The 72,089-nt window shown below is 46.9% G+C and overlaps 1 pseudogene; it reads left to right on the forward strand.

The window, feature by feature from the left end:
* The first annotated feature begins 17,474 nt into the window (after positions 1 to 17,474).
* Positions 17,475 to 19,427, forward strand: LOC138295266 (zinc finger protein 420-like; annotated as a pseudogene).
* The last annotated feature ends 52,662 nt before the right edge of the window (positions 19,428 to 72,089 follow it).

Here is a 72,089-nt window from a genome sequence, read left to right on the forward strand (position 1 = left end):
CCTTGTCTCCAGGGCCTCGCCCTCCTGTATCCTTGTCTCCAGGGCCTCGCCCTCCTGTGTCCTTGTCTCCAGGGCCTCGCCCTCCTGTGTCCTTGTCTCCAGGGCCTCGCCCTCCTGTGTCCTTGTCTCCAGGGCCTCGCCCTCCTGTGTCCTTGTCTCCAGGGCCTCTCCCTTCTGTGTCCTTGTCTCCAGGACCTCGCCCTCCTGTGTCTTGTCTCCAGGGCCTCTCACTCCTGTGTCTTGTCTTCGGACCTCCCCCTTCTGTGTCCTTGTCTCCGCACCTTTCTCTCCTGTGTCCTGTCTCCAGGGCCTCTCCCTTCTGTGTCCTTGTCTCCAGTGCCTCTTCCTCCTGTGTCTTGTCTTCAGGGCCTCTCCCTCATGTGTCTTGTCTCCAGCGCCTTTCCCTTCTGTGTCTTGTCTCCGGGGCCTCTCCCTCCTGTGTTTGTCTCTGGGGCCTCTCCCTCCTGTGTCTTGTCTCCGGGGCCTCTCCCTCCTGTGTCTTGTCTCCGGGGCCTCTCCCTCCTGTGTCTTGTCTCCGGGGCCTCTCCCTCCTGTGTCTTGTCTCCAGGGCCTCTCACTCCTGTGTCTTGTCTTCGGACCTCCCCCTTCTGTGTCCTTGTCTCCGCACCTCTCTCTCCTGTGTCCTGTCCTCAGGGCCTCTCCTTTCTGTGTCCTTGTCTCCAGTGCCTCTTCCTCCTGTGTCTTGTCTTCAGGGCCTCTCCCTCATGTGTCTTGTCTCCAGCGCCTTTCCTTTCTGTGTCTTGTCTCTGGGGCCTCTCCCTTCTGTGCCTTGTCTCTGGGGCCTCTCCCTTCTGTGTCTTGTCTCCTGGGCCTCTCCCTCCTGTGTCTTGTCTCCAGGGCCTCTCACTCCTGTGTCTTGTCTTCGGACCTCCCCCTTCTGTGTCCTTGTCTCCGCACCTCTCTCTCCTGTGTCCTGTCTCCAGGGCCTCTCCCTTCTGTGTCCTTGTCTCCAGTGCCTCTTCCTCCTGTGTCTTGTCTTCAGGGCCTCTCCCTCATGTGTCTTGTCTCCAGCGCCTTTCCCTTCTGTGTCTTGTCTCTGGGGCCTCTCCCTCCTGTGTCTTGTCTCTGGGGCCTCTCCCTCCTGTGTCTTGTCTCCGGGGCCTCTACCTTCTGTGTCTTGTCTCCGGCGCGTTTCCCTCCTGTGTCCTTGTCTCCGGCGCGTTTCCCTCCTGTGTCTTGTCTCCAGGGCCTCTCCCTCCTGTGTCTTGTCTCTGGGGCCTCTCCCTCCTGTGTCTTGTCTCTGGGGCCTCTCCCTCCTGTGTCTTGTCTCTGGGGCCTCTCCCTCCTGTGTCTTGTCTCTGGGGCCTCTCCCTCCTGTGTCTTGTCTCTGGGGCCTCTCCCTCCTGTGTCTTGTCTCCGGGGCCTCTACCTCCTGTGTCTTGTCTCCGGCGCGTTTCCCTCCTGTGTCCTTGTCTCCGGCGCGTTTCCCTCCTGTGTCTTGTCTCCAGGGCCTCTCCCTCCTGTGTCTTGTCTCCAGGGCCTCTCCCTTCTGTGCCTCGTTTCCAGCGTGTCGTCACCTGGAGAAGATGAGGATGGCCCACAATTAATTAAACACCTCTCCGGCTGAGTATGCGTTGCAACGCCTGCAGGGACGACACTATGAACAGGGAGAAAAGGTGGGCAGATTTCTAGCGCCTCAACTTCAACAGGGAGCTGCAAAGGCCATTCCCGCGCTCTCCTCCTCCACCTGAGAGCTTACTCGCCACAAGATATAGTCCAAGAATTTGCAAAATACACCTGCACACGTTTGCATACTGAACGGGTCTCCCTGGGCTGGGAGGGCAGAGGGCCTGACACTTACCTTTTAAAGGACAGTGGCCTGCCCTCACACAATAGACTGCCAAACCCCCCTACTGGGGCCCTTGCAGACAGGGTTGTATTGAAAGTGGATACTGTGCACTTCAAAACCACTATTTGAAGTCTCCCCCACTTCAAAGGCACTTTTCAGTATATAAACAGGGTCCCTGACCCCATCAAGTTAGACACTTCCTGGGACAGACACTCAGAACCAGATCCTGCAACCTGGCAAAGGAAGCTGCCTGGCTTCCCAAAGGATTCACTTGGACTGCTTTGCTGTGAAGGACTGCTGCCCTGCTGTTGCCCTGCTGCCTTGCTGACCTCTGGCTCTGCCGAGACGTGCTCTCCAAGGGCTTGGATTGAGCTTGCCTCCTGTTTCCTGAAGTCTCAGGGCCAAAAAGACTTCACCTCTGCAAAGGAACTCCTTGTGCAGTGAAAATCGACGCACAGCCTGCTGGAATCAACGCACAGTCTGCCTAGCAGTGAAAGAGTCATCTCATTGCCGAACCGGAACGACACAGCCCGGCTTCCTGGAGGGAAATGAAAACATTTCTAGCTTACGCCTCAAGAATTTTCAATTCTATTAAGGACATGGAGGCGAGGATTATGCTTTCTCTTTCTTGACTGTCTCAACACAGAAGCCAATCAAAAGACAGTAAAACAAAAACATCAACACCCATGATGCTTTACAACAAGTCACATGTACCAATCACCACCCAAGACCCATGTCCATATATATCATGACCTCTAAAGTCACTTCCTCTTTCTTTGACAAAGTCAGATAAACCTCAAACATCCGAAACAAATTTCTTACAGATGAACTGTTCCTATGATCACCAGATCCGAGAGTCTGGAAAAACACTAGCCGAGCTCAACAGGAGGCACATCCAGAAGAAACTTCCAAGTATAACGAAGTCCATAGCATCGTCTTCTCCAAGAACTGAACAGCGACAAAATTCACGTAGTCTTCTGATCAGATCCTAGAATAGCACAAAAAATAATGAAAGGTAATACCTCTCAAAATAAATGTATGAACAATTCTGTGAGCACATCTATAATAATGCAAGGAAGGGCAAATTCATAACATAAATAACCATACAACACTAAAGATTCATCACAATAAGAGACATAAATATATGTATATGGGAGGGATAATCCTCGTCTCTGTGTCCTTAATAGAATTGAAAATTCTTGACGTATAAGCTAGAATTTTTTTTATTCTATTTCAGGACCGTAGGCTCAGGCTATGCTTGTTTAAAGCTCTCCAAATACCACAGTAGCAACATCCACAACAGGTTTGTGATAAAATGTATGAAAAGTAGACTCAGAAGACCAATCTGCTGTCCTCATAATGTCCTCTAAACGAGAACCTAAAGCATATGTCTTGGAAGCCATGACTCCTCTTGCTGAATGAGCTCCAAATTTTTGGGTATCCATACCATCCTCATTCATTAACCATTTCATCCATCTAAATAATGTAGCTGACGAAACCACCTTAAATGGTTTCTGTAAAGAAATTAATAATTGGCCTCTAGAATCTTGCCTGAATTCATAATCTTTCAAACATTGAACTACACATCATTTTGGATTATCAGGAAACATTGGATAAGTTACTGGCCTGCAATTAGTCTTAGTCCTTCTGGTGATGGTAAAAGTAACACCCTCAGGAGAATAAACTGTCCCAGCCTAACCCAAAGCTCTGACGTCTGACACCCTTTTACAGGAAATCAGACACAGTAACATAGTCAATTTTGCTGAAATCGGTTTCCGAGGAAGACACCTATTAGAAAGCCAAGCGTCTAAAAACCTCAAAATGACATTCACATCCCATAAAACAGAATATCGGGCTTGAGGAGTGTTGGACTTTTTGCCTTACGCAGGGTCATCCCCAGTCTTTTTGCCTCCTTCCTCCTGGTTTTCCTGACCTCTCGCTGTTGGCTCTAGGACTCTGAGCACTTTATCACTGCTGACCAGTGCTAAAGTACAGGTGCTCTCCCATCTAAAGTTGGTATGATTGCCTTATACCTAATTGGCATATTTAATTTACCTATAAGTCCCTTGTACAGTGGTATCTCTATACCCAGGGCCTGTAAATTAAATACTACTAGTGGGCCTGCAGCGCTGCTTGCGCCACCCACTGAAGTAGACTTTCAAAACTTGTCTCAGGCCTGCTAGCGCAGAGCCTGTGTGCACAGTTTTCAGCCACAGGGACCTGGCATCTAAACTTACTTGCCAGGCCCTGAACTCCCCTTTTACTACATGTAAGTCACCCCTAAGGTACGCCGTAGCTAGCCCTATGAGCAGGGTGCCATGTATGTAGAAAGGCAGGACATGTGCCATATTGCATGGCCTGTCCTAGTAGTGACAAACAGCCTAACTTGTTGTCTCACTGCTGTGAGTGCTGCCTTCCCATAGGATTGCATTAGAAATGTCCTGCCTTATGTGTAAGGGGTATTGTCTGATTTATGAGGGGTAGCGTAGGCGTGTTTGGTATGGTTGTGATGGTGATAATAAATGCTGCTTACTGGTGTGGGTGTATTTTTTATTACTATCACAGAAATGCCACTTCTAGAAAGTGCGCATTTATCTGTACTTATGACTCTGGTGTTTTGCAGCTTGACTCCAATCCACGTCTGGGCAGAGTGACAGTTGGGGCTTTGTGCATACTTTTCAGACAGCCTGTACACAGGGAGGGTGGATCAGACAGCCTGTACACAGGGAGGGTGAAGGTGTCACAGAGGTGCATCTGCATACTGAATAGTCTTCCTGGGCTGAGAGAAGGGAGAGGCGGGCACACCTGCATTTGTAAAGACTGTGCCCTGGCCTCACACTATAGGGTCGTTAACCCCCCACTGATGTTTGGAGCCTGTGCTGAAAGGAGAGAGGGGGCACTCCCAGAACCAGTTGTAACTGGCTGGAACCTCCTCTCCCTACCATTGTAAAACACTGTAAGAACTGACTATAAGTACAGGGGAATTTTCCCCACAATTTGGAGACTCTTGGAATCATCTTGGAACTGGAAACCAAAGGCTGAAAGGACTCACCAGGAACCGTCATGGACTGCTGCTGCTGTGATGACCTGTGACCTGCCTGGTCACTGTGAAGGACTTGCCACTTGCTGTCTTTCCCTTGTGCTGGCCTGTTGCTGGGCCCTCCACCTGAGTACCTTGTCTTAAGATTCTGCTCCCCAGGGGCAGGGTGCTGTGGCCCCTGACCCCTGCATCCATTTTTTCACGAGGGATGCTTCTCCGTGGTTGCAGCTGCCATAGCGCTGATTGCAGCACGTTTATGGAGCCTTGGGAGCTCGTAGGCTCCTTGCTGCATTGTGCCCCTTTAAATAAGTTCACTGCAGCGGCCCGGGAAGCTGGAAGAACACTCGCGCACCGCATCGGGTGCAGGTGAGTGTCTGCTCGGGCCCCAGGAGGGGTCCGATCTTCTTGTGGCTTCACGGCAGGACCAGGGGAAGGTGCGGGGCGTGCCCCCTTCCCCCTGGCTTCTGTGTTAGGAGCAGGACGCTCCTTTTCTGCTGTTAGGTAAAATGGGCATTATTGTGGGCCCCCCCCTTGGTGGAAGGGCCAGTGGAAGCCCGGCGGGGCCCCCAGAGATCGCGGGTCCCGGGAGGGGCCTGTCTATAAAAGAGAGGAGGTGCATGTCGCCCTCTTCTGACCCCAGAGTATAAGGGAGGCCCCCGTTTTGCGCAAAGGAGCGCCGGGGGCCCCATTGTTCGCCTTTTAGGCACTGGAGGTGCCTTCATCCAACCAGGTACTGTTTAAAGGACCAATATAGTTGCAATCCAAAGTTCTTTCTACAGACTTTTGTTTGATTCATATATTACCTACCTGCGTTTGATGTTTTTACATATGTGTATGCAAATGTTCCTTTTATGGACATGCTTGCTAATATGTTTTTCTAACTTGCCATATGTTTTCTAATGTTCCTACTATGGGCATTTTATGATATTCATATGACAAGTGCTGTGATGTAATAACGTGTTTTCCTGACTACTGCTTATGTTGCAGAATACTGAGTAACCTGTGTGTTATGTGTGACTACTGCTAGGTTGCAGAGTAACTAATGTGTAACGTTCTGACAACTGCTAAGGTAGCAGGATAGTACTGATATGCGATGCTTGGTCTGATAATTGCCTTGTGTACAATACAGTACATTTTCATATAATCTGGTGTTATGTTTCCTTTGTGGTGGGGATATTGCGTCACGTGTGTTGTGTGTGTTGTGCAAATGCTTTACACATTGCCTCCAGGTTAAGCCTGACTGCTTGTGCCAAGCTACCAAGAGGGTGAGCAGGGGTTATCTTGGACGTGTAACTCCCAAGCCCTGACTAGAGTGGGTAGGTTCTGCCTGGCTGAGGTGCATACCCTAGCCAACCAGAAACCCCATTTCTAACAAGGAGGATTTGACAAACGGATACCTTTCAAAACTTTACAAACCAGAGGATGTTTCCCAATAGGCTTACCTTCGATATGTACATGTCCAGCAGAGATGGCTGATCTGAAATTATTAATTGTTCTATATGCCAAACCTGAACTTGCGAGTTCAGCTAAAAAATTCAAAATCAACTTAACGTCCGACCCCACGGGATCGATACCCCTTCTGTTTCACCAACTACTCCATCGGCGCCAGGCTGAGGAGTATCTCTTATGAGTGCCTGCTGCCCAAGCCTGATTGATGACATTTGCAGCTTGCTGCGAACGGCCTGGGGAATTCCATCTCGACCTGAAACCATCCAAACCGTCAATTCCAGTTTCTCTGACAAGATCAGTGGATGTTGAAGGCCCTCCGGACTCATCAGAAGATCCTGACGAGGAGGAATGAGAAGCGGTGGAGCGCAAGCTAAATGTAGAGTGTAGGAAAGTACCATCTTGCCTGGCATGTTACCCCCATTTTTACATGTAAGAAAGTTTGTTTTTGCCTGTATCACTGGGATCCTGCAAGCCAGGACCCCAGTGCTCATAGTTTGTGGCCTGAATGTGTGTACCTGTGTACTGACGAACTGTGTCACTGAGGCTCTGCTAATCAGAACCTCAGTGCTTACGGTCTCTCTGCCTTTAAAATTGTCACTATAGGCTAGTGATCATTTTTACCAATTTGAATTGGCACACTGGACCACCCTTATAATTCCCTAGTATATGGTACCTAGGTACCCAGAGTATTGGGGTTCCAGGAGATCCCTATAGGCTGCAGCATTTCTTTTGCCACCCATAGGGAGCTCAGACAAATCTTACACAGGACTGCCACTGCAGCCTGAGTGAAATACCGCACCCGTTATTTCACAGCCATTTTCACTGCACTGAAGTAACTTATAAGTCACCTATATCACTTGCTGAAGGTTAGGTGCAAAGTTACTAAGTGTGAGGGCACCCTTGCACTAGCAAAGGTGCCCCCACATAGTTCAGGGCCATTCCCCCGGACTTTGTGAGTGCAGGAACACCATTACACACGTGCATTACATATAGGTCAATACCTATAAGTAGCTTCACAATGGTATCTCCGAATATGGCCATGTAACATGTCTAAGATCATGGAATTGTCCCCCCCATGCCAAATCTGGTAATGGGGTGGCAATTCCATGCATCCCCAGGGCTCCACTATGGACCCCGGGTAATGCCAAACCAGCTCTCTGGGATTTTCACTGCAGCTACAGCTGCTGCCAACCCTCAGACAGGTTTCTGCCCTCCTGGGGTCTGGGCAGCCAAGTCCCAGGAAGGCAGAACAAAGAATTTCCTCTGAGAGAGGGTGTTACACCCTCTCCCTTTGGAAATAGGTGTTAAGGGCTGAGGAGGAGTACCCAACACCTTGTGACCTCGACAGCCAAACGGGACACCCAGGCACCACTTTGAATTTGCAAACCAGACCCTTTTCCAAGTGGCCCATCCAGTTGGGCCTGTGCCAAGAACTTTTCCAACGCTGCTCCCGCCAGAATCAGGAGCTGCCCGAAGCTCTCCAGCTGGCACAAGGCGCCCACCGACCACTGCGACCACTCTGCAAAAGAAGAGACTGTTAACTCAACCATATGATTTTTAATGCATTTTTAAAAGTGACTGTCTATTGATTCCAATGGTGCGTAATTTTGTACAGAAAGACTAACTTTGCTAAAACGTTAAAAAGTCATAAAAGGAAAAGTACTTAACCTATTCTAAAGATTTTGGTCTTAAAAATTATATAAAAGTCTGAAGTATTTTTATACATTCTGGTCTCGAGTTATTCATTGAGTGTGTGTGGTTCATGATTGGATTTGTGACCACGGCAAATACTCAGCACATCTCCTGGATTAGCCTAACTGCTCGACCAGCTACCTTAAAAATTGGAGCATTAGGTGGTCTAATTTTTACCTCTGAAAACTAACGTGGCTGTTCGGACCCTCTGCATAGTGTGCTTGTTTTTGTGCACTACATAGAGGGCCAGCCTCCAACAATATTGTCCATCTTCAATGATATGCAGCAGTCTGTCTTCTGAGGGGATAGACTCTTTATGGCAAAAAAGCCCGCTAGACGTTCCAAACAATTGATGTGAAGAGTCTGCTCCGAACTCGACCATCAACCCCCTGTAACCAAAGAACCGCAACGGGCTCCCCAGCCCCAATGACTAGCATCTGATTCGATCACCACCTCTGGGTAAGAAACAAAAATGGCCCTGTTGTTCCAAGCTTCCATGTGCTGGAGCCACCAATGTATCTCGATGACCCCGCCTTTATTGTCCACTACAAAAATGGGGCTGATAAAGCTGAACGGGTGAGGGGAAGAAAAACGTACTGCCCCTTTGTCGATCAAAGCTTGAACTTCGAAATCTATAAAGGTCTGATCTGCAAGGGAAACACACATTGGAAGAGGGGGTTTCAATTGTTTCGGGGTACTGATAAACGAAAACCCATGACCGGCTGAAGAATCCAAGGATCCCCAGAAATCTTTTTCCAATTGTCCAGAAACAATCCCATTCTGCCCCCAAGAAGTACTTGAGAATGTGGTATGATGGTTACCTGGGTAACCAGCTTCCTGAATTGCTCCTTACTGTCCCCTTTGGGGCCCTCTGCGAAACCTGGAGCATCCTCCTCTGGAGCGGGTAGGATAGAAGGTAGATTCAGAGTGATCTCCGTACCAACCTCCTCTCCCTCTGGGGTAGTAGTTCTGAAGACTTGCAAAAGATCCTTGGCCGGGCATTCGCCCTCCACAACAACAGGCCCGGAGAAAAAGCCCTTGTTTAAGAACCTTTTTAAGGGACATCTGTGCCTTGTTGAGGGAGGAGCAAGTAGAACAGAACTTAGCCAGTTCTTTCATAAAAGAAGAACCAAAAAGTGATCCATCCACCGAAGACCCAGCTCTGAAGTGGCTAAATCCTTTAGTTTAGGATCAATGCGCATGAGTATGGACTTTCTGCGTTCAGAAGAAATTGCACAATTCGTATTGCCCAGTTGACAAACAGCTCTTTGAGCCCAACCTATCAGCACATCAGTGTCCACAGAAGTCCCTGATTCCTTGGTGTGGAAGGCCATATCTAGGCTCTTTGTCAAAGGGCCAGACATGTCTAGTAACTTATCTTGGCAGTTACGCCAAGACCTATCTAAACCCTTTTTTGGGGTTTTTAGCAAATTTCTTCATGAAGGTGACCATGGTAGGGTCTATTTCTGGAGTGTCAGTAACCTTACCGTCCAGATGTGGTCTAGGGCATTCTGCCCGAAGCCAGGATCGCACCTCTTTATCGAAGCTCCGACCAATACTGGATTGAACATACTTTGGCGCTTCTGGGGAAGAAACCCAATTGGACCCCCTGGGGTGAACAATTTCTGTAGGGTTGAAATCTAGGACCCGAAGATAAGTTCGCTTTTTAAGTTTCTTGCTGGGACCCAGGGCCTCAGAGTCATTGGAATCATCCAAAGAGGAGTTTTTATCTGACAAAGATGGGGAAAACCCAGAGTCTTTTTTTAGAGCTAAAGTTATGTTCACTAGCACGTGTACGTTCGAGTTTCTCAAATGCATCAGCATGGACATCCCCCGACACAGAATCTACTCCCTTATCGAAATTCTTAGATTTTGATTTAGATTTAGACCCTTCGTTTTGAAGTTGGGGTTCTTGTATCCAGCCCTGGGTGCGGGCGTAATCAAAATGTGGGTTAGAAAAAGGTCCTAAAGCCCTGACAAGGGCATCATTTACAGACTGTTGAACCCTGTTATCAAGGGCTTCCACCAGATTTACCTCCAATTGATTTCCAATCTCCTCAGGATATATGTATATATATGTATATATAAAACACAATTCAAGGAAGTACAGGTTATTAATATAGGGGGAGTGCAAAACCCCCTGATAGGCTGAAAAGCCCAATAAAATGTGGAGGGAGCAGCCTTTAATCCAAAAAGCAAAGCACTTTAGGCAAAGCCTTTTTATATTATTACTGCCCATGTTTTAAATACAAACTGGGCGTATAGGGAGCACAATGGAGAGACAGAGGGGGCCTCCCTTCACACGTGATCCAGATACACGAGCTGATCTCCCAGAGGAAAAACTCTGAAAAGATCAGCTCGTAACACTGCAGTGCGAGGCCACAAGAGTAATGGAAATAAAAATATGACTACATGCTAGATGCATAGACTCACTCCACGAAAGGGCTGAAAACTGCAAAAAGTTGCATATAATTACAAAGAGCACGAAGCGCTGAAAAAATAAAATTATGTGAGCAGAATCGCTTCACTTACAAGCCATGAACAAAATAGCATGCACAACACTTGTATAAACATTCGAAATAGCAAGTAAAGCAAATGAGTACTTATCTGCTGCGGAGCAGCAAAGAAAGAGGAAGTGACATTAGAAGTCATGATATATATGGATAAGGGTCTCGGGTGGTGATTTGTACATATGACCTGTTGTAAAGCATCATGGGTTTTGATGTTCTTGTTTTACTGTCTTTTGATTGGCTGCTGTGTTGAGACAGTAAAGAAAGAGAAAGCACAATCGCTGACCACCCCCACTGGATGAAGCACTTCCGGAGTCCCTCCTAATGGCAGGGGTTGGGGCGACCACACAAGCCCTGGATGGACACAGTCAGTGAATCATTATCACCCAGAAGTGCTGTGTGAAGTGAGCGCGCCGTGTGATCTGCTGCAGGTGAGTGACTTGTCGCCATGTGATCTGCTGCAGGTGCGTTGTCGCCGTGTGATCTGCTGCGGGTGAGTGAGTTTCGGCCGTGTGATCTGCTGCGGGTGAGTGAGTTGTCCCCCTGTGATATGCTGCAGGTGAGTGAGTTGTTCCCGTGTGATCTGCTGCAGGTGAGTGAGTTGTGGCCGTGTGATCTGCTGCAGGTGAGTTTGTGACCATGTGATCTGCTGCAGGTGAGTGAGTTGTGGCCGTGTGTTGTGTTGCGGGTGAGTTGTTGTGTGATCTGCTGCAGGTGAGTTGTCGCTGTGTGATCTGCTGCAGGTGAGCTGTCGCTGTGTGATCTGCTGCAGGTGAGTGAGTTGTCGCCGTGTGATCTGTTGCAGGTGAGTTGTCGCCGTGTGATCTGTTGCGGGTGAGTTGTCGCCGTGTGATCCGCTGCGGGTGAGTTGTTACCGTGTGATCTGCTGCGGGTGAGTTGTGGCCGTGTGATCCGTTGCAGGTGAGTTGTTGGCCTGTAATCTGCTGCAGGTGAGTGAGTTGTGGCCGTGTGATCCGTTGCAGGTGAGGTCTCGCCGTGTGATCTGTTGCGGGTGAGTTGTCGTCATGTGATCCGTTGCAGGTGAGGTTTCGCCGTGTGATCCGTTGCAGGTGAGTTGTCGCCGTGTGATCTGCTGCAGGTGAGTGAGTTGTGGCCGTGTGATCCGTTGGAGGTGAGGTCTCGCCGTGTGATCTGTTGCGGGTGAGTTGTCGTCGTGTGACCTGCTGCAGGTGAGTGAGTTGTCGCCGTGTGATATGCTGCAGGTGAGTGAGTTGTGGCCGTGTGATCTGCTGCAGGTGAGTGAGTTGTGGCCGTGTGATCTGCTGCAGGTGAGTTGTGGCCGTGTGATCTGCTGCAGGTGAGTGAGTTGTGGCCGTGTGATCCGTTGGAGGTGAGGTCTCGCCGTGTGATCTGTTGCGGGTGAGTTGTCGTCGTGTGATCCGTTGCAGGTGAGTTGTCGCCGTGTGATCTGCTGCGGGTGAGTTGTCGGGTGGGAGGGTTGGAGCGGGGAAGTCACAGAATGTCCCCTCCATGTGTTTGGATATAATTGTGTTGTAAGTCTGAGCTGCCGACCTTGGAGCGGGGGAACCAGGCTTAATTCTCGGCGTTTGCTGCACATACTGTGATTCTCGGCAAATCAACTAATCTACAAAAAATGAGTGTATCTTTGTCAGTGAACAAATGTGTTCTAAGTGGAATGTATCCCTTTGGGTGGGGTCCAGGCCTTGAGGTGGAATGGTGGGTTTAGGGGTCCAGTTGTCGGTGTTTATTAATTTTTTTTATGGCTTCGATGTATTTCTGCTGCTTTCATAATTCTTTAAGATCCAGTTTTTCTCATTGGTTAAAAAGCTGCGTCTGTAACAAGACATACAACACTGTATTTAAGTGTTTACTTTGCATGTTTTTATTGCATGTGCAGCACCAAACATACAAGAATGGGAGAAACAAAAGCAGATGGAGCTGAGGGTGAGTTGTAGGGGATCAGACAAGTGTCAGGGTGGACTGTAGTGGAAAAGGTAGAGTCATTCTTCAAACCTCTCCCAGTGTTGAGGTCTGTGAGTTGTACACAAAGAGGCTGAGAACCTGTCAATGAACAGGTGAGTGGAGCCCTTGCCACAAACTGTAACCTGCGGGCTCCACAGTCCAGTGCCCCTGAGAGGTCAGGAAGTCCAGTGCCTGCGGGATAGTATGGGAACAGTTGTCCAAAATGCAGATATCTGGGCCGGACTGGGACAGGTGTACACAGCGCACTTTGGGCAATGATGAGATCTTGTTGGGTAAAGTTTATCAAGAGCCTGGGGGGGGGGTATAGGCGCGGTGCGGCTATTTAGAATGGAGCAGTTTATGGCGGTAATTACTGCAGACCAGCTTTGTTTGTGCACAGGAGAACACCAGGTCCCATCAGTGGGAGGAACCCCCCGGTCTTCCCCAGGCAGCCCCTAGCGCTTGTTAAATTCTTAAAACTTGTGAGGAAATCGGCATCAGGAGAGCCATAAATAAACACACCACACGCAATAGAAATCTGTGTGGAACTGCCGTTCTAGCGCGAGCACTAGAACCTTTATTTCGCGGGTCCCTTGAGCACACGGGGCACAAGAGGTCACTGTGTAAAGCGCTCACAGGTCCGGGGTAACCAGGGGTTGTTGGGAAGGAAAATGGGGGGTAGAGAGTGTCATAGCCCAAGTACTGCACCAACGGGGTCCAGGCCCAGCATGCCTTGGGGAGAGTCTGGATCTCTCTTGGGGTCCCCGGGAGCCCCACGATCACACGGGGAGAGGGGGTAGGTGAAATCAGTGAGCGACGTGGGTGACCAAATAGTACAGATCAGGGTCAGGAACCCCGAAACCACCTCGGTCAAACGATGGAGTCATTTTATTCCAACTGAGTTGGGTCAGCGTCCCGCCCTTATTAAGCGAGTTAGGAGGCTGAGGGGTGTTAGTTACTGCGATCGGGATAGTCAGTAATAACTGCAGGGCGCGGTGGGGCCTCCTCCGTGATGGGCACATGGCCGGCGATGGAGAACGGCAAAGAGATCCATCCTTGAACCTGGGTTGCCGGTCCCGATCTGTGCCTAGATATTTAGTGGATGCTTCACATCGAAGCACAGGGTAAATGAGCGCAGAGGGTGTAGTGGCTGCGGTGAGTGGGAAAATCTCAGATTTACTTCAACTGATGGAAAGGCTGGAGAATGAGCCAAAATAAGCCACCTCCTCGATCAGTGGGGGGAGATCATCACCTGGGTACTGAACAAACATTAAAATGTCATCTGCATACAGTGAAAAACAATAGCGGTCCTCGAGAAAAGCGGATAGCTGGGTACAAATGGCGTTCCTGAAGATGGCGTATAAAAGGGAAAGCGGGCATCCCTGCCTGGCGCTGTGGGACAGGGTGAACGGCTCAGAGTCCCATTGACTTCAGCCGTCCTAAGAGGCTGATGTATAGTAACTTGATTAAGTCCCTGAAACCCCAAAGGATACTGAGTTTTCTCAGACAGCATGTAGGAAGGACCAATCCAAGGAATCCCCCGGAAAAGGTGGCGGATTGGCCTGTCATAATAGTGTGGGCGGTACACTGTCTCCTACCTGTCTGTTGGCGGTGACCGCCGCGCTGTTTGTTTGTACCGCCGTGGCGGTCTGAGTGTTAAAGTGGCTGTCTTTGTTGGCGGTTTCCGCCACGGTCGTAATTGCAATTTTTTTACCGCCGGCCTGTTGGCAGTCTTACCGCCGCTTTAACACCATCCGCCACGGTTGTAATGACCACCAAAGTTTCTTAGCTAGCTGTTGTTGGTTTTGACGGCCATCCACCAAACTTACATTATTGTGAGTATTTCTGTTCCAGGGTGTGGGGCTCCATATGTGTTTTTTTTTTCCTTTAAGTTTTCCATTGTCTTTCCCAACCAGGCTACACTGGCAGCCCTGAGGCCACGTTTCGTTGTCGCTCCAGTGTGTAGCACTGTAAATGCTACAGTCCAAGCCTGAAGCCACTTCTTACTGTCACTTTAGTGGACGGCACTATAAGTGCTGCAGTCCAAGTCTTAAGCCACGTTTCGTTGTCACTCTAGTGGATGGTACTATAAATGCTGCAGTCCAGGCCCGAAGCCACATTTCGTTGTCACTCTAGTGGATGGCACTATAAATGCTACAGTCCAGGCCTGCGGCCACGTTTCATGTCACTCTAATAGTTGGCAATATAAATGTTGGAGTCCAGGCCTGAAGCCATGCTTCGTTGCCACTCTAGTGAATGGCACTGCAAATGCTGCAGTTCAGGCCTGAATCCACGTTTTATTGTCAGTCTACTGGATGGCACTCTAAATGTTGCAATCCAGACCTGAAGCGATGTTGAGTGTCACTCTAGTGGATTTCACTACAAAAGCCACAATCTAAGCCTGAAGCCACATTTAATTGTCACTCTAGTGGATGGCACTATAAATGCTGAAGTCCAGGCTTGGAGGCCTGTTTCATTGTCACTGTAGTGGATGGTACTATAAATGCTGCAGTCCGGGCCTGAAGCCACGTTTTGTTGTCACTCTAGTGCAGAGGTCTTCAGACTGGGGGGCAGGCCCCCCCTAGCGGGCCTCAAGTGGTCCCGGGGGGCACCAGACTCTGTCCAAAAGAAGCATTATACAGATAAAAGGCCTTTATTTTAAGCAAAAACATGTAATTGCCCTTTTAAAAAGGAAACAGTACTTAACTGCAATGTTTAAATAGGTCTAGAAATATTTAAACATTGCCATCTTTATAAAATAATTGTGAAAAATTCTGAGGGGGGGGCTCAATGATTTTTATTTTTCACCTGCGGGGGTGCAGCATTAAAAAGTTTGGAGACCACTGCTCTAGTGGATGGCACTATAAATGCTGCAGTCCGGGCCTGAAGCCACGTTTTGTTCTCACTCTAGTGGATGGCACCATAAATGCTGCAGTCTAGGCCTGAGGCCACATTTCGTGTCACTCTAGTGGATGGCACTGTAAATGTTGCAGTCCAGGCCTGAAGCCACGTTTTGTTGTCACTCCAGTGGATGACACAATAAATGCTGCATTCCGAGTTAACAGATCTGACGTTGGCTGCCATCCTTTTGACTTTAGCAATTGTTGATTCATTCTGTCATGGTTTTCGCAAAATGTTATTGTTGGGTAAGCTGCCGGGCCCTTTATTAATCTAGAAAAATATTGAGTAACAGAAAAAATACTAAAATGTGAATGACACAACAGACTTATGGATGATGGCTGACTGAAAGACACTAGACATAACTATATTTTAAACATACATTTGGTGAAATCAAATGGTCAAACTAACACTCAACCTAAAAAAGCTGATTGATCTGGTGTTGGCTGCATTGATAGAGGTTGGATAGACAGATTGATGGTGATAACCCAGTAGATAGATGCACTTAAAAAGATAGATATATTGATAGAATAATAGATGTGCAAAGATAGATAGAGTTGCAAACAAGAAACGTTGCATAGATAGAGGGCCGGACGGGTAGATAGGACAGTAAGTTAATAGACTTATAGATGGGTAGATGCATACATAGACGAACGGGTAGATCGGCACATGCGGTACATGGATAGGATTACAAAGAAAGGCGGCACAGCCCAGATTCAAGTAGTAATAAAATAGTCAAATATCTGTATAAGCAGGACAAACGAGAGCATTGAAAGCAAACTAGAAAAGCTTACAAGCAGGACATGCAGACTAAGCTGCTTTACAACCATAGCTGCAATCCTCAATTAAAATACATACAGAAGTGCAGGTATAAATGCATTTCCTTGTGTGCATTCTAAAAAGACCATTACTTTATAAAGAATAGATTGAAATGGACACCATCTGGTATAGTTTGATATAGTGGCACTCAGATAAACAAAGGCAGCTCCATTAGCAAGAGGCAGGAACTGTTAAAGCTGGAATGTGCCCTGTGCTGTGAAGAGTTGCTAGAAAGTGTCCTGCTATCACATGAGGCTCTAAACACATAGGCAACACTTAGGGAAATAAGATAAAACAAAAAAAACTGGCACTGAAGAGAACTGCCTCCATGTGAAAGAGTAAAATGCAGTCACTCAAAGTGCAGTTAGTCAGTAGCTGAAGTAGGTAGACCCACAGCCCCTTGCTATATTCTGTAGTGGGCGGAACCAAAATGTGACAGGCATGACAACCGACCAATAGATGGAGAACTGAAAGCCACTTGAAGTATATACGTATATTACACATGGCATTTTTGTAAAATAAAAAATCTTGGTTAACACCTGACCAAAAACAGAAAATGGTGCAGGTGTCATTCTGTAGGTGTGCACAGTTGTGAGGAAACATCTGAATGCCAGCAGAATGATGCAACAGTAGCCACATCATTGCACTTTTTTCCTGATATTGTGCAGCTTTGGGAAAGCGTACACATCTAAAAGATGAGACTTGTTGACTATGCCAGTGTGTTTAAAATTGTTGTAAACCTCCCCTCCTGTTCCTTGTGTAGATACCAGACCAAAAACAGAAAATGCTGCATGTCTCTTCTGTAGGTGTTCACATTTGTGGAGCACGCCTGCAGAATGATGCAACATTACCCGCATCATTGCACCTTTTGTTTTTTTCCTGATGCTGTGCACTTGGAAAGCTTATATGTCTAAATGGTGAGATTTATTAACTTCGACAATGTGTTTTTTAAATTGTTCTAAGCCTCATGTTCTTAAGTAGATCTTATCAGAGCCGCAGATCTCTGGAGTTACACTTTGTGGAAGATGCGCAGATTACCTGTCCGGGTCCTGTCCCAGGCTCTCTGATAGTATAAAGGACTTCCTTGCAGCAGATGCTTATGTTTCCAGCCATTATTGTGATGCTCTGTGTCTCATGGTCCATTCAATGGAAAAGGCTCCATCTTGTATTATTTGTTAGTCTGTGTGATAATAGGAACCCTATTTCATCTTTACATCTAGAATTTCTTCCACGCAATTGAATGCATTCCAATATATTTTTGTACTGGACTCTGCATTTCAGTGTTTCCTTTTCTTAATCTTACAGGTGAAATAAATGCAGTGATGATGAGGTCTGTACTTGGCTCTCAGGAATCAGATGATATACATAGAAGACATAACACACTGAGATACTGAATCATGTCCGATGAGATGCTCATTAGGAAGGAAGAGCTAACCTGGTATCAGAAGGACACACAGAAGAGAAACCATCGGAATATCTAGAATGTGGCAACACATTTATTAGGCAGAAAGAGCAAGTGTGACATCAGAAACTTCATAGTGGAGAAAAAGCATATTGATGGACTGACTGTGGAAAAGTGTCCTTAGCAATGGAAGACCGAATGCAGCATCAGAGTGTCCACGTAGAAGAAAAAACATATAAATGTACAGAATGTGATAAAGTGTTCCTAAAGAAGAGGAATCTAAAGCAACATCAACAAATCCACGCTGGAGAGAAACCATATAAATGTACAGAATGTAATAAAGTGTTTGGATGGAAGCGGACGCTACAGCTTCATCAACAAATCCACACCGGGGAGAAACCATATAAATGTACAGAATGTGACAAGAGATTTATAACAAAGAGACAGCTAACTCGACATCAGACAGTCCACACTGGAGAGAAACCATATCAATGTACAGAATGTGACAAAGCATTTATAACAAATGGAGAGATGAAACAACATCAGATAGTTCACACTGGGGAGAAACCATACAAATGTACTAACTGTAATAAAACGTTCCTAAAGAAGAGGAATCTAAAGCAGCATCAACAAATTCACCCTGGGGAAAAACCCTATAAATGTACTTAATGTGACAAGAGATTTAAAACAAAGAGACAGCTAACTCGACATCAGAAAGTCCACACTGGGGAGAAACCATATCAATGTACAGAATGTGACAAGGGATTTATAACGAATGGAGAGATGAAACGACATCAGATAGTCCACACTGGGGAGAAACCATACAAATGTACTAAATGTAATAAAACGTTCCCAAAGAAGAGGAATCTAAAGCAGCATCAACAAATTCACCCTGGGGAAAAAACATATGAATGTACAGAATGTAACAGAGTGTTTGGATGCAAGAGGAATCTAAAGCAGCATCAAAAAATCCACACTGGGGAGAAACCCTATAAATGTACTGAATGTGACAAGGCATTTGTTGCTAGTGGAGCACTGTCACAACATCAGAAAGTCCACACTGGGGAGAAACCATATCAATGTACAGAATGCAACAAGAGATTTAAAACAAATAGAGAGCTGAAAAGACATTGGAAAATCCACACTGGAGACAAACCATATCAATGTACAGCGTGTGACAAAGCATTTTTAACAAATGCAGAGCTGAAGCGACATCAGAAAGTCCACACTGGGGACAAACCACATCAATGTACAGAATGTAATAAAGTGTTCCAAACCAAGACAAACCTAAAGCAGCATCAACAAATCCACAGTGGGGAGAAATTGTATAAATGCACAGAATGCGACAAGAGATTTACTGCTCAGCAAACATTGACAGACCACATGAAACTTCACACAGGAGAGAAATCGTATGAATGTACTGAATGTGACAAGGCATTTATTACAAGGCAAAGGTTAATAGTACATCAGAGAGTCCACACAGGGGAAAAACCATATGAATGTACAGAATGTGACAAGGCATTTATTACAAGGCAAAGGTTAATAGTACATCAGAGAGTCCACACAGGGGAAAAACCGTATGAATGTACAGAATGTGACAAGGCATTTATTACAAGGCAAAGGTTAATAGTACATCAGAGAGTCCACACAGGGGAAAAACCGTATGAATGTACAGAATGTGACAAGGCATTTATTACAAGGCAAAAGCTGATACTACATCAGAGAGTCCACACAAGGGAGAAAATGTATGAATATACTGAATGTGATAAAGTGTTCAGATGTAAGAAACTAAAAGTACATGGGAAAGTCCACAATAGGGGGGGACCCTTATGAATGTTCAGAATGTAATAAAGTGTTCCAAGCCAAGATAACCCTAAAGCAGCATCAGCAAATTCAGAATGGGGAGAAACTTTATAAATGCACAGAATGCGACAAGGTATTTATTAGAAAGTCCTCTTTAATGCAACACCAGAAAGCCCACACTGGGAAGAAACCCTATGCTTGTTCAGAATGTGACACAGCATTTATTACAAATGGAGAGCTGAAGCACCATCAAAAAGTCCACGCTGGGGACAGACCATTCAATTGTGCTGAATGTGATAAGGCATTTATTAGAAAATCATATCTAATGCAACACCAGAAACTCCACACCGTAGAGATACCCTATTAATGTACAGAATGTAATAAAGTGTTCGGAACGAAGAATAATCTAAACCAGCATCAGAAAGTCCACACAGGAGCGAACCCATATCAATGTGCTGAGTGTAACAAGGCATGTATAACAAATGGAGGGCTGAAGTAACATCAAAAAGTCCACACTGGGGAGAAACCACATAAATGCACTGAATGTGACAAGGGATTTATCACAAAGCAAACATTAATACACCACATGAAAGTTCACACAGGAGACAAACCATATGAATGTACTGAATGTGACAAGGCATTTATTTCAAGTCATAGGTTAATAGAACATCAGCTAGTCCACACAGGGAAAAACCATCTCAATGAACAGAATGTGGCAAAATACTGATTGAAAAAGCAAAATTTAACACCCCATCTGAAAGTTCACACTGAGGAGAGGCCGTTAAAGTGCACTGAATTTAAGTAGGCATTTATTAGAAAGTCGCAGTTAATGCAGAATCATGGGGCCAGATGTAGGAAGGCATTAGCGCCTCGCAAAAAGCGAAAAACGCCATTTGCGAGGCGCTAATGCCCTCATGCGATGCTGAAACAAATTTTGCGAGTTGGTACCGACTCGCAAAATGTGTTTCAGACTCGCAAATAGGAAGGGGCGTTCCCTACCTGTTTGCGAGTCGCACCGTGATGTAGGGTTGATTTGTGACCGCGAAAGCGGTCTCAAATCAACCCGCAGTTACCATCCACTTGAAGTGGATGGTAACTCATTCGCAAACGGGAAGGGGTCCTCATGGGACCCCTTCCCCTTTGTGAATGCTCACAATAATGTTTTTTCAGAGCAGGCAGTGGTCCTATGGACCACTGCCTACTCTGAAAAAAAACAAAACAAAAAAGGTTTCGGTATTTTTTTCTATTTGCAGCTCGCTTTCCTTTAAAGAAAACGGTCTGCAATGAGAAAAAAAAACTGCTTTATTTAAAAGCAGTCACAGACATGGTGGTCTGCTGTCTCCAGAAGGCCACCATCCCCGTGAGTGCCTAGACTCGCTATGGGGTCGCAAACTGCGACCCACCTCATAAATATTTATGAGGTGGGTCTTTGCGATCCCATAGCGAGTCGCAGAAGGTGTCTGAGACACCTTTCTGCATACCAATTTGCGAGTTGCAAATTGCGAGTCGGAAGGACTCGCAATTTGCAACTCGCAAATTGGTTTCTACCTACATCTGGCCCATGGTGTCTGCACTGGGGAGAACCTCTGAGTGTACAGAATGTGACAAGGGATCTATTACAAGGCAAAGGTTAATACTACATGGGAAAGTCCACACTGGGGAGAAACTTTATAAATGCTTAGAATGTGGCAAAGCATTTATTGAAAAGCAAAATTTATTACACCACCTGAAAGTTCACACTGGGGAAAACCATATCAATGTACAGAATGTAATAAAGTGTTCTTTTGGAAGACCAACCTAACGCAGCATCAACAAATCCACCCTGTGGAAACGCCAAATAAAGGTACTGAATGTGACAGTTCATTTATTGGGAAGGCCAAGCTGGTACAATAACAGTAAGTCAACACAGAGAATATGAAGAATGCATGATCACTGCACTCAATGTGGCAAGGCATCCTTTACAAAGGCAAAGCTAATGCAGCATCAGAAAGTCATTACTAGTGGGACACCTGTCCTCCACATTGGATTGACTATGTAGCAGCTTTCAAAATCTACTGCCCACTCGCTATGGCGAGTCAGATTTTATCTGGTCAGGCTCTGTCAGATTTGATCAGTTTGCACTATTTTTAGGACCTACTGGTCTGTTCTGGCAGTAAACTTAAGCTGGAAAGGAGCAGGTGCTCAGAAAGTGAATTACCTATAAAGATGCCTTTAAATCTTGTTTTTATTTTGGCACATTTGCTGTCTGTTCAAGGACAGAGGTCAAATGTCAGGTTGTCTTTTTACTAATTGCTTTTTTTCTTGGAAAATGGGGTTTACTTTTCTACAGTTAGTTTACTGTTAAGTGTGCTGTTCAAGAATAATTGTGAAACAACCTGTAGGATGTAAGGGTTTTTTCTAACAACATTTAAATAGCTTTCAATTGAATAGTACAAATATTCAAAATGCCAGGATTTATGAAAACACATTTTTTTAAAACACAGAAGTAAACAAAGATTTACATAGGCGCAAAATAAATCCGAACACTTTACTTGGTGATGTGCAAATGACAAATGTAGGAAAGTACCATCTTGCCTGGCATGTTACCCCCATATTTCACTGTATATATTTTGTTTTAGTTGTATGTGTCACTGGAACACTGCCAACCAGGGCCCCAGTGCTCATAAGTGTGCCCTGTATGTGTTACCTGTGTTATGACTAACTGTCTAACTGAGGCTCTGCTAACCAGAACCTCAGTGGTTATGCTCTCTCATTTCTTTCCAAATTGTCACTAACAGGCTAGTGACCAATTTCACCAATTTACATTGGCATACTGGAACACCCTTATAAGTCCCTAGTATATGGTACTGAGGTACCCAGGGTATTGGGGTTCCAGGAGATCCCTATGGGCTGCAGCATTTCTTGTGCCACCCATAGGGAGCTCTGACAATTCTTACACAGGCCTGCCAGTGCAGCCTGAGTGAAATAACGTCCACGTTATTTCACAGCCATTTACCACTGCACTTAAGTAACTTATAAGTCACCTATATGTCTAACCTTTACCTAGTAAAGGTTGGGTGCTAAGTTACTTGGTGTGTGGGCACCCTATCACTAGCCAAGGTGTTCCAACATTGTTCAGGGCAAATTCCCCAGACTTTGTGAGTGCGGGGACACCATTACACGCGTGCACTATACATATGTCACGACATATGTATAGCGTCACAATGGTAACTCCGAACATGGCCATGTAGCATGTCTAAGATCATGGAATTGTCACCCCAATGCCATTCTGGCATTGGGGAGACAATTCCATGATCCCCCGAGTCTCTAGCACAGACCCGGGTACTGCCAAACTACCTTTCCCGGGGTTTCACTGCAGCTGCTGCTGCTGCCAACCCCTCAGACAGGTTTCTGCCCTCCTGGGGTCCAGCCAGGCTTGGCCCAGGAAGGCAGAACAAAGGACTTCCTCAGAGAGAGGGTGTTACACCCTCTCCCTTTGGAAAAAGGTGTTAGGGCTGGGGAGGAGTAGCCTCCCCCAGCCTCTGGAAATGCTTTCATGGGCACAGATGGTGCCCATTTCTGCATAAGCCAGTCTACACCGGTTCAGGGATCCCCCAGCCCTGCTCTGGCGGGAAACTGGACAAAGGAAAGGGGAGTGACCACTCCCCTGACCTGCACCTCCCAGTGTGCTCCAGACCGTCTGCCATCTTGGAAACAGAGGTGCTGCTGGCACACTGGACTGCTCTGAGTGGCCAGTGCCAGCAGGTGACGTCAGAGACTCCTTCTGATAGGCTCCTCCAGGTGTTGCTAGCCCATCCTCTCTCCTAAGTAGCCAAACCTCCTTTTCTGGCTATTTAGGGTCTCTGCTTTGGGGAATTCCTTAGATAATGAATGCAAGAGCTCATCAGAGTTCCTCTGCATCTCTCTCTTCACCTTCTGCCAAGGAATCGACCGCTGACTGCTCTGGAAGCCTGCAAAACTGCAACAAAGTAGCAAAGACGACTACTGCGACCTTGTAACGCTGATCCGGCCGCCTTCTCGACTGTTTTCCTGGTGGTGCATGCTGTGGGGGTAGTCTGCCTCCTCTCTGCACTAGAAGCTCTGAAGAAATCTCCTGTGGGTCGACGAAATCTTCCCCCTGCAACCGCAGGCACCAAAAGACTGCATCACCGGTCCTCTGGGTCTCCTCTCAGCACGACAAGCAAGGTCCCTTGAACTCAGCATCTCTGTCCAAGTGACTCCCGCAGTCCAGTGACTCTTCAGTCCAAGTTTGGTGGAGGTAAGCCCTTGCCTCCCCACGCTAGACTGCATTGCTGGGAACTGCGTGTTTTGCAGCTGCTCCGGCTCCTGTGCACTCTTCCAGGATTTCCTTTGTGCACAGCCAAGCCTGGGTCCCCGGCACTCTAACCTGCAGTGCACAACCTCCTGAGTTGTCCTCCGGCGTCGTGGGACCTTCCTTTGTGACTTCGGGGGAGCTCTGGTTCACTTCACTTTGTAGTGCCTGTTCCGGCACTTCTGCGGGTGCTTCTTGCTTCTGAGTGGGCTCTTTGTCTTGCTGGACGCCCCCTCTGTCTCCTCACGCAATTGGCGACATCCTGGTCCCTCCTGGGCCACAGCAGCATCCAAAAACCCTAACTGCGACCCTTGCAGCTAGCAAGGCTTGTTTGCAGTCTTTCTGCACGGAAACACCTCTGCACGGCTCTTCACAATGTAGGACATCCATCCTCCAAAGGGGAAGTTTCCAGCCCTTGTCGTTTTTGCAGAACCCAAAGCTTCTACCATCCGGTGGCAGCTTCTTTGCACCCACAGCTGGCATTTCCTGGGCATCTGCCCACTCTCGACTTGATCGTGACTCTTGGACTTGGTCCCCTTGTTCCAAAGGTACTCTCGTCAGGAAATCCATTGTTGTTGCATTGCTGGTGTTGGTCTTCCTTGCAGAATTCCCCTATCACTACTTCTGTGATCTTTGGGGAACTTAGGTGCACTTTGCACCCACTTTTCAGGGTCTTGGGGAGGGCTATCTTTCTAACCCTCACTGTTTCTTACAGTCCCAGCGACCCTCTACAAGGTCACATAGGTTTGGGGTCCATTCGTGGTTCGCATTCCACTTCTAGAGTATATGGTTTGTGTTGCCCCTATCCCTATGTGTCCCCATTGCATTCTATTGTGACTATACATTGTTTGCACTGTTTTCTATTGCTATTACTGCATATCTTGGTATTGTGTACATATATCTTGTGTATATTTGCTATCCTCATACTGAGGGTACTCACTGAGATACTTTGGCATATTGTCATAAAAATAAAGTACCTTTATTTTTAGTATATCTGTGTATTGTGTTTTCTTATGACATTGTGCATATGACACTAGTGGTACTGTAGGAGCTTCACTCGTCTCCTAGTTCAGCCTAAGCTGCTCTGCTAAGCTACCTTTTCTATCAGCCTAAGCTGCTAAACACCCCTCTACACTAATAAGGGATACCTGGGCCTGGTGCAAAGTGTAAGTACCCCTTGGTACCCACTACAAGCCAGACCAGCCTCCTACAACAAGTATTTGCAGAAACTCAGTTTACAAACACTATTGTTTCTAAACTCTATCGTTTTATCAGTAAAACCACATGGCAGTGGGAAATGTGGTCATTTCAGTGGAAAATCTGCTGACTGCAAATGACAGTGTGCTACAACTTCATGCTTTAATTATGTATTTAATAAAAGTGATAGTTTTTAATTATGATTTGAGAAACATTCCTGCCCCACCCTGCTGACAATGCTGTTAATGAACAAAGAGACAGGTCAGGGGTCAGATGTATCCTATAAGTGGCTAGATTTGTGTTGTATATGGAGCATAAGTTTAGTCTATTAAATCAAACAAAATATTTTTTTATACAGTAGGCATGATGAACTCACGTATTCGATGGTGCTCTCATATTAAACAATTAAGAAAATGGCAGTTCAGTGAATTAAAATATTTTCCCAGGATCACATAATTTGAAAGCAATTTATGGGTCAAGAGCATTACAATTAGGTTGAGTACATTATTTAAGCGCAGGTCTAGTAATACTTTTAATACAAGGTGACCCCTGACCTGATCCAACTTTCCCGATTCCTGGAAGACAACAGCCTAATCGACGTCTCCAAGCCTGGATTCCACAAAAACTAAAGCACAGAGACCGCCCTCATCGCCTGCTCCGACGACATCAGGACCAGGCTTGACAAAGGTGAAACCGTTACCCTCATCCTTCTTGACCTTTCCGCAGCATTCAACACCGTATGCCACCAAACCCTTCGCACACGCCTCTTCGATTCTGGAATTCGCCACAAAGCCCTGGACTGGCTCACCTCCTTCCTCTCTGAAAGAACACAAAGAGTTCACGTTCCCCCTGTACCGGTCACAGGCCACCAGGACCATATGCGGAGACCCCCAAGGATCCTCACTCAGCCCACCCTCTTCAATATCTACATGGCTCCGCTCGCCAGCTTCGTCAGACCCCACGTTCTCAACATCATTTCCTACGTTGACGACACCCAGCTCATCCTCTCCCTCACGAGAAACCTACCGCCAAGAACAACCTCCACACCTGACTTATCACCATCGCTAACTAGATGACAGCATGCCACCTCAAGCTGAACTTAGAATAAACCGAAATCATCATCTTTAGATCCAAAAAGTCAGCATGGGACGACTCCTGGTGGCCGGCCACCCTGGGGCCACCCCAACACCCACCACCCACACATGCAATCTCGGCTTCATATTAGACTCTTCCCTCTCCATGACCCAGCAAGTCCACGCCATATCATCCTCATGCTACAACACCCTTCGTATGCTTTGCAAGACCTTCAGGTGGATTCCCGTAGAAACCAGAAGAACGGTCACCCACGCCCTTGTCAGCAGCAGATTCGACTACAGCAACGCCCTCTACGTGGGTACTACAGCCAAGCTCCAAAGAAAACTCCAGCGCATCCAAAACGCCTCCGCATGTCTCACCCTCAACCTCCCTCACCACAAACACATCTCCGATCCCTTCACTGGCTACCCATCAACAAAAGGATTATCTTCAAAATCCTAATCCATGCTCACAAAGCCCTCCACAACACCAGACTGGCCTACCTCAACGACCATCTTAAATTCCACATCCCGACACACCAGCTCTGCTCCGCCGACCTCGCCCTCGCTACAGTCCCTCGCATTCACCGTACCATCTCTGGTGGCAGATCCTTCTACCACCTCACCGCCAAAACCTGGAACTCCCTCCCCACCAACCTATGCAAGACCCAGGACCTCCTATCCTTCAGAAAGCACCTAAAGACCTGGCTCTTCGAGCAGTAGCACCCCCACTCCCACCCCAGCGTCTTGAGACTCTACCGGGTGAGTAGTGCGCTCAACAAATTTATTGATTGATATTGATTGATTGATATGGTTTTTTGAGGGCTCCATAGGAATATACTGAATGTGACAAAGCCATCATCACAAATGGACTATTCATGCAACATCTGAAAATCCACGCTGTGACTCAATGGAAGCAATAAATGTGACCAGGTGCTGATCAGATAATCAATATTGGCAAAAACATATTTTTCTTGCAAAATGGTTTTTCACAGAAGGAACCTAATGTGTCAAAAAACATTCTAGGGGGAAACTGAACTAACTCTTGATCAGAAATGATAAACTGCGGAGAAGTCATTGAATATTAGAAACATGAAAGAGCATTTCCCACCAAACCCTCTCTGATGAGACATCAAAAAGGTCACCCGGGTTTAAGATGTACTGATTGTGAAGTCTTTATTTAAAATAGTCATCAGTTGCTACGTCAAAAAATCCACACCTGCACACAGTTATAGGGGGACGAAATATCTAAACAAAATATGAAACAAAGGAACAGAAATAGACATTCATCATAGGTGCAAAAGGATTAGTCAGGAAAAGGTCCAAGGACAACTTACTCTTTTCCCACAGAGGTGACAATGTGAAAATTCCATAGAGCATCAAACTTTGACAGAATGCAGATGTTACAGAAGGCAACAGCCAGATTTATTTCCCTGTTCCTAGTCTACTGTGGTATAAGGACTATTTTGGCTTCCTAGTGATAAGACCTGGCTCTGCCTACTTACTCAGTTATGTGGGATTTGTTCTGCAAGGCCTTCTAGGGCTCATATCCACAGTTTTGGGGACTTTTTTGATAATAAAATTCAGAGTGTGTCATCTAGGATCTTATGTTCTTGCCGTGTATGGCTGACATTTTATTTCTTTCATTAATATTACTGCCTGGGGGAGGGCAAGTGGAGTTTTGGGGTTGGTTGGAAGTCAGATGCCACAGGCCTTAGAGGATTGTAGCCCCCTAAGTTTGTGTGCATCCGGGTTATGGTTTCATGCAGGACAGGAGCTGCCACTATTTGTACAGACTTTGCAGGACAGTTTGCTGGACAACCTGTGAATAGGAAGCCTCTAGTTATAGCAGTGATTACAATCTCCTATATCATGTGTGGGCAACAATTGTATTCTTTTTACTTATGTACAGTGTATTTTTTTACCACGTTGATCTGTAATAAAGTGAACATCTGATGAAAGTACCTACTGCAATTCTAGATGTTTGAACACTAAACTTTCTTATAGTGTACAGCATATATAGTTTATTACTTTTCTAAACCACTCTAATTGTTACAAAAGGATAAACTCCATGGCCTCCATTGGGAAAAAATGGGAGGGGGTTAATGAGGAGACTCAAATATGTTAAGAGGCCGTGGAAAGGGGCTAGAAATGTCAGGAATGTGTACCCCACCCCTTAGTCTCATAAAATGTGAGCACCTGATCGATGCACCCCCCCTAATGTTTTCCGATGTGAGTAATTGGTCTAGTAAACCCCTCTCCAGACCCCCTCCGGTGTCTTGCAATGATGTGGATGAAATTCATTCAATCGCTATCTTTCCTATAATTATTTATAGATTTTTATGTAGTGTGTTTTATAAAGTGTGAATGTGACCCTAAAGAATCAGAGCATTGTGCATATGGAAATATTGTGTTTGATACATATATAAGCGCAATACAACTTTTTAACCATCAATACCATTTGAGGGAGCCATTGTATCAATTATATCAACTCTGTGCTTGCATACTTAGATTGAGGCGGTCTACGATGTCACATCTGGTTGTGGTGATGAAATAACACATCCAGTGATGTGTCCTGTTTACAAAGCCAACTCATGGTCACTAAGCAGCTTGACAAAGCCCTTTTCCGGTTCCAGAGCCTACTATAATAAACTGTCATGACAAATGCAACAGCGCTGGACCACACTCCCGTCCGACCTGGTGTCCAACTGGGCTCCCACCTAGTAACAATGATAAAAAAAAACATAATATTACTGAAAAGAATGGGCCCATTTGGTGACTGAAGAGCCACAGAGGGAAGAAAACAAAGATGAATACTCTGTCCATGAATGGACAGAAGGGGCAATTGATAAGTCGTTGTTTCACCATCCTGAAAACATTGATACTTTGATAGAGATTATTAATAAAAAAACTGGAAGCTTCTCGTCTCTTGTTTATGAAAGGCGAAGTGTTTTAATTACTCACTGAACAAGGCTTCCTCTCTTGCTTTAACACCTTAGCTGCTGGGACATTCACCTCCCCCTACTCACCCCATCTCCTAAACCACCCCAAGTGCTGAGCCCCTTTTTGGCTATTTGGGTTAGTTTGCTCTTAGAGCTACACAACTTTTTTCAAAATAAGGTATCCATGCCAACTTTGTGCCCTTTCTTAAAACCTCCTGGAGATTGTAAAGGTACCCAGGGTTTATAAATTGCCCTGGAGGGACCAGACAAAATAGTCAAAATATAGCACAATTTTGAGTTTTTGAGAAAAAAAGTGCTCCAGATAAGTCTTTTTTTCCCCCTAAGAATGGCATTCATGAACGATTTGCTCTACTAAAGTCACTATCTTCCCACCCTTCAGCACATACAGAGCTAAATCCAAAAACCTTATTTTTACCACAATTTCTGGCATTTTCCCAAGCAGTAGCCTGTTTTCCCTGTTTTATGTGCTGTTTGTGGAGGAAACCAGTGTGAAATCCCTGGCTGAAAAAACAGAAAAAATTCTGAAGTGAGCAAGGTGTCATATATGTAGATCCCTCAAGGTTTTGCCAAAGAAAAGAATTGTTGAAATAAGGAAAATTGAAAATGAGTAGGAAAAAACAGGCATTTGTGACATTTTCATCTATAACTTTTTGTCATGATGGCCGATTGACAAAAGCAATATACCATCTTAGGAGGCTGGCCTGGTTTATAGTGGGTACCTTGTGGTACTTACACCTTGTGCCAGGTCCAGTTATCCCTTATAAGAAGATTAGTAGTGTTCTAGCAGCTTAGGATGATAGAGGTAGCTATAGCAGAGCAGCTTAGGCTGAACTAGGAGACATGCAAAGCTCCTACTATACCACTTAGATCACTTAGTACTATATCATAAGAAAACACAATACTCAGAGTTACTAAAAATAAAGGTACTTTATTTTACTGACAATATGCCAAAAGTATCTCAGAGAATATACTCCCTTAGGAGGTAAGTAATATACACAAAATATACACACAAACCAAAATCAGGTAAGTAAACAGTTAGAAAAGTAGTGCAAACACTGTAGAACACAATAGAATGCAATAGGAGACAATAGGCCTAGAGGCAACACAAACCATATACTCCAAAAGTGGAATGCAAACCACGTAGAGACCCCAGGCCTAGTGTAGTGTGTAGAGGGTCGCTGGGAGTGTAAGAAAACACTAAGGGTGTCCAAGATACCCCACCCCAAGACCCTGAAAAGTAGGAGTAAAGTTACCCTACTACCCCAGAAAGACAGTAAAGTCGAGATAGGGGATTCTGCAAAAACAACAACTGACTGCAAAGCACTGAAGACGGATTCCTGGACCTGAGGACCTGCAAAGGAAGGGGACCAAGTCCAAGAGTCACGCAAGTGTCCAGGGGGGCAGGAGCCCACTAAACCCTGGATGAAGGTGCAGAAGGGCTGCCTCCTGGTGGAAGAAGCCAAAAAGTCTGCAACAACGGACATTGCCAGGAGCTTCTCCTTTGGTCAGAAGATGTCCCACGGCGTGCGGGAGGATGCAGAGTTGTTTCCATGCAGAAAGACCGCAAACAAGCCTTGCTAACTGCAAGAGTTGCGGTTGAAGGTTTTGGGTGCTGCCAGGGCCCAGGAAGGACCAGCAGGTCGCCCCTTGGAGGAGGAGACAAAGGGGGTGCTCAGCAACACGGAGAGCCCACGCAGAAGCATACAGGACCTGCAGAAGCACCTGAACAGGCATTCAGAAGATCTGAGCACAGCGGTCGACTCAGAACAACAAAAGAGGGTCCCACGAAGTCTGAGTCCAACTCAGCGAGTTGGGCAATGCAGGACAGAGTGCTGGGGACCTGGGCTAGGCTGTGCATGAAGGAGGTCTTGCAAAAGTGCACAGAAGCCCTAGCAGCTGCAGCTCATGCAGTATACAAGATTACTGTCTGGCGTAGGGAGGCAAGGATTTACCTCCACCAAATTTGGACACAAGGGCCACTGGACTGTCAGGGACACTTGGATCCAGCTCCTGTGTTCCAGGGACCACGCTCGTCAAGATGAGAGGGGACCCAGAGGACCGGTGATGCAGAAGTTTGGTGCTTGCGTTGGCAGGGGGAAGATTCCATCGACCCACGGGAGATTTCTTCTTGGCTTCCAGTGCAGGGTGAAGGCAGACAGCCCTCAGAGCATGCACCATCAGGAAACAGTTGAGAAAGCCGGCAGGATGAGGCGCTACAATCTTGCTGGTAGTCTTCTTGCTACTTTGTTGCGGCTTTGCAGGTGTCCTGGAGCAGTCAGCGGTCGATCCTTGGCAGAAGTCGAAGAGGGAAGTGCAGAGGAACTCTGGTGAGCTCTTGCATTCATTATCTGGTGAGATACCCACAGGAGAGACCCTAAATAGCCCTCAGAGGAGGATTGGCTACAGAGAAAGGTAAGCACCTATCAGGAGGGGTCTCTGACGTCACCTGCTGGCACCGGCCACTCAGAGCTGTACATTGTGCCCTCACACCTCTGCATCCAAGATGGCAGAGGTCTGGGACACACTGGAGGAGCTCTGGGCACCTCCCTTGGGAGGTGCTGGTCAGGGGAGTGGTCACTCCCCTTTCCTTTGTCTAGTTTCATGCCAGAGCAGGGCTGGGGGTATCCCGGAACCAGTGTAGACTGGCTTATGCAAAGAGGGCACCATCTGTGCCCTTCAAAGCATTTCCAGAGGCCAGGAGAGGCTACTCCTCTCAGGCCCTTCACACCTATTTCCAAAGGGAGAGGGTGTAACATCCTCTCTCAGAGGAAATCCTTTGTTCTGCCTTCCTGGGACTGGGCTGCCAGGCCCCAGGGGGGCAGAAACCTGTCTGAGGGTTGGCAGCAGGGGTAGCTGCAGAGAAAACCCCGGAAAGTTCGTTTGGCAGTACCCCGGCTCTATGCTGGAGCCCTGGGGATGCATGGAATTGTCCCCCCAGTACCAGAATGGTATTGGGGTGACAATTCCATGATCCTAGACATGTTACATGGCCATGTTCGGAGTTACCATTGTGACGCCACATATAGATATTGACCTATATGTAGTGCACGCGTGTAATGGTGTCCCCACACTCACAAAGCCTGGGGAATTTGCCCTGAACAATGTGGGGGCACCTTGGCTAGTGCCAGGGTGCCCTCACACTAAGTAACTTTTCACCTAACCTTCACTAGGTGATGGTTAGACATATAGGTAACTTATAAGTTACTTAAGGGCAGTGTAAAATGGCTGTGAAATTACGTGGACGTTATTTCACTCAGGCTGCAGTGGCAGTCCTGTGTAAGAATTGTCTGAGCTCTCTATGGGTGGCAAACGAAATGCTGCAGCCCCTATGGATCTCCTGGAACCCCAATACCCTGGGTACCTAGGTACCATATACTAGGGAATTATAAGGGTGTTCCAGTGTGCCAATCAGAATTGGTAAAATTAGTCACTAGTCTGCAGTGACAATTTTAAAAGCAGAGACAGCATAAACACTGAGGTTCTGGTTAGCAGAGCCTCAGTGGTACAGTTAGGTACCACACAGGGAACACATACAGGGCACACAGTATGAGCACTGGGGTCCTGGCTGGCAGGATCCCAGTGACACATAGGCAAAAACAAACGTACATACAGTAAAAATGGGGGTAACATGCCAGGCAAGATGGTACTTTCCTACAGCCATTACATCTGTTAGACCCTTCTGGTTGTGGGAACATATCTGGTTTGTAAGCTCTCCAAGAACCCAAGGTACCCAGAGCCAACAACTGAGCTGCACCGTAAAATGTATTTTCACTGAGTACCGAGTATAGACCAATTCTTACAGCAAAATAGGTAGAGTGAAAAATGGGTATCAAGGAAACTTATGTATTTATGAAATGGGCACAAGAAACAGAGTTTAGGAGCAGTTGTTATTTCTACATCTCTGAATTTGTGTGTGCCCGTACTGGCGTATCATTTGGGGGGTATTTTTCACAATGTCATCTTTGTTAAAGCCTGACTTGCTTTTGAAAGACACAAATGCAGTGAAATCCAATAGATAACAACAGATGTTTTACTATTCTATGCTCCCAAAAATCTCACAATAAAATGGTACCTCTCTTTTGTGGATAGGCCTATTGCCCGCAACCAGAAACGGCCCAAAACAGAATATAGACACAGCACATTTTTCCACCGAAAACAGGACCTTTTTTCAAATGTGAGATGCTTGATGTTTTGGACCCTAGCTCAGCCAGCACCTAGGGAAAACTAGCCAACCTGTACATTTATGAAAACTAGACACCTAGGTGTATCCAGGGTGGGCTGACTTGTATGTCTCTCACCACATTTTAATACCCAGAGTCCCTTGCAAACTTCAAAGTTTGACAAAAAAAAACACATTTTCCTCACATTTCCGTGATGGAAAGTTCTGGAATCTGCAGGGAGCGACAAACTTCCTTCCACCTGGCATTCTCCGAGTCTCCTGATAAAAATGGTACCTCATTTATGTGGGTAGGTATTGTGGGCTTCACTTTAAGGAACCACTGTGTATGCATATTCCATTTATGACTCCAGTGGTGCCTAAGGTAATGGGGGAATGGGGTGGCAGTTAGTGAAGCCAGGGAAATGGAGCTGTGAGGTGGCAGATCAGCTGTGACTTGTTGATGGAATAATGAGTTTAAACTTCAGCTGGAATCCAGCATTCATTATCGTAACACTGGCGATAAGGAGTACCTGTGAGGGGGAGGTTATTTCACCAAAGCTTCTTGGATTGATGTGACGACCAGGTGTGAGATCTCCTTGAACTGTGTGTGCAAGACTGTTTGGGTATTTATTTGACCAGAGACAATTTTCCATTTCAAATATTCGTTTGTCCATTTATACAGTGCGCACTAAGTGCAAAACTTACCACAGTAAACAGTAACTTTATGAAGGTCGTGGGCAGTGCGCTTTGAATGAAAACAATGCTTGTTGGGGGAAGCAGCACGAGGGACAACAGTGGATGAAGCACGAGTGCTAGCCTGTATAACGCATTTCCAACGTCAACCAAAGGGTAAACAATCTAGGAGGAATTCTATTGGTTCAAGGAAGAAGGCAGTTGATTGGTGTGAGCTTTTGCTAATGCGTGATTGGCTGTGCATAAACTCAACTCTGAAGCTGCTTAACATTGCCTAGAGTCCTTTATAGTAAAGAATAAGGGGGTTATTCTAACTTTGGAGGAGTGTTAATCCGTCCCAAAAGTGACGGTAAAGTGACGGATATACCACCAGCCGTATTACGAGTTCCATAGGATATAATGGACTCGTAATACGGCTGGTGGTAAATCCGTCACTTTTCCGTCACTTTTGGGACGGATTAACACCTCCTCCAAAGTTAGAATAACCCCCTAAGTGTTGAGTGCATTGTCAGGAGACATAAGAGTATATAGTGGGCACCCATGTAGGGAGCACTGTAGTTGGCATTGTAATTGATAACGCAAAGTGAAGAGGGTGTAACAGAAGGACATACCTTGTTGATCTGAATGGCTCATTCTGAGTATCATGAGCCAGGCACAGCTCTACAGTATCAGGCAAAGTGATATTTATTATTTTAATTTGTCATATTGAATTATTGTATTTGTTTAATAATTCAGATTGTTCTTTTAATTTGTTAAATCAATTAGATGTATAGCTTGTTGTGTGAGCATTTCCTAACAGGGTTATGGCAGTGGCAAACATGTCACAACCCCCACAATTCCTTTCAGAATCTGGATAACCAGTCTTGACCTGGAAATAATGGAAACAATTATTTGACTTGTACTTGTTAGCAATAGGGGGGAGGTTAGGTCTGTACAAAGATGCAAAATGTAGATGTTTTAAATGTAGCAGTACGTTTCATTTATCCAATAGCCCTAATCCCAATACTCGTAATGCAGCTTGCCACAATTGTGGCAAGAAGTGACACTTTGCAAGGGTGAGTAAAATGCTAAGATACATGAGTTGTATGAAACACCTGATGTGGAACAAAAGGTGATTTTGCAAGTTGTGCCTGGTCCTATACAGAACAAACAAAGTGATGAAGAACTGAATGTGGTACAAAGTGATGTAAAAGTAGATGCTGGACACATTGACATGCCTGAGCATTTGGTCAAGATTGGGGGTTATGGTGGTGTGAGAATAGATCTGTTGGGGGTACACAACAATGAGGATTAAGTTCCGATGCAAAGTTATTGCTGGGAAAATTTATGGGGCCAGGCGATAGTTTGTTGGGGATGGGATACCAGTGAGATATTGGGATCATTTTGAACCCCAGCTCACCCAACCAACTGATGGTGGTAACGACTCTGGGTCTTTTGAAAGTGTTTGAACATAGAAAAATGTCAAAGAAAGGTGACAAACCAGTAAGAAAAGTGTCCAACCTCATGGTAAAACCCTTACAAGAGGAGCTACATTAACATATGCAGATAGAAGTTATTGAGGAGATCGAATCCTCAGAGTGGCTGACCCTGGTGGTTGTGGCCCAAAAAGACATTGTGAAAAAAATAAGAATATGTATAGATTTAAGAAACCTTACTAAATGCATCTGAGTCGATCACCAGCCACGCCCCAACGTCAACAAGGCACTTGCCATGCTTCTGGAAGTTCGTATATTCAGTGTGATGGACCTTTCTATCGCTTAACACCAGGTTTCGCTGCATGAAGACTCCAGAGCATTGACCTTTTTTGTAACACCTTTCGGGGCATACAGATTCAAGAGGGTGCTGTTTGGGTTAGCTTCAGCAGCAGCATGTTTTCAAAGACTTATGAAGATGGTACTAGAGGTCATCAATTCAGTTACGTGCTTCCAGGACGATATCCTGGTGCATGGTAAAGACAAGCAGCAACCTGATGAGACATTGAGGTGAGTTTTGAGGAGATGGGGTGACAAGGGGCTCACACTTAAAAAGGAGAAATGCAGATTTGGGTTGAATTTGTATCATATTTAGGACATACTATCTCTGAGGAAGGGATCAGTCCTAAACTTAACTTAGCCATCTCCACTGTAGAAGAACTGTTCCGTCTAATAAGGATCAAATCAAGTTATTTCTAGGGCTAGTGAAATCTTATTCAAAGTTTATCAGGAATTTCGCAAGTGCTGTGCAACCTTTCAGAGCGTGGTTAAAAAGAGTGTTCAGTTTGGTTGGACAGAAGAATGTGAGGAGGCTTTCAACATCGTTACAGTTGTGATTGTCAAAATGCCAACTCTTGGACATTTCGATGTCAATTAGAAGCTCATGCTGACGGCAGATGCCAGTTTATAAGGGCTGGGGCTGTATTATTACAGATACATGAGTAAGAAGAAATGGTGGTGGCTTTTGCCTCATGCTCCTTAAAGGATGCAGAAGAAAGATACTCAGTGAGCATGAAGCTTTAGCATGCCCATGGGCGATGAGTCATTGCAGGTTTTTCTTATGGGTTCTGCTATTTGTACTTAGAACGGACCACAGACCTCTTGTACAGTTGTTAGGTTGCAGGAGTGTTGATAACATTACTCCTCGCATAAGGAGATGGGTAGAGGGAGTGTTTGAGTACCATTACCAAGTCCAGTATTTGCCAGGAAATAAGAACTTTCCTGCTGATTGTTTGTCCAGGTTACTGGTTGACAACTTTGAGGAGATAGAATCTAAAGTGTGTTTTCTAGTTTTGTGGATCAAGGAGTCAGCTATTAGATTCTGATTGGGAAGTCAAAGCTTAGATAGATGTTGAAGCCAGAACATTTTAGAATGTCATAAATCAGTTGAGCACAGAACAACGGGAACTGTTTCATGGAGACAGAAAAGGGCACCTGGGAAGAAATCTGACAAAGGCAAGGTTGTGGGAGCTATACTGGTGGGTCAATATAGACAGAGTAGTAGAAGCAGTTGTGAGAGATTGTGTTGAATGTGCAGATAATAACAAATCAAAAGTGGTGAGGAATGCTCCACTTTCTCCAGTAGAGGTACCAGAGGAAAAATGGATGAAGCTGGTTTTAGATATTGTAGGCTCTTGTAACCTGTGCTCACCAGGGGAAAGGTTTGTACTGGTAGCAGTAGATTACATGTCAAAGTGGGTTTCTGCATGCTGTGTAAAAAATGTAACTACTCGGAGTGTGTTGGAGTTTCTCAAAGGTGTTTTTGTATCTGGAGGTATACCCAAGACGATAATCACAGATAACGGGGTCCAATTTGTGTCTGAGGAAATGAAGAAGTTTTTAGATGATCTTGGGTTCACTCATCTCCAAACATCTTTGTATTCGTCTCAATCTAATGGACGCAGACAGCATGAACTGCTTAGTAAACCATCTGCACCATTGGCAGTAGATGCGTTAACCCTATTGAAAGAGATTCTAAGGGAAAACCTTTGGGCTCACCGCATCACTCCTAATGTTGTGACCAAACTTTCACCATTTCAGTGTTTGAGGAGAAGGTATGCTGGATGTAAACTCAGTCCTGTATGACTGAAGAGTAAAAAAAAAAGTCTGAAAGTGGTAGATGCTGTTGAAAGTAGTCACACCAAGGTCTATACAAGAGACGGTATGATGAAAAGCATAATGTGTTACCACCAGAAATGGCATGAAGGGGAGCTAGTTTATGTAAATAAATCACTATGGACATCCCAAGGGAAATCAGGATTCCGGGGCCCTAAGCACATTTCTAAAGTGAAGAAGAATGTGGTAGTGTTGAGTGATGGGGGGGAAATTAAGACGTTTTTTCTTGGGTTCACTCATCTCCGAACAGCTTTGTATTCGCGTCAGGCTAATGGCCTCGTAGACAGCATGAGAGTATGGAGTATGGCTGGGTTGGCAAAGTACATAGGTGTGAATCTTTCTCAAAGGTGCACCCCTCAAAAGGATGACAAGGGTACCAGTTTCCATGGGTTGAATGTTCCAAAATATTCCCAGAGAGGGAGTCCTGGTACTGTTGTGAACGGGAAAGCAGCTATTGAACGCAGGGAAATGGAGCTTTGAGATGAGCGGATCAGCTGTGGCTTGCTGGTGAAATAAAGATTTAAGTCATCTGGAATCCAGTATTTATTATCGTAATAGTAGGCCAAGTACTGGTACAGGAAATGGCCTCAAAAGCATCATGGAAGCAGCACATTATTCCTCCAAAAACTTCCCTTTTTTTCCAATTTGGGTATCTCAAGATTTTGGACCCTAGCTCAGCTGGCACTTAGGGAAACCTTGCCAACCTGTACATTTTTGAAAACTAGACACCTAGGCGTATACAGGGTCAGCTGAATTGGATAGCTTTCACTACTTTCTTACCCAGAATCCCCATGCACATCTCAGAGGAAAAAAAAAACATTTTCCTACTGTTTCTGTGATGGAAAGTTCTGGAACCTACGGAGAGCCACAAATGTCCTTCCACCCGGCATTCCCCCAGGTCTTCTGATAAAAAAAGGTACCTCACTTGTGTGAATAGGCCTAGTGCTCGCAACAGGAAATGGTCCAAAACACAACGTGGACGTAGCACATTTTCTTCCAGTGTGGGTAGCTCTAGCTATTGGACCCGAGCTCAGCTGGCACCTAGGGAAACCTAGCCAACCTGTGCATTTTTTAAAACAAGACACCTAAGGGAATCCAGAGTGGGCAGTCCTGCATTGCTCACACCAAGTTTTTTACCTAGGATCCATTGGAAACTTCAAGCTTTCACTAAAAAACACACTCTCCTCACATTTCTTTTAAAAAAAAGTTCTGCATCTGCAGGCAGTCACAAAATTTTAACTAGCCAGTGTTCCCCTTGGTCTCTTGAGAAAAAAGGTACCTCACTATGTGCCAAGTGCCACGACAGGGAAGGGCCCAAAACATATTGTGGCATAAATGATAACTGAGGTGAGAATACTAATTAGTCCTTGGATCGGGAACCTTGTAGGGAAACTTATCAAACCCAAACGTTTCTGAAAAGTCGACATCAAGGGGGGTCCAGGGAGGTGTTGCGTGTGTGGATCTCCCAACGTTTTTTTTTTTATACCCAGAATACACTGCAAATGTGAAATGTTGAATAAAAACATTTTTCCTTGCATTTCTGTGACATAAACTGCAGGAATACCCAGGAATCTACAAACCTTTTACCACCCAGCGTTCCCCAACTTGTCTTGATAAAAACGCTACCCCACTGGTGTGTCTGGGCCTATTGCCCAAGACAGGAAAGGATCATGTAATGGTCAATGGTAGTCCTTGCATGAGGTCTACTGTTGACCCTGGGATGATCCATTCCTGATGCAGGCACAGGCACCCTAGTGGGATTGCATTTTTATCAGGATAAATGGGGGAATGCTGGGTCCTAGGAATTTTGTGGATCCCTGCATGTTCCTATAGTTTACGTCCCAGAAATGCAAGGAAACTGTCTTTTTATCAAAATTTCACCTTTGCAAGGATTTCAGGATAAGAAACGTTTAGGGAATCCACACAAGCCACACCTCTCTGGACTCCCCTGGGTGTCTAATTTTCTGGGTTTGCAAGGTTTCCCTATATGACCGCCGAACTTTGGACCAAAAGCGTAGGTCCCTGCCTTACAAAACCAGATAGCTTTGTCATAGATAATTCTACATTTTGGGCCCTTCCCTGTTGCGGGCACTTGGCCCCCCCACACAAGGGAGGCATTGTTTTTTTCAGGATACTTGCGGGAACGCTAGGTGGCGGCAGGAAATGTGTGGCTGACCACAGATTCCAGGACTTTTCCCTACAGAAATGCAAGGAAAATGTGTTTTTCAAGGCTAAGTTTGAGCTTTGCAGGGAATTCTGGGTAAAAGCTAGTGAGAGCCATGCAAGTCATGCACCCCTGGACTCCTCTGGTTGTCTAATTTAAAAAAATATGCAGGTTTGTGTAGGTGTCGGCTGAGCTAGGGCCCAAAATCAGCTACCCATAATGACACAAAAAAAAGAAAGCAAGGGCCATCTTACCACCACAGATATTAATGTGGTACTAATTTGTTAAAGCTAATCCATCACTCGCACTGGTTGGTTTTAGCACCTCTAGAAACTCCGGTTTCAAAGCATGAATACTGTAGGAAACTGGTTCTGCATATACTATATAAAAATGAGATATAGGCCCTCGTTATGATATTGGCGTTAAATCCTACTTACCGCCATGCTGACAACCGCCAACATACTGCTGCGGCGGTGGATATCCATTAACCATATTATGACACACATACACCAATCCATCACTATTCAGCCACAGATACAAGTCCGCCACGCCAAAGTTCAGTGATAAACTGGCGGTATCAAAATCCACACCGTTACGCCAATAGAACTACGCCCACCACATTATGACCCATGAATCACCATGGTGGACATTCAGCCGCGCTAAACCATTGGGGGTACATACCGCCGCACTCAAAATACACACACATACAAAACAGCACCACATTGGGCAATTTAAACAACACACACCTGAGACCCATACACACACCACACCCACACCACTATAAAACACACACCCACAGTACCCACAACCCCTTACGACTATAAATTATTGGCACAAGACAGACACCACGACCACAGACAAAAATAGAGCCACATACTACAAACACCTATACACCACCCATGCACCCCAACACATCACCCTACACACCCTCACCTACACAACTCACACAAAAACCATGGTACCACAAAGACACCCCAGATTCTCAGGAGGAGCTAAGGGTCATGGTGGAGGAAATCATCAGGGTAGAGCCACAGCTATTTGGAGCACAGGTGCAGCAGATATTGATAGCTAGGAAGATGGAGCTATGGCAGAGAATCTTTGACAGGGTCAACTCCATGGGACAGCACCCCAGAACAAGGGACAACATCAGGAAGAGGTGGTACGACCTACAGGGGAAGATACGTTTCATTGCAGCAAGACACCAACTAGCTGTACAGAGGACTGGTGGTGGATCCCCACCGCCTCCCCCACAACTAACAACATGGAAGGAGCAAGTCTTGGCAATCATGCATGCTGAGGGCCTGGCCAGAGGAGGAGGAGGACTGGACTCTGGTAAGTCAACTCTATACTACTTGTACCCCCTACCTGCATGTCATCACATACCCCCACCCTCACCATCTCTCCCATCACTCCACCACTTCCCACACACCCCACCATCACATCCACTCATCCCAATGCCAAGCCCTGCATGCACCACCAATGCATGGACATCACTCACAGCTCTGCATGGACACATATCACCAAAGTATGCACACTAAAGAGAATCAGCTAGCCCACCACATACCAACTTACACATGTGAAAGCTGCTAGGGCAAATACATCCAAATAGGGCAACCCACTGATGCACAATATGTCACACTCAAAAGCTACAACACAGCATTTACATCCCAACAGGTATCCCAGCCAATGTCACCGGAGAGGAGGTTCCAGCACTATCCAGTCCCCCAACTGAAGAGGCCCACAGTAATGACAGCAACTCTTGTCGCCTGGATCTGGATGACCAACCTGGCCCATCAGGGACCTCTAGACAGTCGGTTACCCAGGCCCAGTCACAGACAACCACAGAGCCTCCCCCATCTGGAAACACCACCACAGCACCCACCCAGCCTACCCATACCTCTGTCCCCAGGACACACCACTCAGCAGTGTGTCCACCTCTACAGGGACCCCAGGGCACACCTCACACCCAAGACAATCAGGGACCTGGGGTCAGTGGCATTGGGCACACGGTTGATGAGACAGAGGCACAGGACAACAGGGAAACTGGGAGGAGTGCTGTGCGCCTGGGGGAGGAAAGGCCCAGGGAGCTGACTCTTCAGGAGGCACTCACCAAGATCCTGGGAGCCTACCAACATTCCCAGGACACAATGGGCCTGATCCTGGACAATGTGCAGGAGAACAGGCGGCTGCAGGAGGGACAGTATGAGGGGATCAGGGAGGACTTGCAGATCATCAACATCACCCTGGTCTCCATAGCATGGGTGATGGCAGACGGGGCCAACATTATGAGGGAGGCAGTCTCACAACAGCGGGCCCCTGTCACTAGTCAGACATCTGAACTGCCTTCCACCTCCGCTGCCACTAGTGGACATGAGGCCCCGCCACAGGATCAACAGGCCTCCAGCGCCCCTCCCCCTGCAGAAGGAGAACCACCCCACAGACGTTCCCTGTGATCCGGGCAGAAGCCAAAGACTATTGCCAAGACCACTGCCAGGAAATGAGAAACTCCTGATTGTCACCCTTGTGTCCCACTCTGTCACCCTGTCCATCTTGAACTGCCATTGCTCCCCTTCTTATGTCCCCTTGGACAATGCACCTGTGCTACAAATAGACTGGAACAATACCCTGGACTTTCCTCCATCAGCACCCCATTCCAATGCACTTGCCCCTCTTCTTCTTGGCACTTCAATAAACACCCTTGGAAAAAATACAAGTATGGAGCATGTTACATTTTGAAAGTATGTATTCATTTAAACAGGTACAAACATTGCTATTCAACTGTACACTAATTGTTCACATAGGAAAGACCTGTAGTTTGCTGCAGTGATCCCGCCAGGAGCGATAGTGGGACACCAACATCTTCAAAATGAATTGCCAAAGGGTACAGTAAGTGGGCATAGAAGTGGGAAATAACAGCATGCCAGTGCCACAGATATTCAAAATAATGACAATGAAATGTGAAGTAACACTGTCTAACCTGTGTATCATTGGAAGTATTGTCGTATCACTGCTGTTCTGTTGTCCTAATCCTCATCCTCCACCTCCTCATCCTCACTGTCCACAGGGTCCACTGCTGCCACACGGGCATCTCCAGCCTCCTCCTCCTGCAGAAAAGGCACATGTCGTCTCAAGGCAAGGTTGTGCAACATGCAACATGCCACGATTATCTGGCAGACCTTCTTGGGTGAGTAGCACAGAGATCCACCAGTTAGATGGAGGCGCCCGAAACTGGCCTTCAGGAGTCCAAAGGTTCTTTCGATTATCCTTCTTGTTCGCCCATGTGCCTCATTGTAACGTTCTTCTGCCCTTGTCCTGGCATTCCTCCCAAGGGTCAGTAACCATGATAGGTTGGGGTAACCAGAGTCACGTGCAAATATCGAGTGACATCATTTAGCCACACACTATCCCATTTGGCCCACACCATATCCATACACCAACATCTACTGGGTGGGAACCAGGGCTCACCTATTAGCCACACCCTGTGCCTTTGTAGTTGGCCCATCACATTTGGAATGCTGCTATTCCTCAGGATAAAGGCATCATGCACCGACCCAGGATACTTTGCATTGAAATGGGAGATGTACTGGTCCGCCAAGCACACCATCTGTACATTCATGGAGTGGAAACTCTTACGATTTCTGAAAACCTGTTCATTCAGCCAGGGGGGACAAATGCAATGTGAGTTCTATCAATTATGCCAATTATGTTGGGGATATGTCCCATTGCATAGAAGTCAGCCTTCACTGTGGCCAAATCCTCCACTTGGGGGAAAACAATGTAGCTGCACATGTGTTTAATCAGGGCAGACAGCACTCTGGTCAGCACAATTGAGAACATTGGTTGTGACAGTCCTGCTGTCAAGCTCACTGCCACTTGGAAAGAACCAGTTCCCAGTAAATGGAGCACAGATAGAACTTGCACTAGAGGGGAGATCCCAGTGGGGTGACAGATAACAGATATCAGGTCAGGCTCCAATTGGGCACACAGCTCTGTGATTGTGGCCCTGTCAAGTCTATAGGTGAGGATGATGTGCCTGTCCTCCATTGTTGCCAAGTCCACCAGGGGTCTGTACAAGGGGGTATGTCTCCAGCTCCTATTCATCCACAGCAGTAGCAAGCTATGGGGCAAAAGAGTGATGAGCCGGTCACAAACTGAATAATCGGGCTACAACAGAACATTGCATGCTGTTAATTTGTTATGGGTAAGTGGGATTTGTCCTGTATGTCCAAATTTAACTATGACGCAGTTATTAACCAGGCCCTGCCCCCCACACCCCTGAAATGGCATCCGTCTGTCCTGTGTGGAGGGACAGGTGAAAGTGAGGTTATTCCGTTGACATGTGCCGTTGCAGGAGGTGGTCGTGAACCACCGTGCAACTCCTCATTAATTAACATTGGGCCCTATGGGTTACAGTGGCCAATGGTGATGTACGCCTGCAGTGACAATATGCACCACTGGGGACGTGACCATAATTTTCTATCTGATCACTCACTTGCTACCTGACTTTCAACAGGAGAGGACCTACAGTGCATGCGCTGCTGTGACCTGTTTCTGGAACCTATCGTGGCCTGTGTGACTGGGGAAAGGGCCCCAGCCTTCACCTCAGCAGAGTTGGAGCGACTAGTGGATGGGGTCCTACCCCAGTACGGACTGCTGTATGGACCTCCAGACCAACAGGTGAGAACACTGTGGGCACGATGCAAGTGGAATGAATGCATGGAGTGGTGTGGGTGAAGGACTCTTGTAAGGGGGAGGGTGGATGTCCTCTGGGCGGCGTGTTGGTTGTGTGCTGGGCCATGTGTGTGCAAATGGGGCTTTGAAGGGGTATGGTGGACAATAAGTGTAACAGGCAGGACTGTTTGACTGATACCATTTCCCTTGTGTATTCCCTCTGCAGGTCAGCGTCCATCAAAGAAGGGTATATAGCGTGCCATCACCAAGGACGTGCGGACCCTGGGGGTCTACGGCAGGTGAAGCACCCACTGTCGGAAACGGTGGAAGGACCTGAGATGCTGGGAACGGAAAGCAGCAAAGGCCCAGCTGGGGATGGTCTCCCAATGAGGAAGGGGTGCCTGTCGAACCCTGACCCCCCAAAGGCCCACATAGTGGCGGTGGCCTATCCTGAGCTGGATGGGCGCTTGAGGGCATCACAGCAGCCACAAGGGGCTGAGTACAGTGCCCATCATTACAACTTAGGCATGGTAGGGTGGTATCCGAGTGGGGGATGTGAGTCAATGGCTGCCCCTAGCCCAGGCCTGACATTGCAGCGTAGGTCCCCTGGTGGCTAGGGTTCAGAAGGGAAAATCATGCAACCTAGCTCGTAGGCATCCACTACTGGTCAGGGCTGCATGGGTCCCAGGTGTGCTGCAGTTGGCAGTGTGTGTCTCTCCCCATGCCTTGGTGGCTAGCAATATAACTGGTAGTGCAATGCATACGTAGGGCTGTTCCCTGTGTGTGAGAGTGGTATGTATGCCAACGGTGGTGTTGGTGCTGCCATTGACCAGATGTTTCCTTTGTCTCTCCCCCACCTTTTTGTTTTTTTCACCCTGTCCTTATGTGCATTAGCATCATCTGGCAGAGGAGCAGAGGCAATAGCAACAGAGGGAGCTGCATCACACAGGACCCAGGAGGCAGAGTCCACCAACGGTGAGGGCATCAGTGGGACAGAGGGCGAGGGGAGTACTACGGCAGAGACTGGAGGAGACAGTTAGGACACATTTACCTCCTCCAAAGGAAGCTCCCTGGTGGTGGCAGACACCTCTGTGACCACCCCATCTAAAAGTACAGCCACCGCCCCCTGTACCAGCACCACCCTCCCAGCAGCCCCTCATCGAGTTGTCCTTACCCGCTCACCCAGGAGGGTGGGCATCTCCTTCGCTGTCGGCACCTCAGGCCCTGTCCCAGTTAGCCCTGCTGCCCTGAGTGAGGAAGCTATTAACCTCCTGAGATCCATCTCTGTAAGGCAGTCAACTATTGTGAATGCCATCCAGGCGCTGGCAGGTCAGATGCAAAAGACTAATTGATTCCTGGAGGGCATTCACACCGGATTGTTGGCCCAATAGAGATCAATCCAGGCTCTGGCCTCCTCTCTGAAGGCAGCCATTGTTCCTGTTTCCCCCTCCCCTCTCCAACCTCCTCTTCCCAATCCCATTCCCCTCAACCTATCCCAAGCACACAGGCAGATGAGCATGCACACAAGACAACACACAAGAGTGGCACAGGCAAACACAAGCACCACACATCATCCCACAGGCACTCACACAAACACCATCCAGATGCGGACATACCAACATCCACAATTTCCACTGTCTCCCCCTCCTCCTCCTCCACCACCTCCCTCCCAGTTCCAGCTACACTCACACCTGCATGCACTACATCCTCATCCACTACCAACATCTAACAGAACACACACCTCACTGGTGGACACCTCCACAACAGCCATGCACACATCCCCTGTGTCCTCTCCCACTGTGTCTGTCCCCCCTCCTAAAGTACACATACGCAAGCACTCAGACACCCAACAGCCATCCACCTCACAACAGCATCCAGCCCATGCACCTGTACCCAAACTCAGCAGACAAACACCTCCTACAACCACTCCCTCTTCCTCCACTCCCACACCTTCTCCCTCTTCCTGCCCCAATGTCCCTAAGAAGTTTTTCCTCTCCACCATGGCCTCTTCTCTACCCCTCACCCCACCGTCCTTCATGTCTGGTCAGGGTGGCAAAAACCCAAGCAAGCACCTCAGCCAACGAGTCTACGGGCCCAATAGTGTCCACACCCGCTCGTGGTGCTAAAGGATCTAGGGCACATGTCCAGAGGGTGAAGGAGCCTGCACCAGGCAGCCTCAAGGAAAGGGTGCCTGCCCCAGCTGCGGCCCGGAAGACCAAAGAGCCAGCCCCAGCTTCTGCCAGGAAGGGCAAGGAGCCAGCCCCAGCTGCTGCCAGGAAGGGCAAGGAGCCAGCCACAGCAGGCAGGAAGGACAAGAGGCCTGGGTAGGGGCTCTGATGGAGCCCCAACCACCAACCATGGTTGTGCAGCCACCCAAGGCTGCAGGGGATGGGCTGGAGCATCCCCCCACCAGCAGCAGCAGGACCACCTCCACTAGTGGGCAGGCATCCAAGGCTGCAGGGGATGGGCTGGAGCCTCCCCCCACCAGTGGCTGCAGTAGAACCACTTCTACCAATGAGCAGCTGTCACCACAGGTGGACGGTATGTAATCCTGAATCCATGGGCTGCTGTGCAGCCTGCCCCCTGGAAATCCAGTGGGTATGACACCCACCTGAGAGACTGTGACCTTGCACTCCCCAGGATCACGAGCCTAGGGCATGATGCCCCCTCCAGAACCAGTGGGTAAGACACCCACCAACCCTAGCCTCCCCAGGTTGAAGAACACAGGGCACGATGCCCCATCCAGAACCAGTGGGTAAGACACCCACCAACCTCAGCCTCCCCAGGATCAAGAGCACAGGGCACGATGCCCCTTCCAGAACCAGTGGGTAAGACACCCAGCACCCCCAGCCTCTCCAGGATCAAGAGCACAGGACACAATGCCCCTCCAGAACCAGTGGGCAAGACACCCACTCGACAGACTATGACTCATCACTCCCCAGGACCAAGCACAGGGCATGTTGCCACCTCTAGAGCATGTGGGCAAGTCACTCACTTGAGAGACTGTGGCCTTGTACTCCCCAGGACCACGCACATGGCATGTTGCCCCCTCCAGAACCAGTGGTCTTGTTTCATCTGCCGGCTGAGGTGCCTCCCGTCCCCCTGAGGTGCCTGCCTATTTACCAACTGATGCCCCTGCATTGTTCTCTCCGTGTTGATGCAGGTGACAAGTGGGGCCTTGGACTTTGGCCTCTGGCCCTGTGGCCCACGCACACTGAGGACTGGGAAGTGTCCCTTGAACTGTACATTTGTATATGCCAGTTATATTTCTTATTTACACTGTGTTGCTCTCATTACATTCACTTTTGCTAAAACGTGTTGTCCTTGCATTATTCATCCAAGGCATGGGGTAAATACTTTTATTACTGCAGCTGATTGTGTGTATGGTTGGGGATGGGGAGGTTGTGTTGCGTGTGTGTATCACTCTCTTTTTCTTCTCCCCTCCCTTGTGTGCTAGGCGGCTGTACTCACCATCGTTGTCTTCGCCATCGTTAGTGTTCATGGTGGAGCAGCATGGAGAAAATCATTGGGAGGACATGCAGCTTGGGCTCCATGGTGGCGTGGTTGTTCCCTGTGTCTCCAAAGGGTAGTCCTTTCCCTTCTGTGCAGTGCTTCTGCCAGATTTTTTATGTTGTTGGTACCGCCCCAGAAAAGGTGGCGGTTTCCTGTTTCTTAATACGGTGGGTGGAACCTTGACTTCCACCTGGCTGTAGGCGGCTACCGCTGTGGTGGCTGTTGTTTCCACCCTGGCGGTTGGTGTAGTAAAGTGGCTGTCTATCTGAGTTCTCACTGCCATGGTCATAATTTGGCAGTAGTTACCACCAGCATGTTGGCGGTATTACCACCACTTTATCACCGACCGCCAGGGTTGTAATGAGGGCCATAGTGTGCACAGAGTCCAGGGGTTCCCCAGAAGCTTAACAAAGCCTAAAGTAGATAATACTAATGCTCTCTTTTGTGGTACTGTGATTGAGCAGTTAGGCTTGTCAGAGAGTAGTTTAAAGCATTTGTTGTACACACACAGGCAATAAATGAAGCACACACTCAATGACTAACTCCAGGCCAATAGTTTTTATATAGCAAAAATATATTGTGTTAGTTTATTTCTAGAACCACAAGATTCAAGTTGCAGGTAAGTACATTTGCAAGTAAGAATACGACATATGTACCAGTACCACTTTGTTTCGATTTGGCAAGTTAAACGTTTTTCGAATAAATAGCAATTGTCTGTTTTAAAAGTTGACAGGGCAATTTTCAGAAACATTTCTGGGGAGGAAATAATGTTAAATACAGTTTGAAGGTAAGTACAAGACTTACAGTTCCAGTCTCTGGGGGTTGGGATATTCACAGGTTGGGGTTCACGTTAACCCCAAACATCCACCACCAGCAACACGGGGCCGGCTGAGCGCAGTGGTCAAACTTGAGATTGATTTAACATGGGCACCTAAGGCGACTGGGGGCACTTGGAATCAGGCTTACTTGCTGGTAAGTACCCGTGTCTTCGGAGGGCAGACCTGGGAGGTTTAGAGGAGCACCGGCGAGCCCACAGGGTAGCACCAAACACACACCCTCAGAGATGCAGGGGCGGCTCGGTACAGGGCGCAAACACAGCGTCTGGCTCCCAATGCTTTACAACAGGAAGATCCCGGGGTCATAAAAGATGCTGTAGGTTAAGTCCAGGGGGGCGGTTCTTGGGGACCAAAGGCAGAACAAGGAGGAGGGCGGCCTGCTGGATATTGCTGCACCAAAGGTCGGATTCCCCAAAGCCAGGGGGCTGTGGGTGCAGGGGTGCCTTTTGGTGTTGGGAATCTTTGTCCAGTTCTGTCGTGGTCACGGGGGTCCTCCGCATTTAGGTTGCAGGCGTCATTGTGTTAGACAGGAGGGGTCAACCCAGGGTGGATACTAGGTCAGAATCACCTGGGGACCGGCTTTAGCTGGTTGGACCACCTGGACATGGTCTGTGGGCATCGGGTGCAAAGTGCGCAGGACTCGTGGATCCGGGGTGGTTCTGGAGTGCTTTGCTCGTGTTTCTTTCTCAACAAGGCCGCTGCCCAGGGGAGATCTTGGTCCTTTGGGGTGCAGACCATCCTCGAGGCTTTCAAGAGGTCGCTGGTCCTGCAGGATACATTGCCTTTTTGTAGCAGGGCTTCAGAAGCTGGAGACAGGCCTGCAGGACTAGAGCCGAGTCACTTGGTGTCTTCAGTCTTCTCTGCTGGAGGTCAACTCAGCAGTCCTTCATTCTTCTTCTTTAGGTCGCTAGGTTCAGGGGAGCCCTTAAATCCTGGATTTAGAGGTGTTACAGGGATCAGAGGGCAATAGCCAATTGCTACTGTCCCTGAGGGTGTCTAGACCTCTTCCAGTGCCCACTCCTTTAGGGGAGGGGGACACAGATCTAACCCTATTGGTCCTCCAAACCAAGATGGAGGATTTTGCACAGAGGGGGTCACTTGAGCTCTGGACACATTAGGGGTGGTCCCAGCTGCAGTGGTCACTCCTCCTGGTTTTCCCCAATTTCCCCCCGTACTTGCCACCAAAATTAGAGCCTTGTCCGGGGGCAGGCATCTCCACTACCTGGAGTGCCCTGGGGAACTCTAATAAGAGGCCGCAGCCTTTGAGGCTCACGGACAGGTGTTACAGTTCCTGCAGGGGAAAGGTGTAAAGCACCTCGACCCAGTGTTGGCCTTGTTTTTGGCCACAGAGAGCACAAAGGCTCTCACCCCATGTAGTCAGAAACTTGTCTGGAAGTAGCAGGTTGGCACAGACCGGTCAGTGCTGCACTAGAAGTTTGGCTAGAATACAGGGGCATCTCTCAGATGCCCTCTGGGTGCGTTTTTCAATAAATCCACCACTGGCATCATTGTTGGTTTATTGTGCTAAGAAGTTTGATACAAAGCTTCCCAGACTTCAGTAAAGCCATTACAGAGCTAGGGGATCCAAGATGGCGGCCAGGAGCACCGGCTGATTCAGACTAGCCTTTCAGCCTCGGCCCGCTTGCTCGACGACACCACGGCAGCCTCCGATTCTGGCCAGGCGCGTTTTGGGGGATGAGTGCAGGTGGAACTGACATTGTAACTGCGCTTTCTGGCTTCGCACGGCACAACACCCTGGAGGGCGGAGTACAGCCAGGGGCACTGTGTACTACTTGGATCGGCCTGTGGCCGCTCGAGCCACGCCGCAGCGGTCACTGCTTTTTAAATTTTGTTCCGGCATTAGCACTTGCGTTGGAGCTGCGGAGGTGCTCGGCTGGCTCCTGATGGCGCCTAAGACTTGGAGGAGACCCCGAATGGTACGGGGGAAGCCCATACTGGAGACCAAAGTAGGGAGGAGAGACAAGAAACAGTCTGCTGCCCCCCTCAAAGACCGAGTCATCGCGCAAGGAAAAGGAGTACAGCAAAGCACCCTGGCGATGGAGATAATGCTGCACAGGTCCCTGCGATGTTTCAGCAATCAGCGAGGGCGAAGCAGATGCCCCCCCAAAAAATCCTCGCAACAAAGGAGCTGGGCCCTCAGGATGTAATGGTGATTTGGAGGATCCCGGCGATGGGATGGTGGCCGGGGGTGCAGACAGCCAGGATGGGACAGGTATGACTCTCATACATGGATACTCAAAGTATGGCCCGTGGGCCTCATGCGGCCCCTCTGACCTTTACATGCGGCCCCTTGGGCAACAGGAGCACTGGCAGCTGTTTCCTCGATTCTGCACCAACAACAAAAATGTTAAATACACACACAATCATTTATTTCAAACTTAATTGGTGTTAAAGAAAGGAAGTAAATAGGGACTTCTGCACTTATCTTTAGAAACGTCTTCATTTTTAAAAACATCTTGCAGCACAAGTGTAAAACTAAGACAGTCTCTTTAAAATTAAAAAAGTGTATTTAGTTAACATGCAGAACCTTTTTGCCTTAGTACAATTTATTTTATCAGTGCACTGAGATGTATTCCTTTAAAAGTGATAGTTTTCAAACATACGTTTGGTAAAACATACATTTTTAAACATTAATTATTTCCCTTATCCTGAGAACACAACCAATAGTAAATTGAAGAGGCCAGTCACTTGGTATGTGCACTTTATGGGTGGCCTGTGTTCCTATCATACATTAACAACATTATAGTTTATTAAATCAAACACAGAAGCAGGTTTTGTGCACACCATGAATCATGTATTTCGAGGTCATCTTAAATGTCATAATTCAGAAAAAGGAGTGAAGTGAGACTAAACAATTGCCTAGGATCACACAGTTTGGAAAAGTGGGTAAGCCGGGATTCATTCCAGGTTTTCTGGTTTTCCATTGTTTATTTCAGCCACTAGATGTATATCATTTGCTTCTCCTACACCTACCTTGCCCCCAATTCCCCCAGCCACCCCACTTGACCGCCACAGCCCTGGCATCAATGCGGCCCCCAGGCACGTCACAGACCAAACTTTTTGGCCCCTGGGAAAATGTTTGCGAGTACCCATGGTCTAATACATGGGGGTTTGCAGACTAGTGATTTGGACCCCCTGCATGATGTTATCAGAACAGGCCCCTTACAGTTGACGGAGGGGATTTCTGACCTGGGGGAGGCTGCCAGGGGAGTAGGGATTAGCAGCTTAAACCACAATGAGGCACTGCAAGAGATTATTGATGGGGAAAAGATCCCCCCAAAATCTAAGGTGGAAGTATTGAGCACCTGCCAAGGGAGGAAGGAGGATAAACTACTGGGGGCTACTGGTGAGATTGGACAAGTGGACACTGCAGAGAGCTTCTTCTCTCTCTCTGATCAGTCAAAGGAATCAGATGAAGAGACTCCGTTAATAGACATTGATTCAGAATGCAGCTTTGCTGCTAGTATTTGGGGGTCGAATAAACTGACCTTTAGCAATAGTGGTAACCTTGGGACAATGTATAGGGGGGGGCAACCGAATGACCAAGAAGGAGAGGGGGTGCTTCAGTGGGACTATACGGCCACACAGCAGGCATTTTAAAAAACTAGCATTGCTTATGATACCCCAGGAGGATCAACAATTAGGCCCTCAGAACAGGCTGTGTACCCTTCGCTGGAACTGATTTATCGCACTATGGTACACAATCACGAGCAAGTACAAAAAGAGAGCAGGAAAGCTAAAATTGTGAATAAACAACTACAGTCTTCCATTAAAAGAGTGTTGAAGTCTTGCCATGACATAAGCACATGTATTACTTCAATCGAGACCCGCACCGATGCGCTAGAAACAGAGGTTAAGGCTACAGCTAAGCAGGCGGTTGCATAGGAGCAGCAGATCTTGGACATGCAGTGAAAACTAGAAGATGCAGAGAACCGTCAGCAACGGAACAACCTCCGGATTCTGGGAATAGTAGAGGGGCTGGAGGGACAAGACACTAGGGCTTATATTGTGTCGCTATTCAAGAAAGCTTTCCCAGACCTTTCTGGATGGAACGGGGAGACAGAGATTCAGAGAGCACACCGATTTCCACTTTTCAAGAAAAAACAAGTGTCGGATACCAACGGAGGGCAGAACTACCCTAGGGCCCTCATTATATACTTTGGCAATTTTTTGCTTCAGCAGACAGTGTTTGAAAAAACTCGCCCCAATTCAAGGATAAATGTAGATGGGGTATCCTTCTTCCCAAGACCAGACTTTGCACATGCTACTGTAGAGAGACGATGGTGCCTGAGACAGATGATTGCACCTTTTCAGGAGGCAGGGGCGGAGGCGTATCTTCTAAGCCCCGCTAGCTTAAAATTCACTTATAAAGCTGCAACACAGACCTTCTCGTCTGAAATTAAATCTGGGGATTATATGCGGCAACTAAGAGACAGCAAAAGTGGCGGAAAATTAAGCTGAGCCATGGGCTTCTGACATTAGAGGGCAGGGGAGACCGAAGGTTAGGTGAAGCTCGATGTTCTTTCCTCATTAGGGCTTTTCCCTCCACCTGTCTGTGTTGTGCTTTTTGTTTTCTTTTTTTTTGTTTTGCTGTCATTGTGGTTGGTGGGGTCAGTCATGGTGGATATGAGTTTGGGTTATGTTTGTTCTATAAGCGGGCCAGGTTGGGGGGGGGTGACTGATTTCCATCTTACGGGCCAAGCGGCCTGGCGATCCCATTTGTTGGGGTAGGGGTAGGAGGGTGGGCCAGGGGTGGGGGGTTTATCTTTTTTGAGGGGGGTTGGGGGCTGACCAGGGTTGGGGGGAGAGGGTGTAAAGGGGCACACAGTGGGGAGGACGGCAGTCATGGCAGGGTTTTTGTCAATGCAGAATCTGGAAAAACTAGGTGGTTGGTACAAGTAGGGTGCAGAAGAAGATGAATAGTATGGGTCAGGAAAGTAAATGCGTATAGCTACAGTGAATGTTTGCGGGCTCAATGATGGTAAAAAACGGCAGCTGGTAAATTAAGGCTTTAAGGCTGACATTGTCTGCATGAAGGAGACACATATTGCTGGCGCGCAGAAACATTTAATGGAATTTCTGGGATGGAAGTTGGTGGCGTATACAAATCAGAATACAACTACTAGAGGGGTAGCTATACTTGCGAGCATTAGGTCTCTGGTGGTTTTAAAACGATTCACAGATAAAACGGGTCGGTGGTGTTGCTGGAGTGTCTGGCCAGAGGGTCAAAATTCACAATCTACTCAATTTATGGATCAAATGTAGATGATCTGGAGGTTTTGGATTTACTTAATAGGGAGCTTGCATCTTGGGTGACCCCAATAGTAATATGTGGTGATGTTAATATACATTTGGACAGCGAAACCCCCATTCAAGAGCAAATGACATACCAGGGGAGGAAAACCAAAGTTTTTTCAGCACTCCAGACATTAATATTAAATTACGGCCTGATTGATGTCTGGCAGAGGTGCAGGCTGGTAGAATTAGGCCAATAGTTTTTCTCTTTTCCACATATGAAATCAGTAAGGTTGGATTATTTTTTTGTGTCAGCATCTCTGCAAGAGGGGCTAAGGATTGAGAGATATCCTAGAATAATGTCGGACCATAACCCGCTAGTCTTGGCGGTGGGTTTAGGGAAGGAAGGTTGCCAGTTTAGGTCTTGGTCGTTTGATAGAGCATTACTAGCCGACCCAACGTATGTGTAACAAATAAGTGCGTGGATCCCAGAGTTTTTTTTTAGATAAATCGGGGCACTGACCCCAGCCATATAGTATGGGATACGTTTAAAGCAGCCGTTAGAGGAGAGTTGTTGAGGTACGCAGTGAGAAAAGAGAGACTGCGCATTGAACAATTAGAGCTAATATAGAGAAAGCTGATTGAGTTGAGCAACGACTGGGGGAGGCGGTGGTAAACAAGGTAGAGATGTCAGATGTTTTAAATGAGTTAACAGTTACAAAAGCAGAGGCTGTAAAAATATATATGGAAATGGCCGCGGCCAAGTTTCTGTCACATCGGCAGGAATGCTATGAATATTACGAGAAAGTTGGTAAGCAGTTGGCTTTAAAAATAAGGCAGAAGATAACCCATGGTAACATTGGCGCACTTGAGAATGAAGATGGGCAATTAGTCAGCGGCGGCCCTGACATTTTAGAAGTGCTTAGAAGGTTTTTATCAAAAACTCTACTCACAAGAAGCATATCCCCAGGAGGAGGAAATATCCCAGTACACTTCGGTGGGGCAGTTGCAGGAGGGCGACAAAAGCAAGCTGAAAGCCCCTCTGACGGATAAGGAAATTGGTGCAGCAATCAGTGCTCTTGCAAGTGGAAAAGCAGCAGGCTCAGATCAGATTCCCCTTGAATTTTATAACATCTTTTTTTTGGAGCTAAGGAAGGAACTTCTTAGCCTATTTCTGGGAGTACAGGTGGGGTCCCTACTGCTGACCTTATGGGAGGAGGCTACCATAATCGTCTTTTTGAAAAAAGGCAAGAAATCGCATTTACTGGGCTCATATCGCCCGATTCTTTTAATCAATAGCGATGCCAAAATATATGCAACGGTACTTGCTAGTCGATTAAGCTCGTTGATTTCTAATCTAGTATCTCCGTGGCAGAATGGGTTTATCCCTGAGAAAGACACAGCCGATCATATCAGACGTGTAATTCCATCATTGGATGCCAGGCCGTGGCTTAGCTTCCGATGGCAGTAATATTGCTCGACGCAGAGAAAGCATTTGATCGGGTGCAGTGGTCCTTCTTATGGACAATTTTACGCAAAAATAATATTGCCCCCGGGTTTATTAAGGCTGTTCAGCAGCTTTATCATGATCCTATTGCCACTACGCAAGCAGCAGAGAGGTACAAGACAGGGATGTCCGTGTTCACTGCTGCTGTTTGCTTTATATATCGATCCATTGATCAGAGAATGATTAAGCAACAGTTTGATCAGACGTTGGAACTGATAGTGGGCAGTACAAAAATACTGGCTTATGCGGATGATATCGTGGTTGTTACTACTGACCCTGCGGTTGCTTTAAAGGAAATAGAATGTGAGGCGATGCGATTTGGAAGGGTGTCCGGATATCTGCTGAATAAGACCTAATGTCAAATATTAGCTAATGGCTGGACATCTATTGAGGACAAGCGCAAGATCACCCAAGTTCAGTATTTAGGAGTTAAGCTGACATCAAACCTTTATGAGATTTTAGCAAATACTAAGAAGGAACTGCGGCGTATTCATAATTTACAACTCTTGTTGGTGGGGCGCTGCAACGTGATCAAAATGACCTTTCTACCTAAAGTGCTTTACTTTTTTAGAACTATACCGCTAGAAATAGGGCAGGATCGGTTTAACCCCTTCGCTGCCAGGCCTTTTCCCCCTCCTGTGCCAGGCCTTTTTTGCCTATTCGGGGCAGTTCGCGCTTAGGCCCTCATAACTTTTTGACCACATAAGCTAACCAAGCCAAATTTGCGTCCTTTTTTTCCAACATCCTAGGGATTCTAGAGGTACCCAGACTTTGTGGGTTCCCCTGAAGGAGGCCAAGAAATTAGCCAAAATACAGTGAAAAGTTATTTTTTTTAAAAAAAATTGGAAAAAGTGGCTGCAGAAGAAGGCTTGTGTTTTTTCCCCTGAAAATGGCATCAACAAAGGGTTTGCGGTGCTAAACTCACCAGCTTCCCAGCTTTCAGGAACAGGCAGACTTGAATCAGAAAACCCAATTTTCCAACACAAATTTGGCATTTTACTGGGACATACCCCATTTTTAAAAAAATTTGTGCTTTCAGCCTCCTTCCAGTCAGTGACAGAAATGGGTATGAAACCAATGCTGGATCCCAGAAACCTAAACATTTCTGAAAAGTAGACAACATTCTGAATTCAGCAAGGGGTAATTTGTGTAGATCCTACAAGGGTTTCCTACAGAAAATAACAGCTGAAAAAGAAAAATATTGAAATTGAGGTGAAAAAAACATCAATTTGTCTCTACGTTTTACTCTGTAACTTTTTCCTGCAATGTCAGATTTTCGAAAGCAATATACCGTTACGTCTGCTGGACTCCTCTGGTTGCTAGGATATATAGGGCTTGTAGGTTCATCAAGAACCCTAGGTACCCAGAGCCAATAAATGAGCTGCACCCTGCAATGCGTTTTCATTCTATACCGGGTATACAGCAATTCATTTGCTGAAATATAAAGAGTAAAAAAATAGCTATCAAGAAAACCTTTGTATTTCCAAAAAGGGCACAAGATAAGGTGTTGAGGAGCAGTGGTTATTTGCACATCTCGGAATTCCGGGGTGACCATACTAGCATGTGAATTACATGCCATTTCTAAAATAGATGTCTTTTTTACACACTCTCCTATATTTGGAAGGAAAAAATGTAGAGAAAGACAAGGGGCAATAACACTTGTTTTGCTAATCTATGTTCCCTCAAGTCTCCCGATAAAAATGATACCTCACTTGTGTGGGTAGGCCTAGCGCCCGCGACAGGAAATGCCCCAAAGCGCAATGTGGACACATCCCATTTTTTTAAAGAAAACAGAGGTGTTTTTTGCAAAGTGCCTACCTGTAGATTTTGGCCTCTAGCTCAGCTGCCACCTGGGGAAACCTACCAAAGCAGTGCATTTCTGAAAACTAGAGACCTAGGGGAATCCAGGATGGGGTGACTTGTGGGGCTCTGACCAGGTTCTGTTACCCAGAATCCTTTGCAAACCTCAAAATTTGGCTAAAAAAACACATTTTCCTCACATTATGGTGACAGAAAGTTTTGGAATCTGAGAGGAGCCACAAATTTCCTTCCACCTAGCGTTCCCCCAAGTCTTCCGATAAAAATTATACCTCACTTGTGTGGGTAGGCTTAGCGCCCGCAACAGGAAATGCCCCAAAGCGCAACGTGGACACATCCCATTTTTTTAAAGAAAACAGAGGTGTTTTTTGCAAAGTGCCTACCTGTAGATTTTGGCCTCTAGCTCAGCTGGTACCTAGGGAAACCTACCAAACCTGTGCATTTTTTTAAACTAGAGACCTAGGGGAATCTAAGATGGGGTGACTTGTGGGGCTCTGAACTGGTTCTGTTACCCAGAATCCTTTGCAAACCTCATAATTTGGCTAAAAAAACACATTTTCCTCACATTATGGTGACAGAAAGTTCTGGAATCTGAGAGGAGCCACAAATTTCCTTCCACCCAGCGTTACCCCAAGTCTCCCGATACAAATGATACCTCACTTGTGTGGGTAGGCCTAGCGCCCGCGACAGCAAATGCCCCAAAGCGCAACGTGGACACATCCCATTTTTTTAAAGAAAACAGAGGTGTTTTTTGCAAAGTGCCTACCTGTAGATTTTGGCCTCTAGCTCAGCCGGTACCTAGGGAAACCTACCAAACCTGTGCATTTCTGAAAACTAGAGACCTAGGGGAATCCAAGATGGTGGGACTTGTGGGGCTCTGACCAGGTTCTGTTACCCATAATCCTTTGCAAACCTCAAAATGTGGCTAAAAAAACACATTTTCCTCACATTATGGTGACAGAAAGTTCTGGGATCTGAGAGGAGCCACAAATTTCCTTCCACCCAGCGTTCCCCTAAGTCTCCCAATAAAAATGATACCTCACTTGTGTGGGTAGGCCTAGCGCCCGCGACAGGAAATGCCCCAAAGCGCAACGTGGACGCATCCCATTTTTTTAAAGAAAACAGAGGTGTTTTTTGCAAAGTGCCTACCTGTAGATTTTGGCCTCTAGCTCAGCCGGTACCTAGGGAAACCTACCAAACCTGTGCATTTTTTTAAACTAGAGACCTAGGGGAATCCAAGATGGGGTGACTTGTGGGGCTCTGACTTGGTTCTGTTACCCGGAATCCTTTGCAAACCTCATAATTTGGCTAAAAAAACACATTTTCCTCACATTATGGTGACAGAAAGCTCTGGAATCTGAGAGGAGCCACAAATTTCCTTCCTCCCAGCGTTCCCCCAAGTCTCCCGATAAAAATGATATCTCACTTGTGTGGGTAGGCCTAGCGCTCGCGACAGCAAATGCCCCAAAGCGCAACGTGGACACATCCCATTTTTTAAGAGAAAACAGAGGTGTTTTTTGCAAAGTGCCTACCTGTAGATTTTGGCCTCTAGCTCAGCCGGCACCTAGGGAAACCTACCAAACCAGTGCAGTTTTTAAAACTAGAGACCTAGGGAAATCCAAGATGCGGTGACTTGTGGGGCTCTGATCAGGTTCTGTTACCCAGAATCCTTTGCAAACCTCAAAATTTGGCTAAAAAACACATTTTCCTCACATTATGGTGACAGAAAGTTCTGGAATCTGAGAGGAGCCACAAATTTCCTTCCACCCAGGGTTCCCCCAAGTCTCCCTATAAAAATGATACCTCACTTGTGTGGGTAGGCCTAGCGCCCGCGACAGGAAATGCCCCAAAGCGCAATGTGGACACATCCCATTTTTTGAAAGAAAACAGAGGTGTTTTTTGCAAAGTGCCTACCTGTAGATTTTGGCCTCTAGCTCAGCCGGCACCTAGGGAAACCTACCAAACCAGTGCATTATTGAAAACTAGAGACCTAGGGGAATCCAAGATGGGGTGACTTGTGAGGCTCTGACCAGGTTCTGTTACCCAGAATCCTTTGCAAACCTCAAAATTTGACTAAAAAAACACATGTTCCTCAAATTTCTGTGGCAGAAAGTTCTGGAATCTGAGAGGAGGCACAAATTTCCTTCCACCCAGCGTTCCCCCAAGTCTCCCGATAAAAATGATACCTCACTTGTGTGGGAAGGCCTAGCATCCGCGACAGGAAATGGCCCAAAACACAACGTGGACACATCAAATTTTTTCATAGAAAACAGGTCCTACCTGTGGATTTTGGACTGTAGCTCAGCCGGCACCTAGGGAAACCTACCAAACCTGTGCATTTTTTAAAACTAGAGACCTAGGGGAATCCAAGATGGGGTGACTTGTGGGGCTCTGACCAGGTTCTGTTACGCAGATTCCTTTTCAAACCTCCAAATTTGGCTAAAAAAACAAATTTTCCTCTCATTTCGGTGACAGAAAGTTCTGGAATCTGAGAGGAGCCACAAATTTCCTTCCTCCCCGCGTTCCCCCAAGTCTCCCGATAAAAATGATACCTCACTTGTGTGGGTGGGCCAGGTGCCTGCAACAGAATAAGGCCCAAAACTTGTAGAGATAGAGGGGATAGCACAGCGAGTTAATAAGGACATATTATTTTATACATCTTTAGACTGACTCTGCTTTGGAGACCCACATAAGTGAGGTGTCATTTTACTTGGGAGACTGAGGGGAAAACTGGGGAGTAGGAATTTTGTGCTGGAGCGGTGATCTTACTAAGAAAAGTCAGGAAAATATGCTTTTTTAAGCACATTTTGAGGTTTACAGAGGAGTCTGGGTAAGAAAATGTTGGGGGAGCCACGCAAGCCACACCTCCCTGGACTCCTTGGGGTGTCTAGTTTTAAAAAATGTCTGGGTTTTGTAGGTTTCCCTAGATGAAGGCCGCAACCAGGACCAAAAACATAGGTGCTCCCTCCCCCCCAAACACAGGTAGTTTTGTAATGTGTCATTTTGATGTGTCCACATACGTCCATGATGTGCCAAACACTAAAATTGTGAAAAGAAACGCACTTAGGTTAAGTGAAAAAGACCCCTCACGCACCAACCAAGTTGGTGGCATGCTTCATCATCGGGGTCCTACCGGAGGCACCTAGCGTGTCACAGGTGTGCTGCGATGCCTGATTACAGCGGAGCAGGTTTTGTCATTTTTACCACCCATACTGGTTGGATTTGGCACGAGGGTGAGTGATGGTTCAGTGGATCAAATTTTATTAACAAGAGATTTCACAAAAATAAAATGCACTGTTAATAACTGAAAGGCAAAAAACTGAACCAATGACTCACAGCTCGTGAGCTGTAAATCCGTGACAAGGCACCTACTGCTTTACAGTCCATTCACACACCTTTCATACATGACACGCACAAGCTATTCACACCGCCAGCCACGGGCCCAGCACATTACAACACTCACATCGACAGACCGCGCCACTCAAGGGCCCATCAGTTACATACGCCCACATGCCTGATACAAGAATCACACCAGCTGATGGGAGTGTGGACTGGCGTTTGGTTGGCACCGCCAGCCAAGCGCCACCCCAAGCACACCGCCAGCCAAGCCCCACCCCAAGCACTCCGCCTTCCAAGCCCCACCCCACGCACACCGCCAGCCAAGCGCCACCCCACGCACACCAACAGCCAAGCGCCACCACACGCACACCGCCAGCCAAGCCCCACTCCAAGCCCACCGGCTTCCAAGCCCCACCCCACGCACACCGCGAGCCAAGCGCCACCCCACGCTCACCGCCAGCCAAGCGCCACCCCACGCACACCGCCAGCCAAGCCCCACCCCACGCACACCGCCAGCCAAGCGCCACCCCAAGCACACCGCCAGCCAAGCCCCACCCCAAGCACACCGCCTTCCAAGCCCCACCCCATTCACACTGCCTTCCAAGCCCCACTCCACGCACACCACCAGCCAAGCACGACCCCACGCACACCGCCAGACAAGCGCCACCCCACGCACACCGCCATCACTTTTTTTTTGTTTATAAACAACAAAGAAACCACTAACTAATTATAAAATAAGCACAAAACTACAAACACAAAAGCTCTAACTAAATACATGACAGAGATGCCAACCGTGAAACATATGGAAATATAAAACAGACAGCTTACGCTCACGGTATTTCCCAGAAGTTTTTCTTTGTGTGGTAACTTCTATAACAGCTGGGCACACACAGCCCAGGCTTTGAAGGGCATTCGGGGCAGTACATCCGGCTCTCCCTCCGGATAAATCTCCGGGCACATACTCTAAATTTCTTTGTGGGCAAGTCTTTTTTGGGAGTGGGAGGAATGTGATCTGGAAAGTGTCGATCTTTCAATCTAGCCACATCCTCCACCACTTCTACTCTAGGAACTCTTGCCGGTTCCACCACAATAAGGCTTCTATCACCGATTCCTGAAATTTAACAAATGTCATCCTTGACTCAGGTGAACAATCATTGTATACAATAAAGGCATTAAAAGTTGCCAAATGAATTAAATGTAGGGCCAACTTTTTGTACCACACTTAAGACTTACAAAGAGCAGTGTGAGGTTCCAACCTCTGATCTACTCTATCAACACCACCCATGTGCCTATTGTAGTCCAAAATGCACGCAGGTTTGCGCACTTCCACAACCTGACCCCAAACAGTCACAGGGGAAGTACTCTCATCATGGATGGTAGATAGCATGGACACATCCCTCCTGTCTGAAAATTTCAGAGCTAGCATCTCATTATTCCGCAAGGCACTGCACTGTCCCCTCTCAAGTTTTTTACAGACAAGCTCCCTTGGATAGCCTTTCTGGTTAGAACGGATTGTGCCACAAGCAACAGTGTCCACTCTAAACAACTCCTTGAACAACTGCACTCCAGTGTAGAAATTATCTACGTACAAATGGTGACCTTTGTTAAACAGCCATCTAGCAAGTTCCCACACAATTCTTTCGCTAACTCCAAAAGTGGCCAGACAACCAGGAGGGTCAATACTGGAATCCCCACCAGTGTAGACCCGGAAATTATACACATATCCTGTACTGCTTTCTGACAGCAGATACAATTTAATCCCACCATACCATGCCCTCTTACTTGGAATGTACTGCTTAAAAACTAAACGCCCCTTGAAAATGACCAAAGACTCGTCCACACTTATCTCTTTGCCTGGAACATAGATCTCTGAAAAACGATCTACAAAATGATCAAGGACAGGCCTAATCTTAAAAAGACGGTCACAATCAGGGTGATCTCGTGGCAAGGCTAAAGCATTGTCTACAAAATGCAGCATACGAAGAAGAAGCAAATACCGATTACGTGTCATAGTTGCAGGAAATATAGCCGTTGCCATCAAGGGACTAGTAGACCAATAAGAAGCCAGTGACAGCTTCCTGATCAACCCCATCAAAAAAGACAAACCTAAAATCGTTTTCATCTCTTCCAAATATGTGGGAACCCACTGAGTAGCTCTAGACTGAGGCTTAAGTCTGGCACCGTTGTCCCGCAAATATTGCTCTGCATACACATTTGTCTGCTCCACAATCTTTTCCAAAAATACATCGTCCATAAACAAGTGAAAGAAATGGACAGGCAAAAAGTTTTCCGTATTAACTCTACACCCTGGGAGACCAGTAAATGCAGTTAACTGTGGCTGCTCCATGTTTGGGGCAATCCAGGTGTCAGGTCTTCTAATGGGAAACCCTTCAGCCCCAGGCTGCTGCACTCTTGGCACATCAATGTCCTCCTCTAACACAGGCCCTTCATCTGCACTGAGAGTAGCTTCCTCATCAGAAGAATACTCTCGGACAGAAAACTCACTTCCAGAATCTCCCGCTTCCTCCTCTGCCTCAGATGCCGAGTCAGTCTCGTAATCATGGTCTGAAGACGACTCCAAGAGCATGCGAACAACCTGCTGAGTGCTCACTCTGCGGCTAGCCATGATCCTCACTAACAACAAATGGATTGCCAACAACAACTAGCACTAAAATAAGTAATAAACAAAGTGTAGCTTTATCACAAAGAGTTATGTACTAAAAAAACTATACCACTCACTTGCCTGAAAAAGCTACTCACCAAGCAACTACTCTGCACAGACACAGCAATCACCAATGATATCCCACTAAAAAGAAAAAAGCAAATTAGACATATGACAACACAAATATCATTGTGCTCAAATCTAAGGACAATTTCAAACACACAATACTGCATTTAGTACACCACCTACAAACATGTCATTCATGCATGTCAACAACACTCCTTTAGAGTAAATTGCTTTCACTTACCTAAAACACTCAACTATGCAAACCGTAGGACAACTACTGCCAAAACCGCAAGGATCCACAGCAAAGGAAGCAAAAGTGTTGAACTAGAAGAAAAAGAAGAAATAAATTGTTATAATCACAAATACTTCACCAGTTGACAAACACCCCACCACCAAGAACTTAGAAGTTGTCCCTGGTACCTAAGTGGATCCTGCCCCCCTCGGAGGCAGATGGGCGATAAAAGAATTGGCCAATCTACCCCCAAGGGGGGCAGAAATGGGCAACACCTCTGTGCCCCCTTTAGGGGGCGACCCTTCCCAAAGGGGACACCCCAGCACAAAACAAAAAAAAGGGAACAAAAAAAAAATCCCTGGCATATTAGTGGTTTCTGCCCTCCTTGGGGGCAGATGGGCCTACAAAAATAGGCCCATCTGCCCCAGATGGCCAATACGAACTTTCCCCACTTTGGGGGGGTGACCGTTGCCCAAGGGGTGCCCCCAAACACACCACACACTCACACACACACACCACACAATCCCTGGCGCCTAGTGTGCTTCCACCCCCCGGGGGCCAGATCGTCCAAAAAAATGGCTGGTCTGCCATCGGGGGGGTCGAAACAGAAAAAAAAAATAGCCCCCCAGGGGAGCAACCCTTGCCCAAGGGGTTGCCCCCAAAATAAACAATATAAACAAAATCCCTGGTGTCTAGTGGATTTCGCCCCCCCCCCCCTTGGGGGCAGATCGGCCAAAAAATCGTCAATCTGCCCCCAGGGGGGGCAGAATACTAAAAAAAATAGCCCCCCAGGGGGGAGACCCTTGCCCAAGGGGTCGCCCCCAAAATAAACATTTATTTACAAAGAAATCCCTGGTGTCTAGTGGATTTCACCCCCCCGGGGGCAGATTGGCCGAAAAATCGGCGATCTGGCCCCGGGGGGGGGGGGCGAAACACTAAATAAAATGGACCCGGGGGCGACCCTTGCCCAAGGGGTCGCCCCCAAAAAACACAATAAAAACAAAATCCCTGGTGGCTAGTGGATTTCGCCCCCCCCCCCCCTCTACCCCTCTGGGGGCAGATCCGCCAAAAAATCGGCGATCTGCCCCCGAGGGGGCGAAATACTAAAAAAAAATAGCTCCCCAGGGGGGCGACCCTTGCCCAAGGGTTCACCCCCAAAATAAACAGCCCTCAGAAAATCCCTGGTGGCTAGTGGAGATTCCTGCTCCACGATCGCGGGCCCTGCCCGCGATCGTGGAGCAGGAATCTAGTGAAAACAGGCACAGGGGGAAAGGAAAAACCCTTTCCTTCCCCCCGTGTCAGTTTTTCCCCCCCAAAACCCCAAAAAAGGAAAGGACTCACCGTTTTCGGTCCTTTCCCCTCGACGCGCTGGAAGCAAATGGCTTCTAGCTTGTCCCGGCAACACTTGATAACGTCAGCGCGCATCAGATTGCCGGGGGGGCTTGGGGGTGGAAGGGGAAGGTCTTCCCCTTCAATCCCTGCCTTGGGGGTGTGGGGGGTGTACAGGGGGGGCGCACTAGCGCTCCCCCAAGTTCCCGTGCCTTGGACGAGGTCACCTCGTCCAAGGCACACGGGAACTGTAGCCTTGGACGAGGTCACCTCGTCCAAGGCACAGAAGCGGTTAAACAAATGGAAGAATTGACTGGCAATTTTATATGGTCTTATATTAAAACACGTCAGGCTCTCCGCTATTTGATACTCCCAATGGAGAGAGGGGGTGGGCGCTTCCTAGCTTCAAATTAAATTACTTGGTGGCCGTATTACAATATGCACAGACTTTATGTTTTATGGACAGAACCATGCAAGACACTTTCCCCTCTACTTATACATTGATCTGGGGAAAGGAGGCTGATGCAGTCTTCTTACGAATACTAGAACCCAGTTACTTTAAGAAAGTTAAATTTTAAACGATCAGAGCTGCTTTTAAAGTATGGGTGCAGGCCAAGCGCAAGATAGGTATGGGACGGGTTTGTTACTACACACCGCTCTGGAACATGCCAACGTTTCCAGAGATTTTTAAAGACAGACGTTGCATAAAATGGGTTATTCATGGGGTCCAGAAAGTGGGCGATTTTTTTCATGAGAGTAGCCATATAATGACGCTTGAGGATTTGAAAGTAGAGTTTGCCCTAGACAGTAGAGATTTTTTGTAATTTTTGCAGATTCGGAATTTCCTACTGATCACCTTTAAACACAACCCGTGTGGGGCAAGGATTAGACTATTGGACATTGTGGGTAAAGCCACAGGCTGCACTATTAGAAACCTGTACCCGCTTCTCCTAGATCTAGTACAGGATGATGTTGGAGCGCTTGTCAAGAAATGGGAGCGGCGGGTAGGTGCTAATGAGTTTGCGGTTTGTGAGTCTTTAGACATGGCTCAAAATGTTTTATTGTCAGCTGATCTGCAAGCTCAGCGTTACAAGGTTACCAGCTAAGATTGCTAGCTAGGGTAGGACAGAGGGCAGCACCTGTCCCCGGTGTGGGAGTCCGGAGGCAGATCTCTGCCATATGTTTATTAATTGTGGGAAATTGTCTAGGCTTATTAATGATATTTCATAATTCTTGACAAAACTACTGAAACAGGATATTAATTTAACACCCCAGCTGGTGTTGTTGGGGGTTGATGAGTCTGTCTGCAAGGATCAATCGCAATACCTTCTGTTTTTGGCAACGTCTATGTTACGCGGGTGTGTGGCATCTGATTGGCGGGAATCTGACCCCCCCTTCCTGGAACCAATGGATTACAAGGCTTTTATGTAGATATCATTTGGAATACTGTCTATATAGTGTAAAGGGCGCCATATCTAGAAAAAGAGGCTCTAGAATCTGGGCACCTTTACTTTCATGGTTTCAGGGCCCAGAGAGAGGACAAACTGAAAGCTAAGCAATCAATGAATTTTTTTCTTCTTTTTTATTATCTGCCTGGTTTATGAATAACATCAGTAATTGACATTTGGATATCTATGTATTGATCATGATTTTTCTTCTTTGATGAAAATGTACATTACTGTGTGTCAAAAAGTTTAAAAATAAATAAAAATAAATAAAAAAAAGAAGCCATTATGGAGCTGTGGAGTTCAGAATGACAAACTCAGTATGGCCACACTGCACTTACAATGTCTAAGAATAGACTTAGACACTGTAGGGGCATATTGCTCATGCAACTGTGCCCTTACTTGTGGGATAGAGCACCCTGCTTTAGGGCTGTAAGGCCTGCTAGAGGGGTGATTTACATTTGCCTCAGACATTGGTTTGTCGGAATGGCACCCTGAGGGGGGTGCCATTTCGACTTTACCCTTTTCTCCCCATCAGCTGCATTGCCAGTGTGCATGTGTTTGGTGAAGAGTTCCTTAGGGTGGCACAATATATGTTACAGCCCTTAGGGACCCTCCTTGGTCACAGGGCCCTTGGTACTACTGGTACCATTTACAAGGTACTTAGCTGTGGGCCAGGGTTGTGCCAACTGTGGAACAATGGTACAGTTTTAGGGAAAGAACACAGGTGCTAGGGCCTGGTTAGCAGGATCCCAGCATACCCTCAGTCAAGTTGGCATCAGACTTCAGGCAAAAAGTGGAGGGGTAATGCAAACAAGAGTCAGTTTCCTACAAATACAATCAGAGTATCTGAATATTGAAACCAAACCTTCTGAAGGTGAGCAACAATTGCTTTATGGTCCATTCACATGCCACTCACTCACCACACACACGACTTTGGAACCGTCAGCCACAGGCCCAAGCCAACCAATCAGTGCACGCCCATCACCTTACCTCTAGCAGACAAGGGCCCATCAGATTCATATGCCACAGAACGGAATATGTTTGACTACATTTTACCACCAAGTAACCGCCTCCTTTTTCCTGAACATTACTGAAGGCACAGGTAAGGAACCTTAACTAATGGCTCCCATAACAGCCACATGAGGATCAGGAAGACATGTCTTTCATGCACCTTTAGCGCACTCACTGTGCTAAATCTAAATCCTTCCAGTTTGCCTTGCGAGGCCTGTTCCTCAAACTGAGTGAGAGTATCTACTGGTGAAACCAAGGCAGACATGGCAGGGGATTTTTGTGAAGTACCCTAAGGAGAACATCATAAACTATGAAGAACTGTAGTTTTTGACACACAGGGTAGTCAGTGAGAAAGCAACATATGTCCCTTCCACCGTTACTTGCAGTGCTGTGACTGTAATGCACTTACCATACAGCAAACTGAACATCTACTATATTCTGACGGAGCATGAACATGGCAAGCAGGTCAAACATTGACCCATATGTGTAAAAGCAATTCAGTGCGAGCGCGCCACCAATGGATTTGAATCCATAGATGAAGATATGGCATAAGTATCTGTACAACCTTTACTATCTGCATTCTTCCTAAGCAGTATCCCTGAGAAAGCACGACTTTCATAACTTTTTCTTACCCGTACAACTCTGTCCTCATCAGAGACCTGACTAATCCTGTATAATGGCCAGGCGAACGTATAATGCCCTCTGTCCCTAGCTGCTTGAAGCTCAAGAAAACGTGTCTTTTACATGTCATCTGTGCACTTATTGTGCTAAATCCAAATCCGTTCAGTTTCTGGATTCAAGTTTGGGGTGTCCGAGTATGCCTTTCGAATACATTCCTCGAACTGAGCAAGCATATCTACCATGCTGGAGAATACTGCCTAAGGTCTCTAAAGTAAAAAGGCAAATAAATGTCCTGTGGGACTCATTCACTGACACATGTACTTTGGCTTTAAAAGTGTGAAACACAATTGCCAACTTGTATCCTACCCAATACTATTGAAAAGTGTTCCAGCACACAAGATTGTGTATGGTGAATGTTTTCACATCTTATACAAGATATTGTGGGGCATATTTATACTCCGTTTGCGCCGAATTTGCGTCGTTTTTTTCTACGCAAATTCAACGCAAAACTAACTCCATATTTATACTTTGGCGTTAGACGCGTCTAGCGCCAAAGTTCATGGAGTTAGCGTCATTTTTTGGCATGAACACCTCCCTTGCGTTAATGAGATGCAAGGGAGGCGTTCCCGTCCTAAAAAATGACTCCGAGGCATGTGCGTGGTATTTATACTCCCGGGCAAAAATGCCGGCTAACGCCATTCAATAAATACGGCGCCCGCATGGCGCTTCAGAATGGCGTTAGCCGGCGCTAAATTTTTTGACGCAAAACTGCGTTAGCGCAGTTTTGCGTCAAAAAGTATAAATATGGCCCTGTGTCCTTTACTTCTTTTCAATAACACTGGTTATGATTCAAGATACTAACTGAGTTTTCACACGTTCAAAGCAAGTGGAAATGTTGGTGAATAAGTCCCAAAGGACATTTGTTTGACGTATTACACTTACTCTAGTTCTCGTGGGTGATCAGGGTGGTCCTTGTCTTGCATACATAAGTTTCCTCACAAGCACTTCAAAATTGCCTCACGCTTGTAATATTTTGCCACACTAGGTACTCGTGACAAGGTGGCATATGTTCTACCCACCAGTATGTGCAATGTGGGGGCTATAATGCACTTGTCAATTGGCAAGCAGAACACCTACCACATTCTGACGGCAGATAAAGGTGTTGAGCAGGACATAAAGAAGTCCATGATTTCCTAAGTAGATAACTAAAATTTTGTGGCTGCTTGCCTAACAAAGTAGTGGCCAAGGGTCGGTAGGTATCTATGAAAGCTCCACCTTATTCAATTTCCCAGGAGTTTGCTTTAATATGATATAACATAAAGCAAGTGGAAAAACGCAGGCTTGGCTGAGATGGGCACCAGGGAACGTAAACTTGACTCTCCTGCCTCTTTCTCTGCTTTGAGCACACTTTACAATGATGACATGGTGTGATGATATTATTGAGTTTGACCAATGACTTTGTGTTTCACCACTGCGCATATTAGTTGCTCAATATTCACCAGTAGCACATTATGGGCCTGATTCTAATGTTGGCGGGCGGCGGGAGCCGCCCGCCAAGCTACCGCCGCTGTATGACCGCACCGCGGTCAAAAGACCGCGGCGGCCATTTAGACATTTCCTCTGGGCCGGCGGGCGCTCTCCAAAAGAGCGCCCGCCGGCCCAGAGGAAATGCCCCTGCAACGAGGACGCCGGCTCAGAATTGAGCCGGCGGAGTTGCAGGGGTGCGACGGGTGCAGTTTGCACCCGTCGCGTATTTCAGTGTCTGCTTAGCAGACACTGAAATACTTTGCGGGGCCCTCTTACGGGGGCCCCTGCTGTGCCCATGCCATTGGCATGGGCACTGCAGGGGCCCCCAGGGGCCCCGCGGCACCCCCTACCGCCATCCTGTTTCTGGCGGGCGAACCGCCAGGAACAGGATGGCGGTAGGGGGTGTCAGAATCCCCCATGGCGGCGCAGCAAGCTGCGCCGCCATGGGGGATTCAAAGGGCAGCGGTAAACCGGCGGGAGACCGCCGGTTTGCCTCTTCTGACCACGGCCGAAGCGCCGCGGTCAGAATGCCCTGCGGGGCACCGCCGGCCTGTCGGCGGTGCTCCCGCCGACCCTGGCCCCGGCGGTCTTAGACCGCCGGGGTCAGAATGACCCCCTATATGTTTTGTTCAGTTTAGCCGCCTATTGGCTTTGACATTGCATTAGCCATTACATTCTGTATTCTGCCTATTGGCTTTGACATTACATTTTGTATTCAGTTTAGCTGCCTATTGGCTTTGACATGATATTATACATTGCATTTTGTATTCAGTTCAGCTGCCTATTGGCTTTGACATGATATTAGACATTACATTTTGTATTCAGCTCAGCTGCCTATTGGCTTTGACATGCCACTAGACATTACATTTGATATTTAGGTTAGCTGCCTATTGCCTTTAACGTGGAGTTACACATTGCAGTTGAGAATCCAAGCTGTATTTTTCCAAGCTGTGTTTTTCCACAAGATGAACCAAGCTGTTTGCTTCGCACAACAGACTAGACATGATAAGAGAGAGTACATTTGGTGTTTTCCTTTCTGCTCAGGCTTGGGAAGAGGAGAAGTCTAGGAGATCTGGCCAGTCTCCAAAGGCTTGCGTAGTTTTCCCGAGTCTGAGAGGAGTGGGCACGCCTTTGTAAGGAGGACTCGGGGCTTCAGAGATTTAGATTCGAATCTGCTTGACTTCGGGCTGGAACTTGGTGTCAGTTGCCAGTCTCCCGTGTGGGTAGATAATCTCTTTCTCGCAGTTGACCGGAGTCATCAACTTGCAGACCCCAGAAAGATGAAGCTGTAAATAGTTTCTCACACGGTGAAGTATTTGTTTTGCTTTGCATTCAATATCACATCAATATCTTATATATATATAACCTGCTGTGTACATTGCAACTGAGAAGTACTGTGATATATTTTGTTTTCATTGAACGTGTGCTTGAAATCTATTAATTCGCCTCTCACGAACTTGTGGGTGGGGAAGAATTAACAACAATAAAGGTCTTCTTTGAACTCAGAAGTGCATTCCAGATATGTTCTGTAAGCTCTGATACGAGATAAGTAGGAAAGCAGAACACATGGTTGATCCGTTTTGGGTGATTTACGAATGCAATCAGCAAGGTGCCTCTCCTGCATCCTTGCCACATTCTCCAGAACATATGAAGTGGAGGCTGCTGCTTCCATAGCAGCAGTGAGACTTTCAAACACAGACAATTGAAAGTCAAGGAAAGACACAAGTCTTCCTGTGGTTGTCTGATAATAAACAATATGCGCATTGTACGTTGCCATCTGGATTGGGTGGGCAAACACTTTCTTGGACTAAGTGCAAGCTTTATGACTCACATTGTATGGCTGAAGAACCTGGTTGTTCTTGTCCATTCCGTCCACGTACTTGTTGTACAGGTGGTGTCACGTGGGCTCTCATTATCCTAATGAGGCTGCTGGATTTGAGCGGCAGCATCACCTGAATTGTGGTGAACTGAGTCCAATCTCACACCATGTGACAACTGTTGGCCTAATCCATTTCCAGCCAGCTAGCAGCGCCTCATCTCTGCCCAAGAGCAGGGATGATTTGTGGCAACCGGGTGCATGACATAAATTACTTCTCAGGGAAATCATGGTGGATCAGATCTCATCATTTTCTCTCAGTTACATTAGTCTCACACATTCAAAGACAAACAGAAGCAGATGATGATTCAATAAGATTTATTTAATCAGCTAGGTCTTAGATAAAATTGCATGAAATGCAATAATAAGAATGATGCAACATGCTAAAAGCAAAATTGTGACAAGAAAAGTGAAATAGAAAAAATCCCACCATACTGTCACTAAGCACTATATATGTGGTTCCTACCTAAGCTATGTTAGAACGCAGCATGATATGCCCTAATCTGCGCATCAGGATTCCCCCTGGGAAGGCACCATCCCCCAATACCTGAGTGTGCCTGTTGTCTAGAGAGACACCATCCCCATGTGAGCCAGGAAACCAGTGGTCTCAGCAAGCAGCTGTAACAAAGTCAATCTGCGGTTGTGGTCGTCTGGCTGGAACCTCCATCTAACATGTATGGGACAAGGAAATGTTTTTATAACAAAACAGCTGGTGTTCTGAGAAAATGGCCCCAAAGTCAAATACGTGTGTTTCTGTATATGTTAGAAATGCAGTGTACCACTTGTACCAACAATCCTATCTTGCTGCAGCCTTGGAGAAAGCACAGGGCAAAAGAGTTCTGCACTAAGAGACATAGGGGCA

This window comes from Pleurodeles waltl, chromosome 5 (assembly GCF_031143425.1).
Source record: "Pleurodeles waltl isolate 20211129_DDA chromosome 5, aPleWal1.hap1.20221129, whole genome shotgun sequence".
Taxonomy (NCBI): domain Eukaryota; kingdom Metazoa; phylum Chordata; class Amphibia; order Caudata; family Salamandridae; genus Pleurodeles; species Pleurodeles waltl.